The 72089-nt window shown below is 41.4% G+C and overlaps 1 protein-coding gene across 1 annotated transcript; it reads left to right on the top strand.

The window, feature by feature from the left end:
* Positions 1-13882: 13882 nt before the first annotated feature.
* MINDY4B (MINDY family member 4B) lies at positions 13883-49395 on the top strand. Its single transcript, XM_024244967.3, has 12 exons — positions 13883-14331; positions 14569-14596; positions 16238-16405; positions 25345-25464; positions 26235-26326; positions 28664-28829; positions 29383-29448; positions 34346-34416; positions 36018-36090; positions 36737-36898; positions 46389-46569; positions 48572-49395. The coding sequence occupies exons 1-12, from the start codon at positions 14219-14221 to the stop codon at positions 48712-48714; spliced, it is 1383 nt and encodes a 460-aa protein (XP_024100735.3). The 5' UTR covers positions 13883-14218; the 3' UTR covers positions 48715-49395.
* The last annotated feature ends 22694 nt before the right edge of the window (positions 49396-72089 follow it).

Here is a 72089-nt window from a genome sequence, read left to right as displayed (position 1 = left end):
AAGAAAAATACGGGGCATAGCCCCTGCTCTTAGAACTCAAATCACTTTCCAAAAATCACAGAAACTATACTGCTACTAAAGTACAGATTGTTTTCTCAGTAAGTAAATTCAAGTTAAACCAGCTTGATGAAATGGAAAGGGCACTAGGTTTAAGCCCAAACTCTTCCTCTCACCAGTTCTGTGAGTCTGGGGTGTCACCTAACTTTTCCTGAACTTTGTTTACCTATGAGAAACTAATCTACATGTCTCCAAACTGCCCCCATATATGCACATAAATAACCATCACACTAGCTTTAATTTCCAATTTTTGATGGCTCTTACAAGCCCCTCCAAGTAGAGAACCAGGGCATTGCTCCCCAGCCCTGCCCACTCCCCACGTGCCTCCCTTTCCATTCTGGGAGTTTCTAAATCCTCCTGTGTACCCAGGAACAAGTCTGTCATCCCAGTTTCTACACCAAGGCAGCTCACAGCTGACCTGCTCCTGAGGCTTCTGTGAGAAGACTGCTTGGCTGAAGCAAAGGATTTGTTCACTGAGGGATGCTCTGCAACCCAGGGTTCTAGAATGCACTGCGGCCTGGGGTAGAGTGGGGTCGGGGTAGAGAACAGCTCCTCCCACTGCTGTGGCACTCCCAGTCTTCTGTGCCCCTAACCGCCTTGCTTCTGTCTGAGATGCCACATGTCTGCTTGCATTCTCTCTTGTCACAGGTCCCTCTTTTCTCCTCTCCAGGTACCTAGCTACATTTCCTTCTATGACCAAAAAGGAGAAGCCTCATGCCCATCAGCTCTCATTAATATCTTATCAATGCATCCAGAAGGGTCCCCAGCCCACATTGTGTAGAGTCAGGATTCAATACACAGTTGGATTATCCACTACATGAAAGAGGATCCACCCAAAATATCTCTACAGGGCCAATGATTCCAAGGAATCCTGTACTTCCTTGGGAGCACTGAACCACCAGATGGTGCAGCGCATCGTAGGAGCATTTATTTTTGCTGTGCTGTTGTGAGCAGAGGGGTCCAGGGCCCACTCCAGTTGGGCATTTGCAACTCCGTTTTGTACATTGTCCCACCATGCAGACCAAGGAGACAAGAAGATGAGCAGTCAGTATTTTAAGCCTCACTATGCCCTACTCATTGTTAAGCTTTCTTTCTCCCTTTTCTCTTCTTCTTTTATATTAGCATGACTTCCCTTTTCTTCTTTAAGCAGTAAAACGTTTATATCATGTTTTTATAATGGCTTGCTTGAGAAATTGGAAGTTTCTCTGTAGGGCACCTTAAGGGCTTTCCAAATCTGCTTCCTGCTCAGAAGTTCAAAGCTATATCTTCAGTACCTCATGAGTTGCAAATACTCCGGATTCTAAGTCAAATTAATCACTGTCTTCAGCTGAAGTATCATCCTGACACCTAGGGAGGACTGTGTTGATTTAGCAAGCTGATGGAGCTGAGGAAGGCACAGACAATGCTGATTTAAATCTATCCAACCGTGGAGAGGTGCTCGGTGTTCTGACGGAGGCTAACTCTGCAGCAGCAGCACAGACGATGCAAGCACAGATCCTGGAAAGGGGGGCCTTCTGCATGTCGGAGTTTATCCAGCAGATCACTGAAGGGAAATGACATAGTCCGATTTGCATTACAGAACAACATGCTGGGGCCTGTCGAGGAGGGACAGGAACAGAACCTAGTCAAGCAATGAGAACATTTTACAGAAAGTCACCCAAAAGATTATGAGAGTCAGACTCAGACAGTAGATGGATGCAGAAATGTGTATCATGCAAACGTGTAGTTGAGATTTGATGATGGATCAAACGTAAAGAGTGAGGAACAGACTATTTGAAGTCAAGCTCTGTTCTGAATTGAAGTCTCTCCTACTGCTGTAGCTCAAATATTAAGTTGATGAAAAAGTAATTGTGTTTTTTGCCATTACATTTAATGCCAAAACCCGCAATTACTTTTACAGCAACCTAATAAAATCTGTCTTGCTGTTTTTAATGAGTGTTCAATGAAAACAAAAATTCTATTATGCACAGACAAGCCACCCAAATGTTACAAGTGGATGAGGGGTGAGAATACCGAAGGTAGAAGTGAAGCCTCAAAAGTGGGACCCAAAGTTCAGTGAGGCAATCAGAGATTTCATGCAAGAGTTCAAAATGCTTGGGTGGTGCCTCAAAGGGCTAGGAGCAATAGCCAGTTGAATGAGGTAGAGTAGGGTCAAGGAGCCAGGTCTTCTGCCTTCAAACCCAGTGTAGCTAAGCTTGCTTGGTACTACAGTGTGATGTGGCTACTTACATTTTTGAGGATGCCCCTATGTGGACAAGCACACGAGCAAACTAAGTAGCCCCTTGCATCACACGATGTTAAGCAGAGGTGTGGGGAGTTGAAAGCTCTTCACTTTCTTCAGAAAATCCACTTCTTCCTCTTTCCCAATGTATACAATTTCTTTATCAGGGAAAAATATATTTTATTATGTAATGGGATTAAGGCTACACAGTCACTCGGGGAGAGGTAGAGATCTACAAATTCTCATTTTTTTTTTTTTTACAGTGTCAACGATTGCTGTTGGAATCTTTTTGAATGACTAATTTTGATTGGAGGAAGAGAATGGAAACAACGAAGAAATCACAATTTACCTTTCACCCTGAGGGGGTGAAAAGGGCACAGATTTATAAGACTAAAGCACCAAATATTAAACTTTGTCAATTTTGCCAATAATAAAATTGCTTACTTAAGGCTCTTGTAAGAAAGAGAAATTACTCTAACAAATTTAAACAAAGAAATGAATGTAATGAAGGAATAAGGTATTTCTCAGAGTATGTGGACTTTTGACCTCCAGGAGTCAGGAAGGAAGACTCTAGTACCCCAGGTATGTCGGTGGTCTCTCTACAGACCTCAGCCACTAGTAGGACTCTGTCATCGTTATGTGACCCTTGAGTTAAAATGCTATATCCCCAAAAGAAATAATCAAGCTTGTTAGGGATAAGATTCCATGCCTGAACCAATGAGCTGTGGTCAAGGTTGGGGTCCTGTGCAGATTCCTGGGGCTCCCTTTGTGAGAAAGGAGCTGGTAAGATTGGGGAAAAGTACACAGCACACTGGAGCACCCTCCCTGCCCTATTTCTCAGCCATGTGGCTCTTCACCCTTTGAAACCCCAAGTCTCCATGACTCTCTTTAAATCCTCACAATGATCACATAAGGTAGGCTAAGCAGGGACTCTGCTTTGATGCAATGATGCCTTCTTCAGAGGGAGGAAGATGAGGCTTACAAAGGTTAGTCAACTTACCCAAGGTCGCAGGTAGACTAAATAAGGGAGGCAGGACTTATCCACATCTCCTGGGCTGCAAAACCAGTTATGTGAATGTGGATATGGGGGACAAGTGACTGAACCAGTAGAAATACATGAGCAATAGGTGAGTGGGCGTCCATATCAGAACCACCAGGACTGAATGAATGTGGTTACTTGAGCCCGCCAACCAAGCTATTGACAAGAAGGCAGGGAGAAGGGGAGGAAGGACAAGAATACAGATAGAAGAAAGGGAAAGGCAAGAAACAAGCTCAGATCAAGAGGAAGGTTTCTCAAGTCCTCATGTAAGCACATCTGTAAGGCATCCAAGGCAGAGGCTATTCATGGCCCCCAATCAGTTATCTTCCCTTTCCTATGCAGTAATAGTATTCTTAGTAGAATGGATGGCTGTCTAACCTAAGGCTACATTTCCAACCTCCCTTGCAACCAGCAGCCACATGATTCTGGCCTAAGGGATATGAGCAAAAGTAACATGTATGAATTCGGTGTCATGCCCTTGTAGGTCACATCCTTTCTCCCTTTCCCCTTTCTACATTCTGGAATGCAGCGTTAATGGCAGGAAACAAAGCAGCCATATTGGACCATGAGATGCAAGCCAAGTATGAAGATGGCAGGGAAACAGAATGTAAGGAGCCTGGATGCCTCATAATTGAGAAACCATCGCACCAATCCTGTCAACCCAGACTTACTTTCAAGTCTAAAAAATAATTTCATAGCAGTCATAGTAAAGAAATAATAAAATACCATATATCATGCATGTGTTATAGTAAACGTCCCATAGTTGCTAAATGCTTTCATGATTAATATACTGGCTAAAAATATAAAATAAAAAGTAGGTATAATTGGCCGAGTGTGGTGGCTCACGCCTGTAATCCCAGCACTTTGGGAGGCCTAGGCGGGCGGATCACAAGGTCAAGAGATAGAGACCATCCTGGCCAACATGGTGAAACCCCACCTCTACTAAAAATACAAACATTAGCTGGGCGTGGTGGCATGCACCTGTAGTCCCAGCTACTCAGAAGGCTGAGACAGGAGAATCTCTTAAACCCAGGAGGGGGAGGTTGCAGTGAGCCGAGATTGCGCCACTGCACTCCAGCCTGGGCGACAGAGTGAGACTCCATCTCAAAAAAAAAAAAGTAGATATAATTGATTAGGGAAGAAGAATTGATCTGCTCTTTATTTATATATGTAAAAATTATAAATGACTATATATTGATAATAAAATTATTAATAACGTATATTCAATCAATTAAAATTTTTAAATGCTTGAAACTTTTGACAACTGTTCCTCTTCAGGAAATTTTTTCTCATAGGGAAACTTGTTCCCAGGTATTTTATAAACCCAGCTATCATGACTGTAATGATATATTTTTGGCATTTACATGAGCTTTTACATGGACTAAACTTCTTTAATGTATAAATTTTTAATCACTGGTTATGAACATTAAATATTTTGAACTTTTTGTTATGGAAAATTTCAAATTATTGAAAAGTAGTATAATGAATCCTAGGTACCCATTACATGTATTCAACTACCAACTCCTGGACAATTTTTCTAACCCTCCCCATCTGGATTATCATGAGGCAAATCTCAGACATCATATCATTTCATCCATAAAATTGTAGTATGTCTCCCAGGACTCTCTTTTGAAAACATGATCACAATACCATTATCACACCTAAAAAATAAATAAATCTTTCTTATCAAAATGTAGTGTTTAAGCTTCCCCAATTATCTCATAATTTTTTTTTTGCAGGATCCAAATACATTCCATACATTGCAATCAATTGATATGTCTTTTTTAGTGTATAAGTTACCAGGACTTTTGTTGGAAAGATAAATATGCTTCTAACTTGTTTAGGTCACTGTTCCTTGGGATCGCTCTATCACAACAGCAACATCCTAAGCCCACAACCACTGAAGCCGCCAGCTCTCAGGGCAAGCTCATGGCTCATCACCCTGGTTCCCAGGCCTGGGTTGACCCAGAGCAAGAACAGGAGGGCTGGGGTTCAACATCCAGTCCTGTCTCTGGCCAACACACACCCCAATCCTTTTCAAGACTTGGCAGAGGTACCAGATTCCCTCTAGGAGCAGCCCAGGCCTGGTTCACCTACAGCCTGGAATTTCTAAGGTTGAGAAGGAGCTGTGCTGAGAATTAGTCAATTTTTAAAATAAAGTTACAGGGACCTAAGAGACAATCTAACTCAGGGATCAGCAAACTTTCTGTAAAGGGCCAGACAGTAAATATTTCAGGCCTGGCAGGCCATGCAGTCTCTGCCCCAGCTATTCAACTCTGCCGTTGAGTGTGAAAGCAATCATAGACAACATATAAACAAATGAATGTGGCTGTGTTTTCACAAGTCTTTGTTTATGGACACAAATTTGAATTTATATAAGTTTCATGAAATATATTACATAATCATATGTTGTACTATGAAATAGAATATTTTATGTTATGAATTCTTCTTTTGATTTTTTTCCAACTATTTAAAAATATCAAATCCACTCTTAACTTGCAGGCTATACATAAATAGACAGTAGAATGAATTTGGCCTATAGGTCACAATTTGCCTTGATCTAACCCAACCTTCTCATCTGTTGCTGAGAATTAAACTGAAGACCAGAGAGGTGAATTAATTCACCCAAAGTCACACAGCAAGTAGATGAGAAAGGCCAAAGTTAGAACCCAAGTCTTCATCCCTTAAAATTTACAAAGGAATACTTTAATAGCAAGAACAGTATACTCATGAACCATTTGAAAGGCCAAAGACAGAGAACCTGAGCTTAAACCCCAAGCCATATGGATATATCACGACAATAGAGAGCCTGACTGCAGTGCTCGTTTCCTAGTAACCACAGCCTCTCTGATGAAAGATTGCTCTGACTTGTTATTTATAACTGATTTCCCAATAGGGAGGGTGAGTGATTTGATTATATTTAGTTACAAGAGCCAGGGAAATCCTAATCTACCATCTTAGCATACTCGCAAACCTTAGAGCCACAGCTGCCAGGAGATGGGAGAAAGCAAAGAAAGCTGCAATGTACAGTGTTGTCCCTGTTACTAACAACAAGGGTCACATACAGCAATTACTGACTGCCTGACACAAATAACAGATGGTGTGACGGGAGACAGGGAAGAAAGGCATGCATTCCTATTTATACTCTATGGAGGCAGTCATTATAAGAAACATTTCTGCACCTTGTTCATTACTCTACTTGGAGCATCTGTTAATTTAGCCTTCTTTTTTGACTTTGTCAGTATGACTTTGCTTCTGGCTCCTAGAGTTATGTTCTTGAGAATGAACTCTGCTGCCTCTTAAGGGGCTTTCTTGGTTCCGTAGAAAATTGGATGATTTGAAGTTCAGAGAGGGAACACAAAGCATTAGAAAACCACAAACAGCCTATAAATAGAAGAGGTCTCATTGGCCTCTTCTAAGAGTCAAGAGATTCTGGGTGGAGTTGGGTAGAATTGACAAATTAAGCCAATGTCAGAGACGGTAAGCCATGAAGGGGTTACCCAGAGATTATCTAGTGTTGTCCAACCCCATATTTTACCTCCTAGGGCCCAGAGAGGATAAGTGACTTACAAAAGATCACACAGCAGATTTGATGAACCCAGATCTTGTTACTCACTGCCTCATAATATTTCTGATACCTAAGCAGCTTCTAAAACAAGGCAGAAAATATCTCAAAGCAGGCAAATGGACAGATGTGAAACGCCAACGTGATGAATCAATGCAGAGTCTTCGTTACCTTCTGTCCACAAATTTAAATAGATAATTGTGTGTCATTGCACAATTATACGAAAATAGGAGAAGAGGTGGCATTTGTTAAAAGAATAAGGAACAAAAAGAGACCGGGGGAGGAGGGGGTCACAAGTTGATGGAGGCATCAAATGGCTGCCTCAGACACGTTACTTGTAGAATGTAGTTCTTAGGTTTAGTGGCTCAGCTGGGGCTATGGAAGTGCACACGGGATGTCTGTTCTTTGGAAGAAAGAAACAAGAAATCACTCAGGAATGTTGTATAGTTTGTCTGAAGCAATAATTGTCTTTTCCCCCATCCTGATTAATGATGTAATAAGATTTGGGGTGTATTTTTTATTATATGAATACACACAGGTACATGTTTTAAGTGAACAGCTACATATTGATTATAAAATAATCTGTTATTATTTTAGGAGCAAATCAAACACTGCCCTTTCAATTTTCCACCAAGTGCTTTTCTCCATAATGCCCCATGTACACTTTAGACATGCAAGATGGATAATGAGGGCCAAGGCAACAAGGACTAGAAGAGAGGCCTCAGGAATGCTGAGCAAGCAAATGAACAGACCTGAGATGCTGGATAGCTTTTATACAGAAGAAAGAGGAAGAGGAAAATAAAGCAACTGACAGTATTCCAGGGGTGCCTGGCTGACCATCTGTTGGGGACATGGGAGGGGGAGGTTGACTAGATGGCTTGTGTGATCCCTGCAGCAGTGACAGTCTGATTCGACAGGAGAAGACCACATGTATTTTCAGAAATAGCTCTTACATTATGTTTATGCTTTATTGGCAGGGAGTTCTAGTCTTGTTGTTCATACTTTGTAAGAGTGCAGTGAGTCTTTTTTTAAAAATATATATACAAGCAAACATCCACTACCCAGTCTGCTAACAGCTTTTCCATTTCTATTGAAGAGCTATTCTTCCTCACCCTCAGTCAGGGGGTCTAATGTTATCCTCCAGCTCTAAGAGTGAGCACATAAGCTAGGCCTGGCCAATTAATGCTTCCCATCGCCCTGGTCACAGAGATTGGGCAAAAGACTCAATAAGAATCAATCCTGGGATTTTGCTAAATTTTCCAATAGGAAATAGGGGTATTCTTGCTGGAGTGGCTTATCTGATACAAGTAAGCCTGGAGCTGTTGTCTTTCCTATCATGGGAGAGCCTTCCTAAAAATAAAGCCCACATAGAAGCAAGCCAGCCCAGAGGTGGAGAGAGACTAGATTCCAACAGTGTCATTTGAGCATATGTGTTCAGTCATCTAAACTGAGTTTTTCCTTTGAAATCAAATGAGACACTAAATTCCCTTTTTACTTAACAGTTTAAACTGAGTTTGGTCCTCACAGACAAGAGTCCTGGTTAAACAATAAAGACAAAATAAAATGAAAAACAGACCCTAAAACAATAATCCATCTTGTTTGCATAGTCCTTTTCAGTTAGCAGAAAACTTCCAGGCCCCTGAAAGATTTATAGCAACCCCAAGAGGCCAACCAAGCAGGAATTGTCCCTATTTTGAAGATAAACACCAAAAAGTAATTGCACTCTTGCTGTGTGCCACTGTTCTAAATGCTTTTCAGGTATTAATTAATGATTCCTCAAAGTGACCTAGTGAAAGAGCTGATATTGTTATCCCCATTGTATAAGAGTAGAAACTGAGGCAAAGAGGTGAAATTGTTGGCCCAAGATCACTGCCAGTAAATAGATGTGGTGGACACATGCTAGGGTGACCCCACCCCAATACCAACCAGTGATACTTCTGAGGAATCCTCTCCCCCGAGCGTGGGCAGGAACTGTGCTTGTTTCTTGCCAGTGGAATATGGCAAAGGTGATGAGATGTCACTCCCATGATTACATATGGCAAAGGTGAAGGGATTCTGCAGATGTAACTAAGATCCTTAATCAGTTTGACTTTGAGTTAATCAAAAGGGAGATTATCCTGGGTGGGTCTGACCTCATCAAGTGAGTTCTTTATAAGAGCAGTTTCCCCAGGATCAGAGATTTCAAGCAGCAGAGATTCCCTCTTTCCTGCTGGTCTTGAAGAAACAAGTTCTACAGTCACAAGGAAATGAGTTCTGCCAAGAACCATGTGAGCTTAGGAAAGGATCCCAAGTCTAGACGTGACTGCAGACCTGGACAGCACTTTCACTGCTGCCTTGTGAGACCCTGAGCCGAGGACCCGGCTAAGCCATGCCCAGACTCCTGGCCCCTGAAAGCTGTGAGATAACATATGGGTGGTGTTAAGCCGCCAAGTCTGGGGTAATTTGTTACACAGAATGGACAACCATCACAGAAGAGGAGCAGATTCCCACCCAGTGTGACTCCAGGAACTGTGTGACAAGTGCTGCTTACCAGGTTCTTTTGGACACCAAAGGAGAGAGGTATTTTACCACACCAACCAGTTTCCAATCACCCAACACTAAGTAGGTGTCCTGCAATTCAATTCAATCTGACACTACCCAGAGTTAGTGTCACACTCCACAGGTGTGAGGGCTCAGTCCCACAGACTGCCTTCACTTCAGATGCCAGTTGCAAGGATCATGTTACCCGTACCTCTGACAGACTGGCTGTGAATCAGGGGTTCCCGTGACCCCCTGATAATTTGTTAATTTGCTAGACTGGCTCACAGAACTCAGGAAGCCACTTTATTTACACTTACTAGTTTATTATAAAGGATGCAAATCAACAGCCAAATGAAGATGTATGCAAGGCCAGGTCTGGGGAGATCCTGAGTGTAGGAGCCTCTGTCTCTGGTGGAGTTGGGATGCAACACCCTCCTAGCATGTGGATGTGTTTGCCAACTTGGAACTTCCCTAAACCCTGTTGTTTACGGACTTTCATGGAGGCTTCATTACATAGCCATTATTGATTAAGCCATCGGCCATTAGTGATTAACTCATCTCCACCCCTTCTTTCTTCCCCACAGGCTGGGGTGTGCGCTAAAAGTTCCAAACATCTAATCAAGGCTTGGTCTTTCTGGGGACAACACCCTGTTCTGAAGCTGCTTAGGGGCCCACTAAGAGTAGCTCATTAGAATAAAAGATGCTTCTATCACCTTCATCACTCAGGAAATTCCAAGGGTTTTAGGAACCAGGGAGACAGACCAAATATAGATTTCCTATTATACCACACTGGTCTTTACGGCCTTTGAAGATGATGACTGGGGCCCATACCAATGACTAGGGGACCAGCCAAAGGCCAATGACTGAGGTACTGAGTTGGGACGAATGCCTATGTTTCTTCACTTCAGGACTTTTGACTTCTAACCGTGTCCCTGACTCATTCTGCCACTGCTAAAACACACAAAGGCATGAAAGATAAAATGGGTTTTATTTCCTCCAGAAAAAATAAAATGTTTAAAGGAGTTTAACATATAAGAGCCAAGAAAATGTTGATTAAAGGTTAGGAGTTTTTATATAAGTCATATACAGCATGACTCTATAAGTCAAAGAAGTGTGGAAAGTGAAGCTCAGAGACCCTAAGTGACTTCTCCAAGGCTATACAGTCATGGAGGAGGAGCTGGGATTTCACCCTGGGTCTGACCTCCACCTTCTTCCTCCTCCCTATAGCACCAAAGAACAAAGGGAGAATATTTCAGCCATCTTCTAGTTTCCAGTGGATTGGCAGAATTCTTTTAGGAAGGGATATAATCAGGAAATTTCCATCTCCACAGAAAGTATTACTAAAGAAAATGCATGGTAATTAAAGCATAAAGGATTTAACTTAATCCTAAGGAAGAGCTTTCCAGGGATAAGGTTAATTAAATGCTAACGAGATTTTGTTTTAAAAAAATCAAAAGCCTCGAAAATTCTGCTTTCAGATTTCTGTTTATGAAACATCACATGAAAACAGCAAGAAGAGAGGTTGGGGATGATTTTGCAAGCTAGTCAAAACGCTTGCAAGCCCAAGGTTTTCAACTTTAACTATAAGGCTAAATTGAGTAAATAATTGTAAAGATCAGTCAGAGCTTTCTGGGAGACTATAGCAAATGTTAATGGCATTAAATTTTACGTATCAATTTCCAGGTTTGAAATACATACTAGCTTTTCTCATGATATCGTTCATATTTTTAAAAATTATCCACAAAGAAAGCAAACGGACTCAGCTGCAGATTTCTGCACTCACACAGTGCATTTCCTTTATAGGTGGATGATTTCGGACCCTCCACTATCTATCCCCCCATTGCGGCGCCACAGAAACTCTCCTTCTCCACCACGGCCCCTGCTTTGTACTTGTGCTTTCTTTTTGCTGCTGCAGACCCCTTACTGCCTGATACCCCATATTTAGTCCCAATCCTTTGCTGCATCAGGAGCAGTCTTGGGATAAGAGCTTTAGATGACTTCATATGCTGTAAGGAGGGAGCAAGCACATAAAAATGGAAGAGAGAAATCTCAGATTCCACATATTTCTGTACCCTCCCTTGCCTCCTCTCTCCAGACCTGGTCCAGGATCCTCCAACCCCACCTCTGCTTCCCACCCTTTTTCTTGCAGCCAGGCTTCCTGCTCTAAGTCTTTTAATAAAATGCCCCAAAGAATGTTGCTTTTCTCTGGATGTGGCTCAATTGCATTCTTAACCCTTTGTGTATTCCAGAGACCAGCCCTTTCCATATGAAGGACCTAACTGAAAGAGGAGAGAAAGGTGGGGGAAGGAAAGACAGCACTTTCTTTATTGAAAAATGAGATCACGAATTCCACCCTGGGATAAAAGTAATAAGAGGGCTGGGCAAGAGATGATCACAAACAGTGTTGAGACCTGGTAATTTGTGTCAAATGTCTTTAAATGACCACATTATCTGATTCAGTCATTTCACTCCTGGGGATTAAGTCTAAATAAACAATGGGAAGACAAATAAGATCTAAACAAATAGAGTGATATACAATGCTCATAGAAGTCTCAATATGGTAAAGATATGAAATTATCCCCATTTCATAGATGAATAAACTGAGGCATAGAGAGATTACATAAACTGTCTAAGGTGATACAACAAGTAAGAGGTGAAACCATGATTCAAAACTAAGCAGTTTGGGCCCAGATCCCATGCTCTTAACTACCCTGCTGTCTTGCCCATCCCCTGTGCTCCTGCTGTTCCACTGCATTTTCCTTGCTGCGTGTCTATTTCTTGCACTAGGAAGAGCAGGAACCACATCTGCTTCACCTTGGGACCTCCAAGTCACTGGTGTGTAGGGAAGAGTCAAAATACATTTATTGAACTCAACAGGATGGCTTATTGGTAAGTTATCTAATCATTGGGATTTATGCTTCTACCTTTACAGAATTCTCTGTAAATTAGGGCACAGATGTAGCCAAAAATACACAGATTTAATAAGTCTTTAAAAAATAGTTTCCTTAGCTGCTCCGCTCATCTGGTTTTGGGTTGTTAAATAATTTAAACAGCAGATCCAGAATTTATTTTTCAATATGATTTTTTAAATAGGAAATTCCAGAACATTTCTCATCATATTATTTGAGAACAAGAATTATGTAATTTCTTATTTTTTTCTACACTGTGGGTGCCCAATAAATATTAATACTGATGCCACTATTAAAATTATAAAACTATAAACAGGAAAACAATAGTGAAGTGCCTTTTTTTAAAAAAAAAAAAAAGGTTTTATGGTTAGTGAAGGGAAATAAAAAATGATTTATTTAGGTCTCTTATGTTTATAATAAAAATAGTAAATCTGATGGACATTTCTGAGACCTGTGGAAATGAGGTGGTTAAGCCACCACCAAAAATTAGTTGAAGAAACTGGTGGTAGAGCACTCCTAAGCAAGACTGTGGACACCTAAACCCACCTCTGGTTTCTTTAGTGCCTTGCTATGTTTCAAGGTCTTTGCAATATTATAAATAACCAGTCCCCTCAACCCTGACCGCTCTAGTCACAATAAATCCAGATAGCCTCTTTGTCTTGACCTCTTAGCATTCCCAGGATTTTATATAACTCATGATTAGAAATGTTTATAGAGAAAACAACCTCTTATTGAAGAGGTCCAAGATTTATATTCAACCAAGTCAGAAGGAGCAAGAGAAAACTTTTACTGGTAACCAGTATTGTTTTTGATAAACACCATTATATTAGGGTTCTCCAGAGACATGGAGCCAATAGGCAATATATATACACACATATACATATATACAATTGTGATGGCAGTCATGCAATTGTGAGGGCTGGCAAGTCTAAAAATTTAAATTGCAGGGCAGACCAGCAGTCTAGAGTCCCAGGGAAGAGTTGATGTTTCAGTCTTGAATCCAAAGCCTGTCTGAAGCATTCCTTCTTCCTTGGGGGACCATTTTAAGGCCTTCAACTGACGAGATAAGGTCCATCCACATTGCAAAGAGTAATTGGCTTTATTCAAAGTCAACGGATATAAATGTTAATCACATCTTTTAAAAAAGACCTTCATAGCAACATCTAGATTGGTGTTTACATAAGTACCATGTAGGCAACTCAGCCTAGCCAAGTTGACACATAAAATTAATCATCAAAACCATCAATATTCTTTATTATACCAGTGACTGCAGCTATAATTCACTAAGCCAACAAGAAGAGATATAATGATATAACTTTCGGATTTCTCCCTGAAACAAATCAGACCAGTTCTTCAACTGTGCAAGATTTCTGTGTACTAAACTCTACAGCAAATGCCAGTTGGCCAGTGTCTTTTTTGGCCTGTATATTATCCAACAGTAGTTGATAAAGTTTTCTGATGTCAGCAGGATGGTTTTTACTCACTTTTGGCTATGTATTCTGCTCCACAAACACTTCCAAGAAGGCATTACAGCATAAAAAACTATCACATTCCACCACCAGCATAGTATCTCTCACCAATTAAATTATCCCAATTGCTTTGATACAGATAATTGCAATCCCTTTGTTTATAAATCTATGTCTTGGATTAAACATTCATGGTCCCTATATAGTGAACAAAAATACACAGACTATTTTACCTCTAATGAAAGTTTAATCATGATCTGATAGCAGGGGCTTACAGTGCGTTCAGAGCAGCAATTGTGTGGAGTGATCTCTTTGCTGGTCAAAGTAGGGGTGGCACACTTCCTCTAGCCATCTGTTTCAGCCACCTCACTTGCTTCTCCACAGCCCGACCTCTCTCTCCCATCATAAGAACTCCCGTTTTCAGTTCCTCCCATTATCCAAATGGATATGGAGGTCTTGGGCCAGGAACAAAGCTCCGAACAGCTGGATTTAGAGGAGATCTCAAGGAAAATTTCATTCCTTGACAAATGGAGGGAAATCTTTAGTTATCACAGGTAAGGTGTTCTCATTCTCTCATTTCTTTAGAAACAAAGGAATTTTCTGTGTTTAAGTAATCAACTTATAAGCTTGCAACATGAGAAATTTCCTTTATAGATTTACCTTTAAAATGCTTCAGGCATAACTATTCGTGGACAGAGACTTCCCCAGCAAAGTTGGGGTTTGGGAGGTTTGTGGATGTGAGGTTTGAAGAGAGTGAGTAATTTACTTGATGTTTTCTCTTTCATTTAAAGGTTGGGAACCAATAATACAACTCCTCAGGTAATTACTTTTCCCAAAGCCAGTGTGTTCTCCTTTAGTTGCTTCTTCAAACAATCACATTAACAGCATAATCTGCATTTATTCTTTGCACATAATGTCACTCAGGCACTGGCATTTAACGCGTGAAAACATAAAACTAGAAAGCCTGTCGAAGATTTTTTCTTGTGCTTTTTTATGGATTTCTCTTTCTACTTCTAAGAGCTATGTTTTTATCATTAAGAGCATCATATGGTTATTATTTTAGAAAAAAAGGTAATATTAAAATCTAAAGTTCCCACATTTGTGAAATAACACTGGATTCTGACAACCAAGTGCTTCTGTGTCCCTGAAGAAAAGCAGTTTTGAAAATAGTTATCATCTTTATTTGCTTGTGAAAAATCATTTTCCTTTACCATTTTAAAATAAGAGAAAGATGACTGAATTCTGGTGCTAAAAAGGTATTTTAAAATCTGATATACAATATAAGATGAAAGATGTTTGTACCTCATGTAAACTGAAAAGGTCAGAAGGTAAGGGACTTTGTATTTCAGGTACTACTTCAATCACTGAGCAAACACAGCATAAAATATGAAGGTGGTTTTCATGGCACTAGTATATATGATCAAGCAATTGAATCATTAATATTTTAACTATAATGCTAAAGCTTCTTGCCCCAAGTAGCCTATGATCAAAAGTCTTATTTATGCTAAAACTTTCTTAACCACAGTCTAAATTAGAATCAGAGCAATAATGCTTCTATTTTAGTCTTGGAAGTATTAAATGGAGATATCTATCATTTAGGGGGATAGAACATTCAAAAGATAAAACAATCTTTAAAAGAAAAAACGTCAAGTTATGCTTTACACAAGGTGGGAAAAACCCATTGGCACAAATGTAAAGATTTTCCATTTGATTTACAAAATGCATCTTAGCTGATCAGTAGTCTGTGACTTGAATGCTGTGCTTCTGAGATAAGAAAGAATCTTTGCCTCTAGGAATACAGAAAAACTAAGAAGGCGGTTTCCCTCATGTTTCAGCCACCAATAGGACAGATTTGTTTCACAACATTAGCATATAAGCTAAGTAAATTTGAAGAAGAGTTGATGCTAACTTATAGTGACATGTCATGAGAATAAGTCAAGAAAAGCGAAAATAAATTTTTTTAAAGGTAGAGGGTGGATTTTTTTAAGGAAAAAGAACGATTATACTCACTTGTTGGGGAGTAGGAATCTGAAAGAATTAAAAAGAGACAACCTGACTTCATTTATTGGCCAGTTAACCATGTAATGAGAAACACTTTGTGTAAACTGGAAAGATTCGTACAAAGTTTATAAAATGTTGTCTTCTCAAAACAAGAGACAGTGACATTTACATTCTTCTCTAAACATAATTTCAAGTCAAGGTCTTGATGGCATTAATTATGTTTCCATAGTTACATTTAACCTCTCCAAGTCACATAAACCCTTATGAGAAACCCCTTTGACACAGACACTGGGATTTTTCTGACTCTTTTATTGCTATTTATCACAATTTTCAGACTTCTTTAAAAGTGAGACAACATTTTCTGAACACTGGTATTTCAGAGAGAGAAAGAGAAAATTTTAAACAAGGTCATCACCAGCTCTGTTTGCTTTGTCTTTTGTGGGGGTGGTATTTGCACAGAATCATGAAGGCAACCATACATCTGCTGATGAAAATGAAGATGGAACAGGAATATCTCAGCCCAAAGGACAAGGACATTTGCCATCAAGTGGCCTTTGTTCTATTCCCAACCCCTCTATCATCTCTTCAAAACTGGGTGGCTTTCCTATCTCCCTAGCAATGGCCACGGTAAGTATAGCTTGTCAATTAAACATGAAATGAAACGTAATCTTCCCAAAACAACAAGGCTGGGGAATCTTATCTCCAGTCATGTGAGAATATATTGAAGATAAGACTACAGATGGTTGTTATTGGTAAAAGGAGAATATAATTAAAATGACTTATTTATGGTATTCTTCAAGGACACTGGTGGTAGTACAGCTCTTTCCTCCCGAACTCTGCATCTCTCTTTATTCACTTCTTCAATTTGACAGTGAAATTTGAGGGAGTGAGTGAGTTACATTCAAATAACTCACTATAGAAGGTAGGATAGGACAGACTCTCTAAGTGGCAGACTGTGGAGTGCTGCAAATGTATAAGACAATGTAGATGTGTAAGAAAGTACCCCACCTGTATGCATGCAGGAGGGAGAGAGATGGGGAAACTTGTTAGGCCATGTCCTGGGCAAGTAGCTAATCTCAAGAAAGAAACAGTTTTCTGGGGCTACCAACTAATATGCAGATTTGAAAAGAACATGACATTTCAGGATCCAAATCACCAGGATCTGTAAGCTATTGGTCCCGGGGACCATTTGCTCAATTCAAGACTTCACCAGGGTAGGGGCAAGGGGCTGAGGCAGAGATCCAGCCAGGAGGCAAAACTAAAGGCATCTCATTGGGTCAAATAGGCCAAAGCTGGAGGCAATGCCTTGGCAAATGTCCAAAGGACCAGCTGTCATGGTCAAAAAGATGCCATTGGAAACTTGGGAAGCAGAGGCAAGGGTCAAGCCAAGGTAAAAGTACCAGAGAGGCTGAGATGCCCCTCCCATTGGATTGCCCTCCAGTGTAGCCCTTGAAATCATAATGAAACTCGGGACTTCTCAAGACAATTTCCCCATCATCACCCTATCTTCTAAACCTCCACATTACATCCTAGAAGCTCAGGCAGGGACCTCTACTCAGGGCCTTAAGAATGAGAGTTGGAAGAGGGACCTTCTTCCTGAGGATGTGCTGTCACACATGCATGTTTGTAGAAACAACCCAGGACAAGCCTAGGCATCTGGGCAAAGACCAGCAACATTGGCCCTGCAGTCAGGGCTGCCACGTACATCGAGTTGCACAGTTTGTGCACTGAACACAAGATCCCAGCTGAGAGGATGAGTGGGAACTAAAACTCCTTCCGGCTAAACCACATGAAGCCTAACACAGAGTTTCCGTCTGCTTTTTGAGAATGAAGGCTGGTGACCCTGACTGCGGTATTTCCAGCTTCGATACGACCTTTCCTTAAGCTCCCCGAGACAGGACACAATCAGATGCAGGGACCACACAGCCCCTGGATTCCTTTTTATCATACAAAACCTCCCAGGCTTCACCGAACAACTTTCTCCACCATCACACTTGCAGTACAGATGCACTGGGAGGCCTCACTTGCTCTTTCTCGTTGTCAAAAATCTATCTGCCTCGGCAGGGCATGGTGGCTCACATCTGGAATCCCAGCACTTTGGGAGGCTGAGGCAGGGGGATTGCTTGAAGCCAGGAGTTCAAGACCAGCCTGGCCAACATGGCAAAACCCCATCTCTACTAAAAATACAAAAGTTAGCTAGGCATGGTGGCACATGCCTGTAGTCCCAGCTACTTAGGAGACTGAGGCAGGAGAATCGCTTGAACCCAGGAGGCAGAGGTTGCAGTTAGCCAGGATCCCACAACTGTACCCCAGCCTGGGCAACAGAGTGAGACTCTGTCAAAAAAAAAAAAAGAAAAGAAAAGAAAGAAAATCTATCTGCCTCAATCCACCTTGCTTCCCTCTTTTTGCTCAAATGCCTGAAGTCACAGGAAGATGGACAGGTATGCAGAGCTCCTGGAACACTGTACTCAGCTCACTGGCCTTGAAACATCTGGATGGAGCCTTAACTTGTATCTTATATAGATACTTAATCGCTGTCCTTTCAAGCAACAAAGACAGATAATATGTAATCCTTGCCAGGGCCTCCAGGCCTCAGTGATTCTGCTGCCTACACTGTGGTATAGACCAGAAGTTAGAGCAACTATCTGCATTTTACTTGACAAGGAAATGTTTTTAATGAAAAACTTTAATAAAAATGTATTCTTGCCTTCTGCAATGAATTTCTTTGGAGAATGTCATTTTAAAATTTACAGATATCTGAAAAATAGGCTACCTTTTATGTGAAAATGAGAGACAATTATGATTCTATATTGATACTTGCCTGTAAAAGAAGTAATTCCAGAAGGCTTCCTAAAACACAACAGTGGGTACAAGGGAGACATGGATGGCAGGGAGTCTTCACCGCATACCTTTTTGTCTCTCTGGATTTTGAACCACGTGAATATACTATTTTTTAAACACACACACAAATTTTAAAAATAGAAAAAGCATTCACAGATGTTTGCAAAATCTTCTAGTCTTTCTCTGTATTGGGGAGGCAAAAAAACTCTGAATCTGAATATTCTCACTTATTTACAAACACAAACACGAAGCAACTGGGGACCGCCCCATGACTACGCCAAGGTAATGTTCTCCCTTTGGAAAAGGCTAGGAGACAAAAGATTTAGAAATGAAGTTGATGGGGTATTAAGAAAGTCCCAGAAATAGAGATAATTGATTTTTCTTTAAAAAAAAATAAATTTGGATTTATTCCCATTATATGGGCCAGATGATCGTGAGTCCTTTAAATAGCAGTAGCATTAATTAAACACATACTGGGAATTCAGGATGACAAGCTTGGGATTCTAAATATGCTTGTTCTAGGGAGGCAGTTTGGAAGCTTGACCAATTCTAATCGATGTTTCAGCAGTGCAGCCACCTGGCAAATTGTCAGAGCTATTGAATCCTAATACCACTCCAGAATGCCTTTTGTTGTCATTCTGCTATTCTTTTCTCTTCTCTGTTTGGATTATGGATGCATGGCATTTCCTGACATTGGCACACACTGTCTCTTTGCTGGGAATCTTCTCTGAAAGTGGAGGTTGGGTAAAGCACCCTATGCACCTTCGCTTTCCTTAGCTCTCCTGTTTCTCACCTTTTGCTGTCCTCTTTCCAATACTACAGCTTTCTTCCTTCCTCCAGCCTGACATCTTTGAACATATGTGGTGGAACAAACTCTGGCCAAGGCTGCTGGCTCAGGTGAAATCGTGGGAAAGGTGAGCATCGCCTCTAGGCTATTCCACCAGCCCCACCTAAAGACCTTCCTTCTCTCCAGTGGCAGTTTCCCACCCTCTCACACTCCCAGGCCCTTTTCTGGACTCAGCCTTGAACACATTTCTGTAGCTGCAATATCATCCAGAAGAATCATAGTAAAAATACAATACCAAGAGACCAAAATATTCTGGAGAGACTCGAATGAATGAAGCTCTGAAATGGGATAATAGGCAGGGTGTGCTTTTCGGGAGAAGGAAGCACAGCCTGGTGTCCCCCCATAAGGTCTAGCTCATAGATGGGTCTTGATAGGTGTGAGTTAATGAATTCAGTGCCTCTGGATAATCCTCTAGCGCACCTCAGGCTAGAGTAGAGGTGTCCTTTGTGTGCCCCTCCAGATGCATGGTCCACTCTTCTCCAACCTACTCTCTGCCCAGTAGAGAGGCTGGCCTATAGCAAGACTGACCTCCATCAGCAGGGCGCCCTCCTCCTCTGGCTTCCTGTTGAGTTTGAGCAATGGGGAGCCCTGAAAGGAAACTGAAGAGAGGGAAGGGAAGTGAAGTCGGGTTGCTCGTGGCTAGCTGAGTCCCTCTCCTCTCATGGCAGTCCTCTCCCCAGGACTCTCTCCTTTCTGGTTCAAGTCACCATTCCCTTGTGTGCTCCTTCAGGTCTAGGGGTCATAATGACTTCCCACTGTTGCTGGGACACTGCATTAGCCATTGTGGTGTCCCCACACCGAGCCCACATCTTTATAAATAGTCTCTGTCTTAAGTGTTCCTCAAATTAATTATCTGACTTGAGAATGCCATCTGTTTCCTGCTGGGACGCTGGCTGGTACAAGTTGAAAGGCTTGCATTTGGGTCCTGGCACTGCCATTTACTATATACGTGACCTTGCATGTGCCACTTAGCTGACCTAGGCCTCTAGTCCTTTCACTGCAAAATGAAAGAGTCAAATTAGAATTTTAAAAATTCAACAAATACCTATTTTGAGCCTACTACATACCAGGCACTATGCCAGATGCTAAGAAATTGATGGCGAACATGATAGAATGAAGAGTCTACTACTCTGTTAGTTGGTCTAGGATAGAAATGTCTTCTTAAAACATCTTGGAATCTCTGATTCCATGATGGTCTAGCAATTCATAAGGCAAGAAGAGATTTAGGGAAGGAGCTTTAAAGAGGATTAGTCTATCTCAAGTTAGGGGTGGGTAGGTGGTCACAGGGAAGCTGTAAACCCGGGACAAAGTACAAGACAGTCAGGGTAAGAACATTAAACCTGTTGGAAAGAATGATTCAGGGCCTCTATCTTTGAATGTGTGTATAAAATGTGTGTATGTAAATGATGATCACCATCACTGTCATCATAGCAATCAAATGGAACAAAGTGCCAGGAAAGAAAGGAATTCTTCACAAATATAGAATACTAGCAAAGCACAAAGAGAAAAACTATAAACCATGCTTGATTATGTTAATAATAATCATAGCAGCCACTTATGAGGACCATTTACCATCTGTTTCTAGTTAATAGACAGCACAACAGCACATGTAATTATGTGTCAAGTTAATCTCATTATAAATAATATCTGATATTGGAAAGTAAATGTTACACAAGTAAGTTGGGTCATCTTTGTCACACTGGCCAATGGGGCCTGGCCAGAGACACCTGCAGCCCCTCTGTTTTTAGGCCTCCTCAGAGGGACAGCTGGAGAGAGAAGCTTCTAAGTTAGAGGTGGGAACTGGCAACAGAAACAAGAGTGTGGTTTGGCTTGCAGAACTTTTAAAATTGAATTTAAATTCTAAGCCTTCTTCGTCTCAACGGTCTTAATCTTCCACATTTATACACAGCTTTTCCTCTCTTATTGCTGCCAGTCTCTGGTCTTTTTCCATCTGTGTTGGGACTTTCTTCCATACAGCACAAGATGTTCCTGTGTAGACAGGCTGTGTTTTCACAAAGGTAATAACACCCTACATTTACTTAGCACTTACGGTTCCCAAAGCCCTTTGCCATGCTTCTCTTTCAATAATAGCCAGGATGTGGACCAAGCAGGGGTTACCCCATTTCTGGATAAGTAAATTAAGTCTTAGAGAGGTTCAGCAATTTGTCCAAGTTCACATGGTTGGTAAGGAGCAGAACTGGGGCTTCTTTGCCCTTGAGTCGGGAGCTGTCTTTCTGTGCAGTCCAATCTCAATGTCAGGGAAACATTTTCCATTAGTTTTCAATGCCTGTCCTGGGGATGTTCTGGGTCTAGGGCTCTCTTTGACCGTAGCACACACCAAGTCTGTGTCTTCCAGAGCAGCCTCTGTGCCTGTTCACTGCCTCTCCTTGAAGTGCTGTTGCATTGAGACAGAGAACACATAGTTTTTCTTCAAGTGGGTCCTTGCTCACCCTGAAGTGCACCTGCCCCCTTTTCTCGGTAGAGACAACCTTTTCTTCTGAGGGTGGAAGTAGAGATGGCCGGGAAATAAATTCTAACCTTAAACCAGCCCCTAGGCCAACATAGGAAGAACACTACAGATGCATGCTTCTCCCGCGTCTTTCCTTTTTAGAAACCTGTAGAGCCTACTCTTGAGGCCTGCTGCATGCACAGCTGGGAAAAGGCACCTCAGCTCTGGGCCCATTGAGCTCCATGCTCCGTTTATCCACACTCTTTGACTGGCTGCAAGTGCCTGAATATGATATTCAAAGTCATCCAGGATCAGGCCCAGGGTACTTTGCAATCTGAGCTTCTACTCTTCTTCCTACCCCTTGGCTGGCCTACACACACACACATACATACACACACACACACACACACAGTTCCAGTCACATAGAACACTTACTCCTCATCCAGGGACACCCCAGGTACTGATGTGTGCATGTTTGTAGATCTTTCTCTCTGTCTAGTCTCCCCTCTGTTACAGGTAACAGGCTGGTGTGTGGCATGTTCCAGAGTGTGAGATGTGTGTCTGTGCTGGAACAAGGGGTGCTTCTAGGGATATGGCATTAAGCAACGTGTTACATATCATTGAGTTACCTAGTGAGAAAGTGATCCCCTTGTCCACTCTGACAGGTCAGAGAGAAGGACAGTACAGTAAAGGGCAGTACACATTCACACCTCTTTAATACTTCTTACCTCCCTTTTAAATTATTAAGAGTACAAGGCCCAGTCAGAGCTTTCACAGGCAGCAGTTTCTAGCTGTAATTTATAGCATTGTTTTATTTTCATTATATTTTTATCATGTATGGCAAATGATTTTGATTTCCATTTAAGGAAGTTATATAAAGTGTCCTTCTTAAATAAATAGATTCCAAGTTACAAAATGTGTCCCAAGCTAGTGAAAAGTATTAATTAGATAGATTTCACCCCCCTGCCACCTCCACCAGAACGGGTGCTGGTATCCATGGCTGAGACACTCACAGACGGTTCACATCACAGGACTTTTGTGCGGGCAACCCTCAATACTGGCCAGGAGCCTGGTAGACTTGCTGGGTGGCTAGATCCAGAAGAGAGATAACAATCACTACAGCTCTCAGGAAGCCACATCCATGGGAAAAGGGGAGAGTACTATGTCAAGGGAACACCCTGTGGGACAAAAGAATCTGAACAACAGCCTTCAGCCCTAGACTTTCCTTCTGACAGAGCCTACCCAAATGAGAAAGAACAAGAAAACCAACTCTGGTAATATGACAAAACAAGGTTTTTTAATGCTCCCCTTCCCCCCCAAAAAATTACACTAGCTCACCAGCAATGGACCCAAACTGAGAATAAATCCCTGATTTACCTGAAAAAGGATTCAGGAGGTTGGTTATTAAGCTAATCAGGGAGGCATCAGGGAAAGGCGAAGCCCAATGTACGGAAATCCAAAAAATGATACAAGAAGTAAAGGGAGAAATATTCAAGGAAATAGATAACATAAATAAAAAAACAATCAAAACTTCAAGAAACAATGGACACACTTCTAGAAATGCAAAATGCTCTGGAAAGTCTCAGCAACAGAATTGGACAAGTAGAAGAAAGAAATTCGGCGCTTGAAGACGAGGTCTTCAAATTAACCCAATTCAACAAAGACAAAGAAAAAAGAATCCAAAAATATCAACAAAGCCTCCAAGAAGTCTGGGATTATGTTAAATGACTAAGCCTAAGAATAATCAGCATTCTTCTATTATTCTAAGAATAATCAGAAAGACGAGGAATCTAAAAGTTTGGAAAACATATTTGGGGAAATAATAGGGGAAAACTTCCCCAGCCTTGCTAGAGACCTAGACATCCAAATACAAGAAGCACAAACACCTGGGAAATTCATTGCAAAAAAATTATCACCTAGGCACATTGTCATCAGGTTATCTAAAGTTAAGATGAAGGAAAGAATCTTAAGAGCTGTGAGACAAGGCCAGGTGTGGTGGCTCATGCCTGTAATCCCAGCACTTTGGGAGGCCAAGACGGGCAGATCACCTGAGGTCAGTAGTTCAAGAACAGGCTGGCCAACAGGGTGAAACCCTGTCTCTACTAAAAACACAAAAATGAGCCAGGTGTGGTGGCACACACCTGTAATCCCAGCTACTCAGGAGACTGAGGCAGGAGAATCACTTGAACCCAGAGGCTGAGGTTGCAGTGAGCCAAGATCGTGACACCATACTCCAGCCTGGGCAGCAGAGCGAGACTCTGTCTCAAAACAAAACAAAACAAAAAAAAGAGCTGTGAGACCGAAGCACCAAGTAATCTATGAAGGAAAACCTATCATATTAACAGCAGATTTCTCAGCAGAAATCCTATAAGCTAGAACAGATTGGGGCCCTATCTTCAGCCTCCTGAAGTATTAATTAGATAATGGTTGGTACACAAAAATGATAGAAATCATAAAGATGACACTTATATGATTAAAGTAGGGCAGGTATTAAGAGAATGGGTAAAAACCCAGCTGTGTCTACTAACTGAGTGAACAAAGGCAAATACTCTAACTTATTTGGGCTTCGGTTCCCTCATCTGGATAAAAGCTGGATAATAGCACCTACTTCATAAAATTAGATGAAGGGAATAAATGGGAAGCACTTATTCCAGTGCCTGGTTCATAGAAAATGCTCAGTAAATGCTAGATGCCGTTGACCAGCCTCGTTCAAATGCCAGTTCTTCCATGAAGCCTTCCTGAGTATTTCAGTCAGAAGTTCTCTCTCCTCCCTCTGTTTTCTCATAGTACTTTTTACTTATCTTATGGAAAGTCACATGTTCTGTCTTGTACATAGCTGTGGGGTGTTAGACTTTTTATATAACTATATCCCACACAAGACCTAGTACATGCTAAATGATCAATCAGTCTTTGATTTTGAATAGATTCCCTTTTTTTCATACATTTGGTTTATAAAAAGTCTTGTTCCCATTTTTCTGGGAAGCTGTAAAACATCCTCTTGAATCTCAACGTGCTGCAGAGTATAGGAAAACCTCAAAGACAATGGGACAGAGAATGCTTGTTTAAATCGCTACTGTACCAGGCTGGAAACATGAGATCCTGACTGTTCCTTTTTTCTGGAGTGAGAGACAAAAGCCCAAGATGGGAGAGGCAGGGGTTACAAGTCATGGGTATGGGGCAAGAGCTGTAGACACAGAGCAGCCACAGTGAACTACAAGGTAGATGCCTGGCAAAGGAAGGAGAGACATGAGGGACAAATGTTGTCTAGACATCTTCTGCTCAGGAGTTCAGACAATTAAAATCGGGGACTAGAGTAATATGTAAACCTGAATGTAGAAGGGAACGAGGCCCACCTCCTTGACTTCACCATGAGGAATATGTCTAGGAAGAATTCTCTTTGGTTGAATCATTTCTTTCCCCTCTTTTCAGAAGCTGCGGCAGATCCTGTTTGGAAACACAGTCCATGTCTTCAGCTATAACTGGAAAAAGGCCTATTTCAGGTTCCATGATCCTTCTTCCAAACTAGCTTTCACTCTGGAAGTGGGAAAGGTAATAGCCAGTTTATAATTTTAAAAAAACCTTATTCCCATGTTCCTTATCCATATATCCTTCCTGTCCACATCCATGTAAATGCATGTTTTCATTATAATCATATGTAGAAATATATTTATAATGTAAAGTTTAACCTTAAATGATAATAGACTATTTAAAATTACTTTGTAACAAATCTAAAAATCTGATATGGGCTGGGTGCAGTGGCTTACACCTGTAATCCCAGCTGTTTGGGAGGCTGAGGCAGGTGGATCACCTGAAGTCAGGAGTTCAAAACCAGCCTGGCCAACATGGTGAAACCCTGTCTCTTCTAAAAATACAAAAATTAGCTGGGTGTGGTGGCGCATGCCTATAATCCTAGCTACTCAGGAGGCTAAGGTAGGAGAATTGCTTGAACCCAGGGGGCGAAGTTGCAGTGAGATGAGGGCAGGCCACTGCACTCCAGCCTGGGAGACAGAGCAAGACTGCACCCCCCACCAAAAAAAAAAAAAAAAACTAACATGAAGCAGGGACGTGGTGAAGGCAAGATGGAGGAAGCCGTACACCCCCAGTCACCAGTCCACAGGTCTCCACAAAGATGCTAGGCATTGCAGAATCTAGCCCAGCCACAGCACCAGCCACGGCCGCAGGGAGGAGTGGCACAAATATAGCATGGTGTCCCTTTGCAAAGCTCCGGGGGATACCAGGAGGGAAAAGCCTGCAGAGAAGAATAGATAACATTAATTTCCAAGAGTTCTTCACCTCGTCATTCATTCTCCTCATTTTAGGGAGGGGCCCGAAGCATTCAGATGGCTGTGCAAGGATCCATCATCAAATACTTGCTGTTTACCAGGAAAGGAAAAGACTGTAACCTTGGCAAGTAAGAGGACTGTGAGAAGTACTTGAATTACCCATTTCACTAGAATCTTGATATGCTAAATAATCATAACTGAAAAATTCAGGTTGTCTCAGAAAGGAAATCTACCTCCTAAGACAGAAATGGCCCTGTCTGTCCCAGAGAGGCTGGATTCTGCCACTGGGAAGGGCTCTGCTGGAGTCATTCTGAATGTTCATTTGCAGAGATAAGGTTGACAGGTTTTATGCTCTACTGCAGACCACTCTGTCAGGTAGAATTAAGCACCAGGTCTCAGGTGGGCCTACTTGTCCATATTTGATGGAAAGCTCTAACCTAATAATTAGGGAGGAACAAAGGGGTGATATAAAAACCCGATAAATGATCAATTCTCCATTTTTTTTTTTTTGGCAACAAAGTCTCACTCTTGTCCCCCAGGCAGGAGTGCAATGGCATGATCTCAGCTCACTGCAACCTCCGCCTCCCAGGTTCAAGTGATTCTCCTGCCTCAGCCTCCCGAGTAGCTGGGATTACACCCGGCTAATTTTTTGTATTTTTTTTTTTTTTTTTTTTTTTAAAGTAGAGATAGGGTTTCACCATGTTGGCCAGGCTGGTCTCAAACTCCTGACCTCAGGTGATCCGCCTGCCTCGGCCTCCCAAAGTGCTGAGATTATAGGCGTGAGCCACTGCACCCGGCCAATCCTCCTATTTAACCAGGCTGAAAAGGTATGATGTTTGGTTTTTGCCTATTTTTAAAGATCAACTCAAGTTTATTCAAATTACTTTATTCTTAGAAGTTAACAAACCCCTATCATGTGCAAAGCCCTATGCTAAATATTAGAGGAAATATAAATACTTCTGCCCTATCATGTGCAAAGCCCTATGCTAAATATTAGAGGAAATATAAATACTTCTGCCCTATCATGTGCAAAGCCCTATGCTAAATATTAAAGGAAATATAAATACTTCTGCCCTCAGGCAGGTAAAGTTATTGCCCCCAAAGAGGAACTAAATGTATAATATATTCTAAGATTGTGAACTGCCAGTTTCCCTAGAAGCAGAGCCCATGATGTGGATTCTTGATGCAAGTGATTTATTAAGGGAGTGCCCTCAGGAGAAAACCATAAGGGAGTGAGGGAACCGGGACAGGGAAGGAGAAGCTGAGGAAGACTTGGCTTCCAGCAATGTCAGTCTGATGCCATGGGAGCTCGGGTGCATGGACTGCACTGCGGAGCCTGCCCCATCTTCAGATGAGGGAACAGGCCTTCTGTACCTCTTGCTCCAATGAGGCACTGGCTGTGGGCCATCCTTAGGGAGGAGGCATAAATTCCGGTCACTTCTGGGCAAGGTGGCTTCAATCCTTCAGAGAAAGTAGAAAAATGGGAGCCACCGTACCCAGAGTAGCTGGAGGATGAGTCCATCTCCTAAGTAAAATGGATCACAGGGAATTCAAATGGAACACATGCATTTGCCACATAAAGGTAAGGCACTTAGCACAGCACTGTACTTGGCCTATGGCAAATATTAAATAAATGTGAACAAGTAACTACGTCTGTAGACACGCTGCACGAAGCCTTCCTGAGCCCCCCAGTCACAAGGTGTCTCTACTTCCCGTGTTTTCTCATAGCACTCTGTTATTCTCATTCTATCTTGCCATATGGTTTTGGAGTATTAGGCTCCTTGACTTTTTTTTTTTTTTTTTTTTTGAGATGGAGTCTCACTCTGTCACCCAGGCTGGAGTACAATGGCATGATCTCAGCTCACTGCAACCTCTGACTCCCGGGTTCAAACCATTCTCCTGCCTCAGCCTCCCAAGTAGCTGGGACTACAGGTGCCTGCCACCATGCCCGGCTAATTTTTGTATTTTAAGTAGAGACAGGGTTTCGCCATGTTGGCCAGGCTGGTCTTGAACTCCTGACCTCAAGTTATCCACCTGCCTCAGCCTCCTAAAGTACTGGGATTACAGGCATAAGCCACGGTGCCTGACCTTTTGTTACTCATTTCTGTATCACCACAGAGCTAGACGGATTGTATAAATCATTGCTGAGTTAATTAATAAATCTTTATCACTTGTTTCTTTATAAAGACTACAGTTCTCAATGTTAAGTATTTAGGAAATAAGCAGAGTAAAGGTCTCCCACTGTGTAAAGACTGGCTCCCACTTCTTGGGAAGGCTAGACAGACCCTGAGTGTATTCAATGCAGTATAAAAGTCAAGGGCAGGAACTTTGGAGCCAGGTGAGCTGGGTGTAAATCACTGCTCTCTGACTTTGAAGGTGAATGACCAGGAGCAAATTACTTCACATCTCTGTGGCTAGGTGATGTTCATTCCAATGGTTTCCTACTCCTGCCTTCTGCATTATAGCTTATGTGAAATAAGCAAGAAGGAGCAGGAACAAGCCCTGGCTGCGGCGCTTGCTGGCATCCTGTGGGCTGCAGGAGCAGCTCAGAAGGCCACCATCTGTCTTGTCACTGAGGATATTTATGTTGCGTCGACTCTGGACTACTCTGTGGACAATTTCACTGAGCGAGTAAGTGCAGTCCTCCTTGTCCTGGCAGATGAAAGGCCAGTGAAGCCTGAGCATGTAATAGACTTACCATGCATATGCAGGTGGGGCCCCATCCATGCTCCTGATGTGACCGGAGGTGCCTTCCAAAGAGGCAGGTACCAAGGGCTGTAAGTGATCTAAGCAGACATAACAAAGAGTCCTGTTGTAAATTCCTGCTTAAGGAATTCACCAGGACCAAGAATTTCTCCCATCTGAAATAATCATAAATGGTATTTCCATATCCACTGTCTGAAAGACAGCTAAATTTCACCTATTAGGAAAAAATCTCTTTCTAGTTTTACTGCTCAAGATATTACATGATTTTAAACTGAGGAATGTAGAAGTGATGCTGGTAGCTACCCAGTTTCACTGTGTATGTTTTGCATGGCCTTGCGTAAGATAATATGTCAGTTTTTAGTAATGTGATTATGCAATGAAACAAAAAACCCACTTGCGGTAATAACAGTGAGTTGACATCTCTTAGATGTAACTTTCATCTTCCTTTTCATTTGTATCTTCTGTTCCTGATTTATAGCTCCAGCTGTTTGAATTTTTAGAGGAAGAAGCCGCTGAGAAATTCATCTATGATCACTTACAATGTGTAAGTGTTTAAGTGTTGAGATAATTCCTTTATGTTGACTGATCTTACAGGGATCTTCTTCCTTTTATAAAGTCTATTTCTAATGATGTCTGTTAAGAAAACCAGGTCATTTTGAGGGCTAAGAAAGGGCAGAATGAGAGAACAAAAAAGATCTGTCTCTTCCTCCTCACAACCTAGAAAGAGGCCAGATCACACACAGACCCACTCACAAATGCATCTTTGTCTTTGGTTAATCAAGACCAGAGAATAATCCTTTAGAGAGTATATACCAGTATTTGTTTTGTGGCAAACAGTCCTGTCTCATCTAATGAATAAAAAACAAAATGGTGAAAAAATTAAATAAAATAAGGTTCTTGTCTAAGCTGCCAAAATGACCATTCACATTGACTCCAAGTAATTGGCTTCTTGAAAAGGTGGTCCTGTTTCACCTCGTCTATCAGCACCTTCCGCACAATGTCCTCCACTGGAATGATTCTTCCCCATCCCCAGGGTGGTAAGGGGACAAAGAAGGGTGCAGTGATGGTAGAAAATGGAAGACATTTTTAAGAATCTTCTGTGGAGAAAGAAATAAAAGCCAATTTTCCGAAAAATCAGAAACCTACAATGTGAAAGCAGAGGGAAATTAGCAGGATAACCATGAAGTGATACAACTGTTCATTGCATGGAGCAGGGAAATGTGATCTCATTTCTGTTGAATGAGTTAACAAGGTCTGTTGTTAACTTGTGTGTTATAGGCAGAGGACTAGTCCCCCTAAAGAAGTCCAAACTCTATACCCGGAACTTGTAAATATGTTACATTATATGGCAAAGAGATATTAAGGTTGTTAGTCAGCTGACTTTAAAATAGGGGAAGGATCCTGGATGACCCAGGTGGGCACGGTGGAATCACAAGGGTCATTAATATGGAAGAGGAAGCAAAAGAGGAAGTCAGAGAGAAGTGATAGGAGAAGAGTGCCCCCTGCCCTTGCGGGCTTGGATCCACTTCGATGATGGAAAAGAAGAGCCATGAACCAAGGAATGTGGGCAGGGCCTTTAGAAACTGGTAAGGACTAGGAAACAGATTCTTCTCTAGCATTGCTAGAAGGAAAGCTGCCCTGCTGACATCTTGATTTTAGCTCATTAAAACCCATTTCAGACTTCTGACTTCTAGAACTGTAAGATCATAAATCTGTAGTGTTTAAGCTATTAAATTTATGGTAATTTGTTACAGCAGCAATATGAACCTAGTAAAACCTGTATGATAGATTTTAAGTACCTGACATGAAATGTTGAGCTAGAAGCCTGCTTAGGGATTCTTTGTTGTGGGCAGGAGACATTGAATGGGATTACACAGATATAGAGGATCCATTTAAGAAATGACCCTTTCAGCAAAAAAAGGCAAACCCCTCCCTCCCTGTCTTCCAACTCAACTCAAATCTGGGAGAGTCTGATTCCATAGGAAGAACCCCCTCCACCCACCCATATCTGCAAGAAATTCTTAAATGTAGCCATGGTTGAGATCAGAGGATCAGAGCTGAAGCTATACACAGGCTTCTCCAGTCAAAGACTAAGGGTTGAGCTGGAATAATCAAGGCCCTACACAGAAGTGGACTCTGCAACACAGGTGGGCTTGGCATGAAAGCTAAACATTACCTTAGCCACACTAGGGAAGGGCTGGTGCCATTTCCTGAGTGAGGGGAGCTTCATGGTGTGTATATATATTCCTCTCAATGACCTCCCCAAGATGGGGTTGCACATTGTGATCAGCACCCTATCCAGAACTTTACCAACCCCCCGTCAACTATCAAAATGCATCAATCCTGTGTCTCATTCCATTTGGCAGAGATCTCAAGCTGGAGGTCTGAGGGCTACATGTGAGCAGCAGATCTTTTGTTATGGGTTCAACTGTGTCCCTCCAAAATGATATGTTGAAGTTCTAACCCCCTCCCCTGGTACCTGTGAATATGGATCTTATTGAAAATAAAGTCTTTTAGATGTAATCAAGTTGAGATGAGGCCATACTCAGTTAGGTTGGGCCCTAATCCAGTGGCTGGTATCTTTATAAGAGAAGGAAAACTTTGAACACAAACACACAGGAAGAACACCATGTGATAATGGAAGCTGAGACCAGACTGATGCTTCTCCAAGCCAAGGAATGCCGGCAACCACCAGAAACCAGGAATATGCAAGGAAGGATTCTCCCCGAGGGCCTTCCGAGAGAGCATGGCCCTACTCTTTTTTTTTTTTTTTTTTGAGATGGAGTCTTGCTCCGGCACCCAGGCTGGAGTACAGTGGTGCAATCTCGGCTCACTGCAACCTCTGCCTCCTGGGTTCATGCCATTCTCCTGCCTCAGCCTCCGAGTAGCTGGGACTAGAGGCACCCACCTCCTCGCCTGGCTAATTTTTTGTATTTTTAGTAGAGACAGGGTTTCACCATGTTAGCCAGGATGGTCTCGATCTCCTGACCTCATGATCTGCCCGCCTCAGCCTCCCAAAGTGCTGGGATTACAGGTGTGAGCCACCGCGCCTGGCCACAGCCCTACTCTTACACCTTGATTTCAGACTTCTAGCTTCCCAAACTGTGAGCGAATACATTCTTATTGTTTTAAACCATTCGATTTTCTGTAATCTTTTATGGCAACCCCAGGAAACAAACACACCTGTCATGTGAGATCTGCAGCATTAGCCTACAGTGTTGCTTTCTACAAATTTGAATCAGTGAATGTCAGAAGTATTCAGAAAATTCCACATAAAAACCTAGATTTTTGGCTTTTATCAAAAAATCAGAAAATCTGGCTACACAGGGCCTATATTCTTCATGTCCTCAACTAGCTGACATAAGAGGCAGCTACCCTCATTAGACAAGTTTTGATAGACTGAATGATGTCCACATCCTAATCCCAGAAACATATTAATACAGTAGTCCCTCTTTATTCTTCGTTTTGCTTTCTGCTGGTTCCATTACCCTGGTCAACTATGGTCCAAAAATATTAAATAGAAAATTCCAGAAATAAGCAATTCATACATTTTAAATTGCATGCTATTCTGAGCAGTGTGACGGAATATCTCACCATCTCACTCCATCCCACCTGGGATGTGAATAATCCCTTTGTCCAGTGGATCCACACTGTAGATGCTCCATACCCGTTAGTCACTCAGTAGCCTTCTCTGTTATCAGACAGTCACGTTGTGGTATTGCAATGCCTGTGTTCCAGTAACGCTTATTTTACTTAATAATGACACCCAAACACAAGAATAGTGCTCCTGGTATAGTGCTATGAATGTTCTACACTATTATTATTGTTGTTTATCTATTACTGGGCCTAATGTAAAACTTTTTCATGAGCATGTATATATAGGAAGAAACATCATATATACAGGATTTGGTACTATCCGTAGTTTCAGGCATCCACTGGATAATGGAACTTACCACCCATGGATAAGGGAGACTACTGTATGTTACCTAACTGATTGAAGGGATTTGCAGATGATCAAGTTAAAGATCTTGAGAGGGGGTGGGGGACATTATCCTGGATTATCCAGATGGGCTCAATTAATCAAAAGGGTCTTTATAAGGGAAAGGGGGAGGCAGGAGAGTCAGAGAAATGTGACCAGGGAAGCAGAGGGAGGAGGGTTATGTGATGTGGGGCCACTAGCAAAGGAATGAGGATGGCTTCTAGAAGCTGGAAAAGGAAGGGAAACAGAATTACCCCAAAAGCTTCTGGAACACTGGTTTGTGAGCACTTTGATTTTAGCACAGTGAGACCCATATTGGACTTTTAACCCCCAGAACTGTGAGATAATAAATTCGTGTTGTTTTAAGCCACCAAGCCTGTGGCACTTTGTTACAGCAGCAATAGGAAACCTATATATAAAAGCATCTGTTTGCATCAGGCCCCACCCCTCCCCATTTCTCTCACTCATTTCAGTACCTATCTGGCTCCTATGGCACTGGAATTTATTCGCTACCTGAGGGCCCTGGCCCCTGTCAGGTCACACATAGCAAAATGGATAAATTAATCCATAAAGGGAAAAGCATATGCATTTAAGCAAAAGTCTCCCTAAAGAAGACTTTAAAGATGTTTTAACTCTGCACCTAGAAAGCCAGCCAGGGAAGCTACTCTACTTGTCAGCAAGTAGAGTGTTGACATCAAGCTAAATAAAGCCAACTGATGAGAAGCCCTGAATGTTTATTAGATTGTTTAGATTTGATCCTAGAGATTGCAAGTCACCTTCAGAAAATTCTAAGCAGAAAAGAAAACTGTCCAAGAAAAGACAGGGGAGAAGTGCATTAGAGAGGGACACATATTCATTTTGCTGTGGATCTAGCGTATTCCAAGAACCAAGGAAGGTTCAAATAATTAATTACTTCATTTAACTTTTGCAATAAACCTGGAGAAAGGTTCTTTGTATCCGTGATTGTGGATTAGATTGAAACTCAAAGAAGTTAATAAGTAGGAGTTAGAAAGCAGTAGAACCGAGGTGTATAACTCCAAAGCGAGTTCTACAAAGCCTCTCTGCTCTCCTTCAGTTTAATGGGGCAATGAGGAAGGACATGAGGAGAGAAGAGGCTGGATAAGGAGAGGGCAACCAAGGGAAGCAAAGAGCAGCAGTGAAGTGGGCTAGAAAGGACACTACACCTTGGCCAAGGTTTGAAGAGAATCACATGGTAGAAGTACAGGACAAAAAGATAACGTGAGGGCCAAGAGAATGACAGCACCACTGACAGGCATGAAGCAGGGAAAGAGAATAAATTTTAGAGTAGGAAGACTTAGGGAGGCAGAGGAGCTCATTTCTTTCGGCAGCCGGGGGAAAAAATTCTCTCAGCCTGTAAATCCTTGAATTCATACCCACAGATATATGTGTCTGTGTTGCTTTTAGATCAACATGCTTTTCTTTTGTTTTCCTTTCCAAACAGTTCAGAGGGGAAGGAAGTCATGGTGTCATCCTGTTTCTGTACAGCCTGATCTTCTCCAGAACATTTGAAAGGTAAATTCTACAGATGTTTACACGGGTATTTTCTATAGGATTAGGGTCACATAAACAATGTACTCTTTGTGTTGAAAAATCTCCATATTGGAAACATGAATGCAATTTTTTTTTCTAGTAGATTCTCTTTTGTTGACATGTCCTTTCCTACAGTTGGTTTGGCCATCTTAATGGGCAAGTGGATGTCATCAGTCAAGTTTGAATCTATTCTTACAGTACCCTAGTAGGTTTCTCCTTCTTGTGGCTGTAAATATCGGTGGACAACACCAAAGCTTGTTTGTACAAGTTTCATAAATAAATACATTTTATTATTTAGATCCATGATAAGGTATATCCTCAAATATGTATTTTGTCTCTATCATATGCAAAGCTCTGTTCTTGGCACCATGGAAAGTACAAAGAAGAGAAGATATAGCCCTGTCCTCCTGCAGAGTCCAGGCTGGGAAAGACAAGGGGTGTACACAGAGATGCTGGGCAAGTCCAGGAGGTACCTGATGTGCCAAATGAGATGTAAAGAGAATGAGTCTCAGTGGGCTCCAGAGGAGGAAAGGGCCTCTGCTGACAGGGTGGTCAGGGAAGGCTTCAGGAAAGAAATGGACTTTCTTCTGAACCTTGAAAGAAAGGTAACCTTTGGAGAGTCAGAAATAGAGGGCTCTCAGGAGGGAAGAATTACAAGCCCTGCAGCAGTGGTCCTGAAGCTTGTCTTTTATATACCGCCATCACATTTTTATGCTGTATGTTATCATTCACTTAACATTAAAAATAAAATCAGTACACATTTAAATATCAACCTCTTCCTAAACGTTAATGTCCTTTAAATCATGTACCATGCTAAAGATAAATGTATTAAAATAAATACATCATTATTAAAATTCTAAAATGTTCAAGTCTGTCATACCACCCTTTGAGAAGCATTATCCTGAGTTGTATCTGATGCCATGACGGTACTCACCATGCTTGACTCAAGTCTTTAAGTCTCATTCACAAAAGGATATAAGCTCCAGTTCCATGAATAGATTTGTTCAAGAACACATACAGTTCACATACTAGTATGCAGCAATTCCCTCCAAGTGACAGCAGGAGCCACATTCCACCTTGACCTTATATTGTCAAGGGTGAGACCATGGCCCCTGACATAACAGTGGAAGCCGCCCTTCTGCAGCCAAGAAATGGGCTCAGCCAAGAGATGGCCACAGTGGTGTTTTCCATTTGGGCAATCTGTTGAGATCTGCCTTGAACCAGCACTCTCTGGTGTGGTCATGTGTCACCACCCTGAGCCAAGTGCATTCCTTGTCACACAGAACAAAGAGCTTCTCTACTGAGTCCAGCATCCACCCAGAGCACACACACTGGGATTCTAACATTTGAGACTTCTGCACCTTCTCCCTTACCACTTATTACTCACTTTCCCCAATTGCATCCACCTCTGCAATCCCAGACCTAGAGGCTTTCCCTGTGAGAGATGGAAAAATGCAAGTGAGAAACAGTGAATAGGAGAGCCCGTGTTACTGCTGCTTTGTGTTTTGGGGGAAAAGAAGCTGCAGGTTCCCGGTGTACTCATTGTCTCTGACTGGATGCTGATGGCTTCTCCCATTCTGCAGGCTTCAAATGGACCTAGATGTCACCACCACTCAGCTGCTACAACCAAATGCTGGAGGCTTCCTGTGCAGGCAGGTGAGCTGGAAGACTCTGCCTTTCTATTGTAGAATCTGAATTAGTTGAATGCCACGTGCAGAGTTTGAAAAAGAAAAAAAGAAAAACAATCTGAATTTTGGATTGTTTTCTAATTAAATATATTCTCTCCTTAAGTAAAGAGCAATCCAGTTATCTTTGAAAGAGTATGAAGACACTACCGTGGGTTGCATCAAAATCTGCCATCTAATTTTCATAACAGTCCTCCCTAGTTTACCTCCAAGAGCCCTTCATCTCTGAGATCCTAGCAACAGTAGAAAATATCTTGACAAGACCCACCAGGAATCCCTAATAACTGAAAAAAAAGTGCTATAGAAACATCTTAGCTTCATGCTTGTTAAATCACAACCATGGAAAACAACTTTTAAAAGAACTGTAAAAGGAGGAAGGGCAGTAAGATCAGAGTGGGGTACAGAGGGAGTTATGGGGTAAGGTTTAAGAAAAAAAGCGAATAAATGATTGTTTTAACTCTAGCAAATATTTAGGACATATTTTTCCTGAAATATGTATCATGTGATTTCATTCTTTTCACTAAAAATAGTAATTTTTAATGATTTTTAAGAGAAAAAATTAAGTTATTGTTTCATTGTTATCTAAAATGTAAATATCTGTAAAATATGCTCTCTAGGCAGTTCTGAACATGATTTTAACTGGAAGAGCAAGTCCCAATGTCTTCAATGGCTGTGAGGAAGGAAAGTCTCAGGAAACACTACATGGAATCCTGACCCGCAGTGACGTCGGCTATTTGCAGTGGGGTAAGGATGCCTCGGAAGATGACAGACTCTCACAGGCGAGTGTGTTCCAGTCCTCAACCACACAACCAGAATGTCAATATTTTTAAAAGTTTAAAAGTCTGTCTATTTAGGCAATTCAAACCTGAGCCTACTTTCTCCCTTACTATCTGCCTGTGTACTTCCCTCCCACCACACACAGACATTCAGGGAAATTTCCACAGATGGAAATATCCCAGTCTACTTGCTTCATATTTTATTTTACATATTTTTATGTATATAAAAATAGGTAATAAAAGTAATACATACATTTTTAAAGCAATATTTGAAATATACAGATATCCCTGTTTAAAGAGGTTGACAAATATATATATATATATACACACATACACAAAGGAAAAGTCCTCTGTCATCCCCATGTGGCTACACACCCCCTTCGCAGAAATAAATACTGTTAGCAGTTGATGGGTGTCCTCCCAATCCTTCATTTATGCAAATGAATGCACACAGCCTACATATTGCTCAAAGCTTAAAAAAAAAACCACTGGAAAAAAAAAGGGGGCCCCTACTTTTGAAACTCCTGTCAAAAAGCTTTCCAGCTCAGGGGATTTATAACTTCTGACAACCAGAAAGTAAAACGTCCTGTTGAAAAGCACAACCAGGGAATTAAGTAAGATGTAATTCTGCGAAAACAAACAGAAGAAGAGTGACAAAGCAAATATACCCATTCCAAACCACAAATCAAAGCTGCTTCTGTGATATTTCACAAAAATTTTATCCTAAAACCCAGGGAAGATGAGGCAGACTCTGTAACAACACTTTTCTGGAATGGCCTTGAAACCAGTTCGGATGTCATTCAATTTGATGGAGGATGGAAACCCTCACAAGGCCTCCCAACCACCTCTCCCAAATGCCAGCAGCAAACAAGGCCTCGCTGCTCAGCATCTGTCCTGTCCTCCAGCCCTCCTGGTTCCCACTCAAAATGCTTTTCATGTATATAGGGCTTCATCTGTCCCTCTACTATTGTCTCCAGCTACTATGTTATTCATGAAACCAGCATCTTGCAACACATACATATGTCTGATGCCATCAAAAAAATAGTGTCTGACTATAGCAGAATTGGCATATTTTGTGTACAAGTGTGCTTTAAAAGTTTGTGTATTATTCCTTGAGTTTGTATTCTTTGTTCATCATAGAAAAATGCAAAGTGACAGACAAGGTAAAAGTAAAACAAATTTCATTACCCAGGGGTCAATCTTTTCAGGAATGTTTTTCAGAAATACTCTTTTTCTTCTCATATCAATGTGTCTTTTTTTTTTTTTTTTTTTTTTTTAACAGAGACAGGGGTCTCACTGTGTTGCCCAGGCTGGTCTTGAACTCCTAGGTTCAAGCAATTCTCCTGCCTCGGCCTTCCAAAGTGGTGGGATTACAGGTGTGAGGCACTGTGCCTAGCCATATCAATATGTCTTATTCTACTCTTCTGAAACCTGCTTTTCTTGTTTAACACAAATATCTCATTTAATATCAAATATGAGTATATAACCCTCTATTTATTTATTTTTGAGACAGAGTTCGCTGTGTCACCCAGGCTGGAGTGCAGTGGTACCATCTCAGCTCACTGCAACTTCTGCCTCCTGGGTTCAAGCGATTCTCCTGCCTTAGCCTCACGAGTAGCTGGGACTACAGATGTACACCACCATGGCCAGCTAATTTTTGTATTTTTAGTAGAAATAGGATTTTCGCCATTTTGGCCAGGCTGGTCTCAAATTCCTGATCTCAATTTATCCACCCATCTCGGCCTCCCAAAGTGCTGGGATTACAGGTGTAAGCCACTGCCCGGCCTCTCATTATATTTAGAGGCTGCAAAGAGTTCTATTGTGTGGATGTGAAAGACTATACTTTGAATACACCCTGGACAGAGAATTGTTTATCATTATAAAGCTCCTAATCACTTTTTCCAGATAATTTGGGAATTCATCTGAAAATTTGACTCATATAATGAAGAGTAAAGCTAAGCCAGAAATAGAGGATTTATAGATTTCATTTTACATATTTTTCTTTTCTTTCAACCATGTGTGGTCACTTGGTGTCCGTGGTCTAACATTCTATAGCTATAAGAACCCAGTAATATGCCAAGACTTGGTTTGAAAATGGGGTGATATACTGGAAACAAGTTCTAGTAGTGATGACACAAAAATGCAACAATGATTTTAGTATTTTGTCTGTTATTACAAAAGCTCTTTCATAAGATTGTTTCACTGGATCCTCGCTATAAACTAGAACGACTTAAAACAGCGTTTCTCATATTTCAGTCATCTGAGTAGGTAACTCAGAAGCTTTTTCATGTCTCTGTGCTACAACTACTGTTACTTGCTTAATGTTTTTCTTTCAAACAACTCACTTAAAATGTGGTTCTAACCTTTTCTGCAGCAGAAATAAATGCCATGGGCTTGATGTGCTGATTTTTTTTCCTAATACATATTTAATTAAACATTTGTTTTTTGTGCCATCCACTTCTCCTACACAAGTCTGCTTGTGTAGAAGTCTCCTTGTGCCATCCACTTTCATGCCACATGCCACCAACGGGCACGTGTGCGCATCCACACACACACACAGACGGGAACCTGGCATAAAGGTGAGGAAGTTCCTGTAGCATGTGCAAAATAACCCTGGCCTGGAAATCAGCAGGCTTGGCTGGAGGTCTTGCCATGCCACTCACAGGTGTGTGACTTGTACCAGTTTTACCCTCTCTCAGCCTGTTTCCTCACCTACAACACAGGTGCATTCATTCCACATGCACCTGCCCTGCAACCTGATCAGATTAAGGATTGACGCAAACAGCAGAGGAAATCATGGATGTTGAAGCTCATTGGAAGGCCAGAATATAGACATATAAGACTTTATAATAGAAGATAACAAGGCATAATGTTATAGTGCTTTATTCAGCTATGTTCGTTCAGCACAGCTAAATGCTAACTGAATACTAATTGGGAGGCTCTGCGTCCAGATACAAAGATGAGCCATACTTGACCATACATACACTGATTGCTACAGGAAGGATACAGGCAATAAATACTAGAGAGCAGTGATGTCAACCCTGACTGCACATTGAAGTCACCTGGAAATCTTTTACAACTATCAATGCCCAGGTCATCCCCCAGAACGGTGTTAGCTTTATAAGCATGTGTAGTCAAACAGGGCCCCATACTTGGAAGGCCCTATACTTTGTTTAATGCTCTAGCATCTGGTATCACTGTCTTGAAGTTGTTAATGTTTGAACGAGGGCCCCCACATTTTCATTTTGCACTGGGCCGCACAAATTACGTAGCCAACACTACCCAAAGACTGCTTCATTTGGTCCGGGAAGCATCTGGGCAACTGAAGTTTTTAAAGCCCATAGATGATTCTAAAGTGCAACCAGGATTAGAAAGAAACTTCTGTTCCAAAGCAGGGCTTCTCAACCTCTGCAGCACTGAAATTTTGAAGTGGTTAATTGTTTGTTGTGGAGGGCTGTCCTGTCCACTGCAGGCTATTGAGCAGCATTCCTGGCCTCTGCTTACTAGATATCAGCAGCACTGGCCCCAGTGTGGCAATAAAAATGTCTCCAGACATTTCAAAATGCTCCCCTGGGGAGCAAAATTGACCCTAGTTGAGAACCTCTGCTTTAGAGGAAGGAGAAAAAAAATCTCTTTAGGCTTAGCTGATTAAACCCATGGTGTGCAGAATTGGCCAACTAGCTATTTCAACTGAACTTACAAGAAAGAGTATATCTTCTTTCAATCAGTATTAGAAAGGTTGACAGCTTTCGGTTCCTTTTTAACAGTTGCAAGGCTTTGGAAACAAGTTGCAGGCTTTATCTTAAGTTAAAATGAAACAGGTGTTTGTGAAATAGCTACTAAGTTGTTGTGAGAAAGGGACTATATCAGAGAATATGCCACCACAGAAAGACAGTCAAGAATTCACAGGGATTCAGCACTGCTGTTTTTTCTGGATCACATTTCTTTCTATACAAGTCTGCTCAGACCGATAGAACTGCTAAATCATGCTCTAAAGAAAATTACCTGCAAAGCCTAAAATATCCACCAATGATGAAGTGGATTTTTACTGGGACCTTAAAGTCAGTTAAGAGGCCACAGCACAAGGTAAAAAAATAAGAGCTTTCCTGCTGGGAAGAGGGCAAAACACACCAGACCACAGGACCATCACCCAAATGCCTGCTCACAAACTGGAAGTAGGGCAAAGTATGGAAACTGCCCAGGCTAGCTTTAAAATCTACATAGAAATTAGATCTATAATGCTTCCATCTTTTTGAAAAGTGACTAATGTGGCTTTTCATTCTTCTTTCTTGGACTCAGTGATCTCTCCCCAGAGAGATACCTATGAATTCTGCCCTCAGTGAAAATTGCCTGAAATTGTACACTAATGGCTTGAAACCCTGAGGATGTTTATTATGTTGTCTCTGTCATGCACTTGAAGTTTGGTTTTAAAAAAAAGGTATTAAAGAGCACATACAGGCTGGCAGTTAGTTTTCTTACTTGAACCCCTGGCATGTATGAATATGTTAGAAACATACATATCAAGATGATTTTACCTGAAGGTGCTTTTTCATATCAGCTCATTATACAGGAAATATGTATGAAGTATATTTATAGTCAAGTTTATTCATACTTATATACTTAAGTATATTTATATTCAAGTATATATGAAGCTTATTTATTCATTGTGCTAATAACCTTGTGCATATAGCACCTATTGTGTGCCTGGCCCTTTATGGGTCATTTATTTAATGAATCCCCACTTCCACTCCAAGTTGTAATCAGTATTAATTTAAGCCCAAGGTCTATTTCTTGGTCATTCATTTTAGAGCTAAGAAAGGTATGGGGGCTTACCCAAAGCTAGCAGCTAGGCAAGTGTCAGAGCCAGGGATATGAACCGAGTTCTATCTACATTCAATGATCACATTCTGTCCACTGGACCATGCTTCCTGCCGTTATCATCTTTGATTATTTTCTGAGAAAGTGGTAAATATAGACATGCCAGTTCTTAGAATTATACTCTATCATCATTACCTTTATCATCTATTATATCTATATATAGATATATTATATGGTCTATAATATCTGTTATAGGTATACTCATGTTGGTAACATTTAAATGGTAGCAAATCACAGCATGACAGTTGTGCTCAACAAGCTGAAACTATCCACTGACTTCTAGGTTAGAGTGGTTGTGAGCTTGTGTTGATGGTGAACTGCCTCCACTTTACCTCCTGGTTTGGCAAATCACACTTGTCAGGTGTACGGAAATCCTTAGCCCTAGGAGACCAAGCTCAGTGGTGCTCAGAGACATGCTAACCAGAAGACCATTTGACTGTATTATCCCCAGAAGTCTAATATTTCACAACATCCTAGCATAGAACTGAAACATAGTGCAGAACAGAAGTTTACTCAAGAAAGAACATGATGTGTTTCTGGGACAGTGCTCTAAGTATGACTGGATTGAAGACCCCTGCAGCCACTACCTTTCCTTTCTGATTCTGTATGAGACCCGTGAAAATGCCAACTAGGTATACAAGTGCTTTGTGGACATTTAGTAGCTCCTGCCTATGGTAGGTGCAACAAATCTGAGGGTTATTTTTATGTACTGATGATAAAAACCTAATATAAGAAAGATTTCTTAGTTCAGAAGAAAACCAACGTGCTGCCTGACACGTAGATTCTGCTGTCAAGGTGAAACCCATCCTGTAATGCTGCCTCCGTCTTCCCTAAGTAAATCTCTTATTACTCTGTGCTAAAATTGCAGAGATTGCAAAAACATGTGTCTTTCAGTCCCAATGTCACAGCCCAGTGGGTAAGACTTTAAAAAAAAAAAGATGGTATTCTCATTAGATGACATGACAAGCCCCCCAGAGCCCACCAGACTGATGGTTCCTGCAGAACGCAGCCAGCTACCCATAAGATGAGGCACTATTTTGAAGCCTCCCTGTCACTTTTCTATTTGAAGGTACAGATTTGAGTGTGAGGTTCCAATACCTAAGTGAGAACATAAAGCAGTTTGAGTCTAACACCATCTGGAAAGCCTTGGGAGGTTCACATTATCTTCACACCTGCCACTGAGAAGAAAAATCCACTCTGATTTTTCAGGGACTGAAGCCATTTAGGTCTTGCCAGAATTACTCCTACGGCAGCCCTGGCAGCACACATCACTATCCCAGTCATACCTTCTTCCCCCTTTACGTTTTCCCTTTAGAGAGTCTGATACGAAGAAATCCAACCATAGAAGTACCCAGTGAAGCAGTACCCACTGCACCCTGCCACTAAGTCACTGAGGTAGCGCCCTGCAAACATGAACTAATTTGTCTTTACAACATACCTGCAAACTCAGTGAGAGAAGTTACATCAAGTCTGTATTCCAGGTGGCAGAGATGAGAGCCAGGCCATTAACAGTTATGCACAGGAATTGTCACCAGGAATCAGTGAAGAAAGCACAACGTTTCAAACACCTTTCTCCTGTTCAGATTACCAGCCTGGGGCCTTGGGACTTGCAATATCATGCTTATTATGCAAAGGCATGTTCTAAGCACCATTGTTCTAGACAGCATAAAAAAAAAAGAATTACATGGACTCAATTCTTGCACTCTGATGTGTAGAATTTGTCCATCTTCCTTGCTGTCCTTGTAATTTTACATTGGCTTAAATGATATATGTTATGAAAAGCTTGATTGCTGCATGTGATGCTGAAAATACTGGGCTGATTACACAATGAGTGAACTTAAGGAGAAAGGTATTTTATTTATAGCACCACTGTATCACAATTTAATTTCCTTTTTGCCATGGCAACATGAAGCAACATGCACAAATTCAGCATTGATGGAATCTCACCAATAAAACATATTTAGAATCCTGCTTTTGGGGAGTAGCTGGTAAACTGTTTTTATCCAAAAGCAATACAAATGCTTAAAACGAAAAATGCCAGTCAAACTGCTTATATGGTGTGCCAAGAAGAAAGGGGGATGTAATCTCTGGCTGGATTCAGTTGGAAGGTGCTTTGTTTTGTTTTTTGCAGGACTCACTTTAAACCAGATGTGTTCTCAACTGTAATCTTAAGGTTCGCCTCTTAATACTCCAAGTGCAGCAACAGTCATGCATGACATTTCCCGTTTCATCAGAATCTCTCAGGGCAAGCAAGGTTCTGCTTGCTCACTGCGAGAGCTCTGTAAGGCCACTTTTGGGGGGTTGAAGGTGGTTGCATTTTGACTACTTCATTTTCTTCCTACTAGAACAAAATCTTGAGTAGCTTTGAGCTCAGGAAAGAAAACTGTTGTATTGCTGCATAAAGCAACAATAGTGTGTCAGTCAGCACCTGGCAGAGTATGTTTATCTGAGTGCCAAGTGAATTTCACCTACATTACAAATATTCTGTGAAACAATATCATATATGTGTATATTCTATTACACCTACCCAGACTAATTTACAGGGAATATCATTAGATTAAAACTGACCAGAATGTCCATTTGAAGTTTCAATGGAATTACCTTTTACTACAAACAGCTCTCAATCTCCTAGTTTTATTCAAGTTTTTCAACCTTGATAATTCCATGACTTCCTGCATAACATATTTTGATTACATATCATCTTAATACAGAAGGGTGCCACAGCAAGAAGGCCTAAGAAAGAGAGTGCTTATTTTATAACTAATAAATAGTTACAAAGTTACTTGGAAATTGGTGGTGGATATCTAGAACTAAAACATATGCTACTGCTTCAATGGCACATCCTCACTGTTTTATTTCTGATGTAACCAGTGGGCAGACTTGCCCTGTGTTTGATATGTGAAATGCTCACAATATATTCAGCCCGGAGGAGATAACTCCAACAAATCCTGTACCCACTATGCAGATGAGTAAATTCTGCACCCATTATGAACATGTCCTGATTGGGGTGCTAGATTTCCACTCTTTTGTAAACTACCAGCTGAGGTCACTTCTTTTCAGCATAGCAATATAATTTTTCAGTGGTAGCTAAAAGTGAAACACTTACAGACAAAAGCATCTCTGATTCACCCACTCACCCACAGCTGAAGAATTTAAACTCAAGGAAACAGAGAGATTTGAATAGAGTTATTGAGAAATCAAAATGTCAAGTTATTAGCCTTTAATACTTGGGTTGATAAAGCACGTGATAATTTTTCAAAGCTGGATTTCCACAAAACAGAATTTGTTCCTGAAAAAACAGTACAACTCTGAGGACTGAGAAGAAAAGAAATAGAATGGCAACATTGGTCTCTTCAGCTACAGGAAGAAAGGCCAAGCTAAGAGGCCCAGGAATTCTCCTTGGCGTCACATGGAAATCATGGGTTTGTCCATGTAGATATATGTGTATATGTTTATCTCTTTAAGTTGAAATAAATTTAACAAATTTTTAAAAACAGTTTCAATGAATTTTGATGGAAAGCTTTTAAAAATATGTGCTTCCCTGCCTGTGTAAACAAACTGATGGCTATCACTGATAGAAACACACTAGAAGTGTGCAGGACCACTGCCCTTTCACTACATCCCCTTCCCCGCTCTAACCCCCCAGTGCTGGTTTTTGCAAATCTCATTCACTAGCTATAAGAATTCAAGGCCAGGCCACGTACAGTAATTCCAATAGTTGGGAGGCCAAGGCAGGTAGATTGCTTGTGTTCAGGAGTTTGAGACCAGCCTGGGCAACATGGCAAGACGCTGTCTCTACAAAAAATACAAAAATTAGTTGGGCATGATGGTGTCCACCTGTAGTCCCAGCTAATCCAGGGGCTGAGGTGGGAGGATCACTTCAGCCCAGGAGGTCAAGGCTGCAGTGAGCCAAGATCACATCACTGCATTATAGCCTGGATGACAGAGCAAGATCCTGTCTTAAAAAAAAAAGAAATCAAGGCTAAATTGATTGACAGGTACTTAGAAAAAAACAGATAACAAGTTGCTGTCTAGGAACATCTTCACAAATGATCATGTTAACCCGTAGATATATGTGTATATGTGTGATGTGCGTATGTGTTTCCCTCATTTTCCAGAAGCTATTTTATATATCTTAAGTATCATTTTTTCTATATTCTAAATAGTTGATGTTGCCAGAAGTCTTACCACCACCTGCTGAATGAATTATTGCCTTATCTTGGGAATGGGAGCAGATATGCTAGTCAGTGACAAACACAGAATTAGAGTTCTCTTATTCCACCACTACATTCCTATTTTAGTTCATATATTTATTCTTTACCTTGCCTCAAATCCAAACTGAAGTTGTTTTGCCTCCTCTATGAGGCCACCAAAAAAATTTTAATATAATCCATTAAGATAAAAATGGCAGCACCACTATACCAGATCATTCATAAATGCAAATTTATTCATGACGAAGCCTTCATTTCAAATCTTGCTCTATGTACAGTGCCCTGCACAGCGACAAGTGCAACAAGAAACCTCAGAGCTACTTTTTGGTCGCGATCATGTATCGGCGTGTGTCACAATGTGGCAAAATCTATATATTTACCTGCATTCCCCTTCCCGCTTCCAGGTGGGCAGCATGCTGAAGACTCCCAAATTACCTATTTGGCTGTGCAACATCAATGGAAATTACAGCATCCTTTTTTGCACAAACAGGCAGCTCTTATCAGACTGGAAAATGGAACGTCTCTTTGATCTATACTTTTACAGTGGCCAACCTTCACAGAAAAAGCTTGTGCAACTTACAATAGGTGAGCATTTCAGACTCCAAGTGTTGTGGACGTTAATGTGCTCAAAGAGATGCGGCTGCCGATGTTTAACAACTGTGTGGATATTCATGCTAGCTCCACAGGAAAATGCTTAGGCTCAGTTTCTGAAATGAAGCCCACGCATGAATCCCCATGGCCCTAAACCCAAGTATTGCAATGTGGGAATTCTAAACCTGCTTTACCTAGGAGCAGGGGGGTTAGAAATAGCACAGAGCAACCAATAACTTTTAGGTAAGAGAAAAACAAAAGATATGGAGCCAAATTTCCAAAAACTATTCTCCAGGGCCTTTGATCTTGGAGCATGAGGTAGTTAATACCTGAGGAAATAATTGGGAAAACCCAGGGAAGAATTGGCTGATGATATCTCACAACCAAACATCAGATGATCATCCAGTGACATAAGTAACCAAACTGATAGTAAATTTCTGTTCAAATGAGCACAAAACACATTTTTGAGGGCCTACTCTGTGCCAGGCATGGGGCTAGACACTGGGAAAACAATGGTGAATATGGCACAAGTCTGCATGGTGGCTCCTCTGTAGTCACACAGACTGGTTTCTTTTATTCCAAAAAGTTCCACAAACACTTAGGGAGGTTCAAATCCAACAGGAGAAGCAGACAACCGAACAGATCATTTCGGTCATAAACTTCTGAGGGAAAAAGACCAACCTTAAAATGTCTTTAAACATTGAACCCCAGACAAGGTATTAACACTAGACAAACTGCGAGTTTGTATCCGTAGCCTTAGCTGCATTTATGGAGCATTACTGCGTCTGACTTTGCACCACAAGCCTGGCGTTAAGTAATCTTCCATTATGACATGTGGAAAAGCATCTGGTGACTATTTTATCTGTGCAGCTCCTAATTCTTTTTCTTTAATTACAAGAAATACATATTAACCCACTTAATTTAGTATAACATTGACAATATGTTCCTTAAAATATATTGTTGTTTCTACCTCAACTTCCTTCTTTGCGTAAAGCAACATTTTTCATTAGTTCACAAGAATCATTCGCTTTCTGTTCTGGACATTGTGTTGAAAGCCTCACAGGCATTAACCCATAACATTCCCAATAGTCACATGAGGTAAGTACTAGGATTTCTATTTTTATGAAGTGGGAACTATGGTGCCCAACAAGTAGTTACTAATTGAATAAATGAAGTGTAGCAATAGATGCTAAGTACCCTCTTAAGTGTCACCTGGCTAATATGAGATAAACTCAAGCCCCAAACCCAGTTCTTGCCAACCCCATTAGAATGCCTTGCCTTCCATCCAAAAATGCAAATGTATTCTAAGAAGCATTGAGAAGTGGGCTCAGTTGGTTGGTTTTTTGGAGATGGAATCTCACTCTGTCGCCCAGGCTGGAGTGCAGTGGCGAGATCCTGGCTTACTGCAAATTCCACCTCCCAGGTTCAAGTGATTCTTGTGCTTCAGCCTCCCGCTGGGATTACAGGCGCCTGCCACCACACCCAGCTAATTTTTTGTATTTTTAGTAGAGACAGGGTTTCACCATGCTGGCCAGGCTGGTCTCGAACTCCTGACCTCAGATGATCCACCTGCCTCGGCCCCCCAAAGTACTGGGACCATAGGTGTGAGCCACCATGCCTGGCCTCTTTTTATTTCCTGACAATATTTAGTAACCTATACCTGGTTCTAGGTGTCACATCATGGTACGGGAAGATGTATTACATAGCTTATCAACAGTTATGCACAACAATCCAGGTTACCACTGACTCATTCTGTATGGGGCGTTTCAACACACATACTACGTCCCAATATGCACAACAACCCAGGTTACCACTGACTCATTCTGTATGGGGCATTTCAACACACTACCTGCTTGAATCCCCATCTGCTTAACCAGTTGTAGGAGCACAACTTGCCAAGCCTGACTCCTGCCCACCCACCCTTCTGTCCTTTAGTGGTTTCCTCTGGAATGGTGTTCATAGGCTTGGGTCTAAATGCTGGCTGTTCCTTCTTCAGATACTCACTCCCATCACTGGGAAAGAGACCAACAGGAAGAGAAATATGGACCAAGACGACGGTTTTCGCCAGTGGAGATGGCAATCAGAACCAAGTGGAGTGAGGCCACCATCAACTGGAATGGGACCGTTCCCTTCTTCTAAAGGGAAAACTAGGCCGTGCAATGAAGTCTGAAGTGTCAGAACTGCTGGGATGCAAAAGCCTAATGTGGGGGAGACCATTCGTTTCCATATTTCTCATTCACAAGCCCCACCAAAAAAAAATATATATATATATATATATATACCATTAGCAGTTTTCTCATTTTTTAAGTCTCTGGTAAATCCCTCGCTGTCAGCATTGTAGGAGACACACAGGCCCCCACACCAGGGCCTGCATGGTGCCTCCTCTGTAGTCACATAGACTGGTTTCTTTCTTTTATTCAAAAGAGAAAATGAAGCCTCTCTCTTGCATGTTTTTCCAAAGTTGTCTTTTCTTGGTATAACTCTCCACGAGGATTATGGAAGCAGGCTGCTAGCTTTCATTTGGGGATGAAGTCATTGGTAATGCATCATCGGATTTTAGTTATGGCAAGAACTCAAGCCTTCTCAAGGACTTCCTGGTATGGACAGCATTCCTTTCCAAGGATACAGTTCATATGCCCACATTAGCAAGTTCTTGTCATTAAAATAGTAAATGGGCTTCTTGGGGTTTGAAGCAGGGGCTATTCCTGGTAGGCTGACAGCTATAGCAGTTGACATGTGGGTTTCAGTAGCCACAAGGAGACATTCTTTTTATTAGCAGTATATTTGTTTCTTTTCTTCAACGCTGGATATAAATACACAGACAAACTGAGAAAAATTCTGATTTCTACATAAAATTATATATAAAAATAAAATCTCTTGAGTCATTATTCAAAGGGGAAAACAATTCTTTTTAGAATATACTCTTTCCCTGTCCTGTTAAATGCCTATGTTCTTTCTGAAGAGATACACAGAGTAAACACATATTCCTTCTAAAAGAAGTATACGAGAATAATGTAGACACCGCCAGCCACCCCGCTAATCTGCCACCTCACAGACTTAGGGCACTGTAGTCACAATCCAAAGGTTAGTTTCCAAAGAACAATCTTTCTGCATTCATTCAAATTCATTTATTAAATGCATTTGCATTTGGCTCAAAGAATAATGTTTTGACTTAAGGACAATGTAGAAAATGAAACTTCAAGGTGAATAATAAATTATGTCAGAAGAGAAAGGCAATTTGGCTTGGATTGTGGATTACAGTATCTTTATCATTGGTGTTTTCACTGGTGATTTTAAATACACCGGACAAATAAGTGGATCCCTACAGACTTTGGGCTTATGTGGTCTTAATCTTACTTATATTGTGCTTTTCCTGAGGTGCGGGCCTGTTTTTTGTTTTATGGACACTACATTGTTTCTTACTGGATGTCTCTTTTGGAGTTGACTGCTAGAGCTGAATTAAAAAACACACCAGTGCATTAGTAAGAAACTGCTCAGCTGCAAGTAAGAGATCTTACTAAAAGTCGCAAACAATAAAGATATTCCTTTTAACAAGAACTGTCTAGCTAGGCGATCCATGACTCAGATCATCATGGTTCATCCTCTGAGTCTGAGAACAGGGCACTTGATATTAGAACAAAATCAGTGTTTTGTAGAAGGAAGAAAAGCAGGATGATTGTTGGGTAGTGTATCAGTCCTTACAAAAGTCAATTTTTAAATTGAGCTCATTCTTGTATCCATTTTATGTTCCTTCCCTCATTCCTCCTTTGAATTTTGAATTTGTTTATAATTTATGTTAGTTTGCCATATTTTAACATGGTGTTGTAATTTGGGTTAAATTATTCCTGGAACAAGTCTATAAATAAGTAAAATAATGGAGGAAAGATTTAGTATCTATGTTTTAGATGTAAAAGTATAATTTTGATATATAAAACTATTAATTACTTTGTATGTCAATGTTCAGTGAAAATAAGTTATTTTATCTTATAAACAGGGTACCCGGTAATACTTGATTTTTTTCTTCAGAGTGGAGACATGTTATTTAAAAATAACTGGAAGTTTCTCAGAGCCATTAGTTCACTTTTAAACTTTGTTTTGAGAAAAATGACTTTTTTTTTTCAGCTTCTCAAATATAAAGCAGAAGAAAGCTGTTTGCTTAAAGATCGGATATTAATTTTTCTGAATAGTCATCTAAACTGACTGTGTCTTTAGTGGGAATGAACCCTTGAGGAGATGGCAACTAGTTTCCTCTTTCAAATATCAGCTTAGACTGGAACATTCCCCCAAATTATTGTTTGCTCTTAGACAAGATGTGTGAATCATTTTTCCAAGAACATTCTCACCAATGTCACAAGACCCGTAGGAGCAGGCCAGGGTCGGGGAGGCCTGAGATTCCCTTCACTTCACACTGTGGAAATAACCATGAATAGCAACTGGCTGAGACTGGTCCTGAGCTGTCCAGGCTGTGGGCACTCTTCAGCCACACCTGGGCCTGCATTTTCTGTTAATGGTTGTAATTCCCTTGTCAGGGCCTTAGAGACATAATCATTCATTCATTCATTCATTCAATGTTTTTTATTTTATTTTTATTTTTATTTTTGAGATGGAGTCTCACTCTGTCACCCAGGCTGGAGTGCACTGGTGTGATCTTGGCTCACTGCAACTTCCACCTCCCGGGTTCAAGAGATTCTTGTGCCTCAGCCTCCCAAGTAGCTGGGACTACAGGTGCACACCACTACACTGGCTAATTTTTTTGTATTTTTTGGTAGAAATGGTGTTTGACCATGTTGGCCAGGCTGGTCTTTAACTCATGACCTCAAGTGATCCACCCGCTTGGCCTCCCAAAGTGCTGGGATTACAGGCACGAGCTACTGTGCCCGGCCATTCAGTGTTTTTTAACATGCCCTATGTGCCAAGCACTATGCTGGATGCTGGGGAAAATCAGCACAGCGAGCAAAATCAAATGTGGCACACCCTCTTTTCTTATGAAACTTAGGCTTTTCTGAGGAGATGGCAATTAATCAAAAAGCACTTTAATAAAGATAAACTTGAAAACTAAGGGAAGAGATTTTGGGTGTGTCAATCTTATAAAAAAGAACTGAAAAAAAAGGAAAAGGCATCTCTGAGGAAGAGATGGTTAGCTGAAGTAAGAAGGCTGCGTAGAGATAACAGGGTAAGGGGAAGAGGGGCGAGCAGATGTGAAGCCCTGTGGTAAATGCGCCTGAGGAACAGAAAAGCCTGTGGGCTGAAGAGCGGTTGTGAAGCAGCTGGAGCAAAAGGTGGGGCCACCGCAAAGCAGTGTAGACTATGAGGTGTGAGAAACCTTGGAAAGGTTTTAAGTGGCCTGGCAAGATTTGCATTTTGAACACATGCCTCAGAGTAGAACATGGATTGGAGAGAGGCCCAAGAGCATGTGGAAACTAATTAGACATGCGGAGACTAGTTAGTTAGGCAGTGGTGTGGACAAGAGATGGTCAGAACAGAGTGGAGGCAATTAAAGTAGACCAAAGTGGGCCTCTCAGGAGACACCTCTTGGTAGGTAAAATGGAGAAGGCTGAAATAGGTTGCATGGGGAGGGAGATGAGGAAGAAAGAAAGAAGGATCAAGGATGACTTCTAGGTTTCTGATTTGATAACTGGATGGAAGGTTGTACCTTCACAGAACTTGGAAACACTCAAAGCACACCAGATTTTGAGGGCAAGAAATCACACATCTAGTCTTAGACATGAAACATTCAAGTGGAAAGGTAGATTAATGGATCAGAAGTAAGGATCTGGAAATCTATGGAGAGGTTTGGACCAGAGAAATAAATACACCTGAGAGTCACTAAGGGTAAGTAACATGGTGGCCTGGGGTAAGACTGCCCAAGGAGAGTATGAGGCAAGAAGATAGCTGGGCCTAATGCTGAGCCCTGAGGAATTCCCGTGTCAGCAGTCAGGCAGCGTGCGAAGAGCCCGGAAAGTAGGCGCAGAAGAAACAGCCAGAGACAGAGGAGAAAAATGAGAATTGAACTGTGTCTAGAAACCGTGCCCTGTACGTAAGGGCAGGCATTTCTTCTGTCAATCATCGTGGGAGCAGTAAGGAGTAGGCCTAAGGAGAGGGAAGAAAGGCTCTCCCCACCCCAATGCCGCTGCAAGAGCTGGGAGCCTTACACAGGGCCTGGACCAACATTTAGGGAACAGCCAAGTGGCAGAGAACTGCAAGTTGTCAGAAGTCCAAGGGGCTTCTTAAAGCAGAGACACAATCAGGAGAAGTAACATTTTAGGTTTTCCTGCATTGTAATTCCTTTGTGTTTAAATCAAGATGTTAAACATTCTAGCCTGATATTCCCTGTGCTTTGTTTGGGAAATTAAGAGAGGGATCTGCTTCACATGTAGAGACACTTTCTAACACCTGGAGAAACCAGTCTTGTGAAGGAAAGAGGTCTCCTGAGAAGCCCAGAGCAATAGAACAGGATAGAATGATGAGGTAAAGTGTGAGGAAAATGGCGCCAGCAAAAAAGAAAGCATGACAGAGAAAACCAAATCAGATTCAAGATGGCGGCAAGAAAAGCCCAGTCTCAAAAAAAAAAAAAGGAAAAAGAAAAGCTGGGTGCAGTGGCTCACACCTGTAATCCCAGCACTTTGGGAGGCCGAGGCGGGTGGATCATGAGGTCAGGAGTTCAAGACCAGCCTGGCCAAGATGGTGAAACCCCATCTCTGCTAAAAATACAAAAATTAGCCAGACATGGTGGTGGGCACCTGTAATCCCAGCTACTCAGGAGGCTGAGGCAGAGAATTGCTTGAACCCGGGAGGCGGAGGTTGCAGTGAGCCCAGATCATGCCACTGCACTCCAGCCTGGGAAACAGAGTGAGACTCCGTCTCAAAAAAAGAAAAAAGAAAAGCCCAGTCTCAGAGGATGCATTTCTAGGTGAGTTCGGAACTTAAGTGAGGAATTAAGATAAATCCATTTCCATCAGGCTTGATATTTATATAAAATGCTTCCCATAATCTCATGAAGATAAGTGGTAAATGCACTGAAAAAACATATTTCGGCATAAAAACAAGAAGTATTATTATGGGTTGTCAGGGGCTATCTGAATAAATGATACTTTTAGTCAATGACTATGTTAAAATCAACCAGAGAGGATCCAGTTTGAATGAATTTAACCTGTTATTTTCAGAATAGCCAGTTTAACTTTAACTCTTCCGAATGTGTTCCTATCCCCTCTCCTTCCAAGGACTTGGGGTGGCTGATAACTGGTAAACTTTCTGGAGAACTTGTATTGTGTTTTCTCCTAGTGATAGAATCCAACAACGTGCGCGTGCGCACGCGCGCACACACACACACACACACACACACACACACACACTCTTTTTATTACTGTCCACAAGGTGGTGCTATGAGAGTGACTTTTTCCATTTCATAACCGCATAATTATTAAAGTAAACGTGGGCAATTTAATCACATGCATATACATAGGCACACACGCCTACAAACCTAAAATATTTATACAGATTGATGTAATAGGTATTTAGTTTTGGTGATACTTAGGATTGGTGTCACTAAGCATAATGTATAGGATTGCTCTGACCTAGAAGTCATCCTCTCTTCCACTCCAATGCAGCAGCAAAACCTGTAAGTGGTATTAATAGCTCTGAAATAGCTCCATTTGCACTGCTGCCTCCATGATACAGGTACCACTATCTCTCACCTGGACTATTACAATAGCCGTCCGACTGCTCTCCTCACCTTCTCTCTTGTCCCCTTCCAATCCCTTTTCCACACAGTACCACACAGCAATCAATTATCTTTTTAAAAAAAAAAATTGAACCCTGATTATTTTATCTTTAAAAAATTCAAGCCTGATGAATCTTCACAGGATTTACAAGAGCCTGCAAGGTTTAGCCCCTGCTTCATCTCCTGCCAGACTCTTCTCATGCCACTCTCCTCTCACCACCATGTTCCACCCAAACCAAGCTTGTCCCCATTTCGGGGGCTTTTTCCTGCTGTTCCCACTGCCCACAACAATCTTTACCCCCCATCTCCTGCTTCAGATGAGCTTAAAAACCACTTCTTCGGTAGCACCATCTCTGACACCATCCCCGACACCATCCCCCATCTAAATTAGATCTCCTGGTTCATCTCTCTTAGCACCTTGTTCTTTTCCTTTATATCACTCATTGAGTGATATGGTTTGGCTGTGTCCCCACCCAAATCTCATCATGAATTATAGCTCCCATAATCCCCACATGTTGTGGGAGGGACCCGGCGGGAGGTAATTGAATCATGGGGGTGGGTTTTCCCATGCTGTTCTCGTGATAATGAATAAGTCTCACAAGATCTGATGGTTTTTTTGGTTTGTTTTTTGAGATGGAGTTTCACTCTTGCTTCCCAGGCTGGAGTGCAAAGGCGCGATCTTGGCTCACAGCAACCTCTGCCTCCCGGGTTCAAGCGATTCTCCTGCCTCAACCTCCTGAGTAGCTGGGATTACAGGCATGCGCCACCACACCCGGCTAATTTTGTATTTTTAGTTGAGATGGGGTTTCTCCATGTTGGTCGGGCTGGTCTCAAACTCCCGACCTCAGGTGATCTGCCTGCCTCGGTCTCCCAAAGTGCTGGGATTATAGGCATGAGCCAACGCACCCAGCCAATCTGATGGTTTTATAAAGGGCACTTCTGCACATGCTCTCTTGCCTGCCGCCACCACATAAGATGTGTCATTTCCCCTCCTTCACCTTATGCCATGATTGTGAGACCTCCCCAGCCATGTGTAACTGAATCCATTATACCTCTTTTTCTTTATAAATTACTCAGACTCAGGTATTTCTTCATAGTAGTATGAAAATGGACTAATACACCCAGGTTTACAATTATATCCTTATTTGTATGCTTATGTGTTAAATACCTAACTATCCACTAGTCTAGTGGTTCTTAAACTTTTTTATCTCAGGACCCCTTTATGCACCTAAAAATTAAGGACGTCAAAGCACTTTGGTTTATCTGGGTCACACCTGTTAATATTTATCCTATTAGAAATTAAAACTGAAAAATTGTTAAGTATTTATCTATTTATTTAAAATAACAACAAAACCTATTATATATTTACCTAAAATAGTATTTTATGGAAAACAATTGTATTTTCCAAGAAAAAAATAGTAAAAAGAGTGGCATTATTTTACATTTCTGTACATTTGTTTAATGGCCAGCTTAATATGAGACAGCTGTATTCTCATACATGCCTCTGCATTCAATCTGTTGTGATACATTGTTTAGGCTGAAATATATGAAGAAAAGTTGACTTCATATATATATTTAGTTGAAAAAGGGAAGAGGAATTTTAATAGCTTTGTGGCTATTCTTCTTTGATGCTACACCAAAACTCTACAAGGGGTAATGTATTAAGCGTTAGTCGCAAAGTAGAACCTGAAACTGTATCAGTGAACTTTTCAAATCTGTTTCATTAAAATCCATTGGTGTATCTTACACTTTGAATGGATCTTCCCCATGCATTAGTCATTTGAAGTATATTGATTCAATGTATTATGAAAATTAAATCATCATATTTTATAATATAATATCAAAAAACTCACAGTATTTACTATCACCACCAATCACATCAGAAAAGCCTTTAAGTATTGGGACGCTGTCATTAAAATATGTTACACGACAGGTAAATAAGAAAAATAGACTTCTTTCTGGGAGAAAATCACATTCTGGTGTTTCTTCTTCTTGTTCCTCAGTTATCTCACCCAGTGGGTTTGCAAATTTTTTAGTAGCAAAATCTAGTTTTCACATGAAATTTCATGTGGAATCCCAACATGCACAACAGATACACACAAAGCTGATGTGGATAAAGCTGAGTCGAGGCCCACGGTTCTGCCCACTTTATCTCCTTTCTCACTCATGGTGCTGCCACAGATGCCTTCCTCGAATCCGTGCCTTCCTATAGAAACTATTTTTGAAAACCCCTGATAGTCCTGCCTGTGGAATTAGATTTATTTGGTAGCAGAAACCCGATTCGAATTGGCTTAAACAAAAAGAACATTAGTTGACTCACATAATTGACAAGTCTGGAGGTAGTCCTGCCTTTCCACACAGATGGACTGAGGAGTTCCAACATTGTCATTGGGGCCTGGTCTCTCTTCTGTCTCTGTTCTGCAGTTTGTCTTTTTCTAAGGCAAGTATCCATTCCTACCAGCAAGATGGCCATGCCTACTAGCCAAATCCTACACTTTCATTCTCTCTTGTCAGACTTCCCTGCAGAAAAAGCAATTCTCCCCCAACTATATTACCAAGGCTCTGAGTCACATGGCCATGCCTGCATCCATTTCTGTGGCCAGGGAAACATAATGTTCTGTTTGGCCAGTCTGTAGTCACCTCAGCGTCCTGGAACTGGGGATGGATTTAGCTTTATCCAAATCATATTAACTGAGAGAGCAGAAGCAACATTTCCTTAAGGATAATCAGTGTTGTTACAAGAGAAGTGACCGGATATTGGGCTGACAAGAATGTTCACTTCAGCTACCTTGACCTCTGTGCCCTGATTAAGCTCTCCTCCTGCCCTCCTACCCCATGAAATATTTGACCACACCTCAATGTGAACACTCCTAGTCCTGCTTTGATTTTCCATGCCCAGTACTTTGGAGTTACGCATAGATGATGATGATGCCTGCAAGGCAGAGCTAAGGCTGAGGCAGAGCCTGGAGCAGGCAGCAGACAAGTAAGAGTCTAGTTGCAAGAGCCAAGACCCGAATCCCAAACCAGAAGCAGGCTGTAAGAGGCACAGGAGCGCATGCAAACAGAGGGCTAGGAAGTCAGCCAGGTGGAAACCATAGAGATGTCTGAAGCCACACATAGAAGTTCCTGGATTTGTGGTGCTGCCCCAGCTGGCTTGCAGACCCACTTGCTTCAAGATTGCTGCTCCTACTATAGAAAATACCACAGCCTCAGGATTAAAATCAGACTCTGATTTTCTTAGAAATGTATCACAGAGCAGGAAAAAAACAAAAAGGGAATGCTCACCAGGCAGTGGCTAGGTGTCCACACAACCCCAGTTCCTTAACCCATTAACATCTCTCACATAGATACAATTTTAGACCTGAATAGAACTTAACACTCTGATATTTGTCTTGAAATACTTGATGCGTATGGCGGGGGGGAAGGGTTGCACAATCTAGTGAAAGTGAGTAGAGAAGAAATATTGTGGTCATAAATTAGCACATGTTGAAAGGCTATTTGTACCTATTTAAACTACCTGAAAGTGTGTGAGGGTTTTCCATTGTTCCACATTATTGCCTGCATCTTCGCTATTCTGGTGGGTATATTGTATCACATTGTGATACAACACATTGTAGCTTCAATTTGCATTTCTCTGGTGACTAATAAATTTGAGCACCTTTTCATATGTTTTTGGTCATTTTGTGCTCTTCTTTGTGAAAGTGTTTGTTCAGGTCGTGTGCTTGTTTTTCTATTAGACTTTTTTTTTTTTTTTTTTTTTCCTGCAGTGCAAGATTTAATAGAATGAAAACAGAGCTCCCATACAAAGGGAGGGGACCCAAAGAAGGTAGCCATTGCCAGCTCGAATGCCTGGATTTATATCCCGATCATTGTCCCTCCTGCTGTGCTCTCAGGCAATAGATGATTCGCTATTTCTTTACCTCCTGTTTTTGCCTAATTAGCATTTTAGTGAGCTCTCTTTACTATCTGATTGGTCAGGTGTGAGCTAAATTGCAAGCCCCATGTTTAAAGGTGGATGCAGTCACCTTTCCAGCTAGGCTTAGGGATTCTTAGTCGACCTAGGAAATCCAGCTAGTCTTGTCTCTCAGTACCCCCTCTCAACAGGAAAACCCAAGTGCTGTTGGGGAGGTTGGCCAATGACCACTCTAACTGCTTCCTGCTGAATTGGGGTGTAATAGGGGTTGTGCAGTTGAGATTTCCTTGGGAGGGGTGCCTTCGATGTCATTAACATTGGAGCATGGGCTAGCAGGCCGGTCCAGTGGTCTGTGGTAGATCTTAGTCATGGACTGCATCTGGGGCTCCATTTGAAGAACATTTGTAGTTTTACAGCTTTGATTCTGGAAGAGACAAACTTAACAAGGAGGTTAAAGATACAGGGATAAAATGTATGGCCTGCAGTGCAGGGGATTATTTCTTTGGCACACTTTACAGGCCCTGACTATCTGCTTGATAGTTGTGAAAAGGCCTGGCCCGGTAAATAATGATTTGGCCATCTGATGGGTGCTATCAATGCCTAAGTAAAAGGTTTAGGGAAAGGTTTTAAGTAATTTCCGTTGATTAGCTGCAGACAAAAGTATTTTTCCTTCTTCGGTGGCTAGCCATCCTGAGGGAGGAAACTATGTGCTCGTGAGGTTCCCCATTCTATTTCTTCTTCTGAGTACTGGGGCTTGGTTTCCCAGAGGGGATTACCTCATACTAGGGGTCCTTCTATAAGCATTTTTACTGGAGGGTCCTGTCTTGTGGCTCTTGTTGTTTCAATATCCACTTGGCGGTTCCCTTCTATTTCCCTTTCCTTTTCTTTCTGATGACCCTGGCAGTGTAAGACTGTCACCTCTTTAGGTTTCTGTACCACCAATAATAATCTCCTAATGGCTTCCTGATGTTTGACAGATGTTCCCTCGGAAGTTAGGAATGCCCTTTCTTTCCATATTGTTGTATGGGCACGTAGGCAAGCATACTTAGAGTCTGTATATATATTTACCCTTTTTCCTTCTCCTAATTCTAGTGCCCAAGTGAGGGCTATTAGTTCTGCCAGCTGAGCACTAGTTCCTAGAGTGAGAGAATTACTTTCAAGTATTCCATTATCACTGACCACTGTATACCCTGCTTTTCAAAGTCCTTTTTCTACGAAGGAACTTCCATCAGTATACAAGTTGAGGTTGGGATCAGTCAAGGGAACCTCTAGAAGGTCCCCTCGAGTGGCATAGGTTTGAGCAATTACTTGTTGACAGTTATAGTCTATCCTTTCTTCATTGTCTGGAAGAAATGTGGCTGGGTTAAGAGTTGCACAAGTGCACAGTCGCAGCACTGGCCTTTCAAGTAATAGAGTCTGATATTTAAGTAAACGGTTGTCTGACAGCCATAAGTCTCCTTTAGCAGTGAGTATGCCGTTCACATCATGAGATGTCCACACAGTAAGATCTCTTCCCTGTATTATTTTAACTGCTTCAGATACTAAGACTGCTACTGCCACCACTACCCATAAACAATGAGGCCAACCCTTTGCCACTACATCGATTTCCTTACTCAGGTATGCCACGGGTTGCAAGCTCGTCCCTCAGACCTGTGTAAGAACTCCTAGAGCTATTCTTGTTTTTTCTGTGACATATAAAGAAAAGTCCTGCCCCATTGGCAAGCTTAACACTGTAGCTTGGGTTAGGGCCTTCTTTAGGGCCTAGAAAGCCGATTCTGCTTCAGGTGTCCATCTTACTAAATGGGTATTGGCTTTCTGAGTTTCCTTAATTAGTGTACATAATGGCCTGGCTATTTTGCCGTACCTGGGAATCCATATTCAGCAGAAGCCTGTTATGCCAAAGAACGCTCTTAGTCACTTTAGGGTTTTGGGATGAGGATAAGCCAGTATAGGTAGTCGCTTTAGGGTTTTGGGATGAGGATAAGCCAGTATAGGCTGGATACATTCCTCACTGAGGGCCCTGGTACCTTTGGATAATTTTAGCCCTAAGTATTTAACCTGCTGTGAGCAGAGCTGAGCCTTCAGTTTGGAAACCACAGGTGGCAAGGAAATTTAAGAGCGCTCGGGTGGTTTGATGGCACAAGGTTTCTGAACGGGTGGCTAAAAGTAAATCATCCACGTACCAAAGGACAAGAGTGTCCAGGTATGAGAACTGGCTCAAGTCTTGGGCTAATGCCTGGCCAGATAGATTGGGGCTATCCCTGAACCCTTGGGGTAAAACAGTCCAGGTGAGTTGAGATGTTGGGTTCAAAGGATCTTCAAAGGCAAACAAGAATTGAGAGTCAAGATGTACAGGGATGCAGAAAAAGGCATCCTTAAGGTCCAGGACTGTAAACCACTCTGCTTCCTCTGGTATTTGGGAAAGCAGAGTATAAGTGTTAGGTACAGCTGGGTATAGAGGAACAACGGCCTCATTGATAATCCTGAGATCTTGCACTAACCTCCACTGTCCACTGGGTTTCTGTACTCCTAAAATTGGAGTATTGCAGGAGCTATTGCATGGTTTTACTAAGCCTTGGGCTTTTAGGTCCTTAACAATTTTTTGGAGTCCTTGTTGGGCCTCGGGTCTAAGGGGGTACTGCCTTTGGTAGAGAAAGGAGGTAGAATCCTTTTGTTTAATTTGAATGGGATGGGCATTCTTTGCTCGTCCATATTGTCCTTCTGTTGCCCAGACTTCAGGATTAATTCCTTCCTCAAGCAGGGGACAACAAACGGGTGTTCCTTCTCCTATGTTCAGGTGTATAATGGCTCCTGCTTTTGCTAGAATGTCTCTCCTTAACAAGGGAGCGAGGCTTTTAGGCATAATTAGAAAAGCATGTGAAAAGAGTAAAGTTCCCCAGTCACAACTTAGTGGCTGGGAGAAGTATCTAGTTACTGGCTGTCCTAGGACATCTCAGATAGTGACAGATCTGGAGGACAGTTGTCCGGTACAGGAGAGTAAGACTGAGAAGGCCATGCCAGTGTCCAGGAGACAGTTAACCTCGTGATCCTCAATGGTCAAGCATACCCGGGGCTCTGTGAGGGTGATGGCATGGGCTGGCGCTTGCCCCAGGCACCCTCAGTCCTGCTGCTGGATCATTTGGTTAGTGGCTTCTGACTCAGAGGACCTTCATTTCCTGGGGCAGTGGGACTTCCAGTGATTCCCTTGACATAATGGGCATGGACAAGGGGGTGGCTTATTTCCATTTGGACAATCTTTTTTAAAGTGTCCTTGTAGACTGCACTGGAAGCAAGCCCTATTAGGCATTTGATTTGCCCAGTTTTTCTCTTTTCCAGAGCCTCCAAAGTCCACTTGCCTGAGGGCCATGACTAAAGTGGTGGCCTTTTTTTATCCCGTTTGTCCCTTGCCTGAGGGCCATGACTAAAGTGGTGGCCTTTTTTTATCCCGTTTGTCCCATTCCGCCTGCTCCTCCTGATCTCTATTATAAAAAAACTGAGGTTGCCAAGTTCAATAGGGTTTCTAAGTTTTGCTCTGGGCCTAAAGTGAACTTTTGAAGTTTTTTTCTAATGTCTGCAGCTGACTGAGTGATAAACTTATCCTTTAAGATTAGTTGGCCTTCAACAGAGTCAGGTGACAGAGAGGTATGCTTTCTCAATGCCTCCCTTAGTCTCTCCAGAAAGGCAGTAGGATTTTCTTCCTTTCCCTGTGTTATAGTGGACATCATTGAATAATTCATAGGCTTCTTCCTAGTTTTCCTTAGTCCTTCTAGCATGCAAGTTAGCAAATGTCTGTGGCACCAATCTCCATGTTCTGATTTTGTGTTCCAATGAGGGTCTACACTGGGAACTGCCTGCGTGCCTGTGGGGAATCATTCTCTTTCCTCTATTGTCATCCTATCATTGACCTGACTGAGATACCAGAGAATGCCAATCTCTCGGGCTGCAGTTACGGTGGCACTTTTCTCATTTGGGTTAGTGTCTGATTTAGCAGTAACATTATATGTCTCCATGTCAGATCAAAGGATTGTCCTAACCCTTGTAAAACATCAGTATAGACATCAGGGTTATCTGAGAATTTACCTAGGTCTATTTTAATTTGCCTCAAGTCTGAGAGAGAAAAAGGTACATGCATTCTGGCTGGGCCGAATTTCCCTCCTCCCACTGCTTGGAGGGGGCATAACTGGGGAATATTGGTACTCTTTGGTTCGTTGTTTACCCCTTTGTCTATCTCTTTGTGGACCGTTTGGGTTGAAGGGGGGTCCTTATTAGTTGGGGAAGGAGTCAAGGGGACGCTGGGGTAGGGAGGTAGACTCTGAGGGCTTCCTGTAGGGCATAAATCACACTTTTTACATAATTGCAAGTTGTCTGTTAATGAAAAGAAAGTTTGTACATATGACACTTCACTCCATTTGCCTTCTTTTCTACAGAGGAGGTCTAGCTGTAAGATGGTGTTATAATTTATACTTCCCTCAGGAGGCCAGGTTTCTCACTCTTGAAGAGGACATCATGGCCAGGCAGTACTGCAGAAGAATATAAGTCATTTCTTTCTTAGCGTCTGAGGGTCAAATTGGGCCCAATTCTCCAGAATACATCTTAGGGGCATTTTTGCCTTATGGGGAAAAAGAACATAGGGATGCCAGCACCCCTAGTCATTTTCCGATGAGCATTAGTCATAGAGCATCCTCTGTGGTCCTAATGCTTATTCTTTTCCAGGGTGCGTAACCACCCATGGACCTCTGCTTATCGGGTTATTTTCACTCACCGATGTAGCAGTCCTGCACCCCTTTTCCCACCTTTCTTGACCACAAAGAAAGGTGTCCGGGTTACTGGATTCTAGTGCTCCTTTACCAGCGTGCCCAACATTGCCTTTGTGCTCAGGGGTGAGTCCTAGAGCTGGGGCTGGGTTCCTGAGTATTTCATAACAACCCAGCTGCCCCATCAAGGTGCACTCCCATAAACAACAGTTCTTATGCAAATTTGTTTCAGAGAGAGTGTAGGTAACCTTTGAGTCAGGATTGAGAAAGTCTTTTTGATTTTGTAAGTACTTTAAGGCTTGGCTGAGTGCAAACAGTTCAAAAGTTTGAGTAGACCAATTATTAGGCAATTCTCCTAACTCTGCTTCCACAATAGTCTCCCTATCAATTACTGAATACCCATTGTGGTTTTTTCCTCAATCATCTGGGAGGAACCGTCTATCATCCTGTCCTGAAGGGAGCTCTTCCTAGGTCTGGTCAGACCTCTGTATGGTAATTAAGATTTAAACCACCTGTAAGGAAATCTGCTAGGTTAAGGGAATTATCAGTAGTTAGTGTTAAATTACCTTTTTCTGACAGACTAGCCCTACACTTTAAGATCTTTGAGTTAGTAAGCTACCTTTTTGCTTTTTTTGGCTTAGAATAATTCTGAACTGGTGAGGTGTGCTCACAATGAGGTTTCCTCTAAAAGTTACTTTTCTACTTTCTTCTGTTAGCAAAGCAGTTGCCGCTACATATTGAATGCATTTGGGCCATCTGCGGGTTACTGGGTTAAGGATTTGTGATAGGAAGGCTACGGGTTGTCAGTGGTCTCACTATTTTCAAGCTATGCCTTTGTTTACACTGACAACAAGGTAGTGTTGGAGTGTTATAGGCTCATCATGGAGAAGACCTTCGATTATCAATTATAGGTTTTAAATTTACCATGGCTTTTAAAGGAATAGGGCACACTTTTTTTTTTTTTTTTTTTTTTTTTTTTTTACTATTTCTATATTTCTCTCTCTTTCTTTGACTCCCTCTTTTTCTCTCTGTCTCTCTTCTCTGTCTCTCTCCTCTGTCTCTCTCTCTTAGCCATTACAAACTTGGGGCCCTGGCAAGGGTGGTGGGGAATGGGTCCCACATAACTGCCCATGTAGATAACTGCCCATGTTGAGAGCTATATACCTAAATCGGGAGGGACACCAGGGATAAGACTCCCTGGGTTTATAGCCTAGATGCCTAAGGACACAGTGTAGAGCTTCCTTAGATCTCTTTGGAGTTACAACTTGCTAGAGGAAATGAAAGTCTGAACCATTAGTACCTAGGAGGCAGGGATCAGAGGAATTAGATTCAGAGGTAAGGAGAATTTTGGGGCTACACTTTCAAGAAAGTCATGGTCAGGACCCAGGAGGTATGGGTCAGAGGGAAATGTAGGGCCACCTGCATGGGCAACTGTTGAGTAGAGACTTCTGGCTGTGCCATGATCTCAACCAGCTAATGCCAGGAGTTTGGGACAACAGCTTTCTGCCTCTAGTTGGCCCTTGGCTTCCCCAGGAAAATTGAAAGTGGAAGCTGGCTCCAGGCAGACCAATGTTCCCAACTCAGAAGGGTTGGGGGTTGTTAGAAAGCCCTTCCCCAGATAGCTTCACACATGAGTCTTAAGTCTGGCGGCCATGCTAATTGTTTTTAACCGGCTGACAGATGCCAGGTATTTTCCTCCAATTCTAAGGAAGGATAGGACAGAAGAGCAAGTGAAAGTGGTCCAATATTACTCACCACTTTGGAGGTCCCTTTGTGGTCGCCAAAATGTTACCGGGGGAGGTCCTTGCTCCCAGAGGTCCCAAGATAGTGGCAGGCCGCTTCCAAAATGGTGGTGGGCTGCTTCCAAGATGGTGGCAAGCCTTGTGTTCTTTGACCTGGGGTTCTTGGCCTCATGGATTCCAAGGAATGGAATCTTGGGCCATGTGGTGAGTGTTATAGCTCTACTAGAAGCCGTGGGTCACAGAAGAGAACCATAGAACCCAGTGACTAGTGTTCAGCTCAATTAGGACAAACCCAGGCACTTAGCCTTGCAGGAACAATGGCAAGCCTTTAGCCCAATTGGGAGCAGCAATGGGCACCTCACTGGATCAGAAGCACAGCGGACACCCTGCTGGATCCAGAGGGATGGAAGTCAGTGGCAGGTCTGTGATGGCAGCAAACAGCAGTAGTGGATGGTGAGTGAAAGCTCAGCTTGAGCCATAACAAACATGGACCAGAAGAGAGTTGCAAGATTTAATAGAGTGAAAACAGAGGTCCCATACAAAGGGAGGGGATCCAAAGAGGGTAGCCCCCCTTTTTTTTTTGTTTCAATAGAAGTAGGGCCTCACTATGTTGCCCAGACTGGATTCAAATTCCTAGGCTGAAGCAATCTCCTCCTGTCTCAGTCTCTGTCTTGTCTTTTTGTTATTGATTTGTAAGAGTTATTTGCTTATTCTGATATAAATACATATATTAAAAATGTCTTCCTCCACTCTGTGGACTTTTTACTCTGTTAATGGCATCTTTTGAAAAACAGATGTCCTTATTTCCATGTAAATTTGTGCAACCTCTTTGAAAAACTGTGCTGAATATATACACTCTGTGACCCAGCAATTCCACTCCTAGGCTGAATCTACCTGGCCGAAATGCATATTTATGCTTACTAAAAGACAGGTTTAAGTATGTATATGGCAACACTATTCTCAAAAGCCAAAAACTGGAAACATCTCAAATGTCCATAACTAGTAAAACAGATAAACAAAAACTGAATTCCACATAATAGAATACTATACAGCAATGAGAATGCATGAACTGTTGCTACATGCAACAACATGGATGGATCTTACAAACAAAATACAAAGGGTAAGAAGCTAGACAAGAAGTAGCACATGCTATATGGTGCCATTTATATATAATTCAAAAAAATGCAAAACTAATTTCTGGTGATAAAGGTCAGGGGAGTGATTACCTTTGGAGATAATGACTAGGAGAGGTACAAGGCACTTTGTGAGGTGCTAGTAATGTTATATTTCTAAGTCTGGGTGCTGGCTACATAGTTGTGTTCACTTTGCAAAAATTAATCAAAAGGATACATTTAAAATTTGTTATTTCTATATGTATGCTAGTTAGTAAAAAGATTTTCCTGAAATAGGGCGTTTGGATCAATTAGATGGCATTGTGGATCCAGAAATAAGCACTAAAATTTATGATCAGTTTACTTCAGAGAAATAAGCCAAGACACTTCAATGGGGAAAGAATAGTCTTTTCTTCAAATGGTGGTGGACAACTGGATATTCGCATGTGAAAGAATGAAGTTGGACCCCTACCTCACACCATACACAAAATCTAACTCAAAGTGTATCATAGACTTAAAGGTAAAAGCTAAACTATAAAATCCTTAGAAGAAAATACAGGAATAAATCTTTGTAATTTGAGATTAGGCAATGATTTCTTAGACACAATACCAAAAACATAAGCAATAAAAAAGAGATTGGTAAGTTAGATTTAATAAAAGTAAAAAACTTAGGTTCTTCAAAGGATGCTATCAAAAAAAGAATCAACAGACTCAGAGAAAATATTTGCAAATCATTTATCTGATAAGACTTGTATCCAGAATATATAAAGAACTGATAATAATAAAAAGACAAGCCAATTTAAAAATTTGAAATCGTTTGAATATACCTTTCTCCAAAGAAGATACACGAATGGATAAATAAGCACATGAAAAGATTAACGTTAGCTGTGAAACAGGTTTAATAATGATCAATCCCAAGGGATGATTGCCACTGAATGGAGGACACCAAAGATCATTACTAAGCCAACCATCAGTAATAACAGTCCAAACACTTCTGCCCACTGCATCCTGGGCTGAAGTTTTCCTACTTGTCCAAGTCCAGTAAGACAGAACCCATTCACATGCAAGAAATTATATGAAGCAGATTCATTACTTACAGATAGGCAGCAAAAGATGAAAGAAGCTTGGATTCATTGACAGCCAGTCTCCCAAGGCTCAGGAAAGCTGCCTGGGGTGGATAAAGCCTTGACTGCATTCCCAGCTTGCACTCCAGCTGAGCTACCTTGAAAAGCAGTCTGCCCTGGGCTATATACTTCAGAGGAATATGAATCATGAGGACGTCTTGTTTCTAGGGGAGGGAAACAGAGCCCAAGCTGTCCCAGACAGTTACTCCCTATCTCAAGATGTTACATTTCCTAGTAAGGATAGGAACAAAGTCCAGGGTATTTCAGGCAGTCCTTCCCTATCTCAGGTTGTTGCATTCCCAGAGCATTCACCAGTTATTCTGAGAGCTACAAGCAACAACAGGGGGAGAGACTGGGTTGGCCAAGAGACCATCAAGCATCAGCCATTAAAGAACTACAAATCAAAACCACATGAGATACCAGTTCACACCCTCTAAGATGACTATAATCAAAAGGACATGTTTAATTGAATTAAGTTTGTCCTAAACCTGCCTCTATAGGTAGTTTAAGTTTGGACTAAAAGTTTCTCCATGCACAGTGAACTGTAAACTAACTTGATGTGTAAACAGACTGTAACCTACTCTTGTAGCAAGTAGCTGAGTCTCAGCCAATCACAACAGCCAAGTTTCACCCAATTACGAGTGACCAACTGTTTAAGCTACTTTTTTTTTTTTTTTTTTTTTTTTTTTTTTTTTGGAAACAGAGTCTCACTCTGTCACCCAGGCTGGAGTGCAGTGGTGCGATCTCGGCTTACTGAAAGCTCTGCCTCCCAGGTTCACGCCATTCTCCTGCCTCAGCCTCCTGAGTAGCTGGGACCACAGGTGCCTGCCACCACACCTGGCTAATTTTTTTGCATTTTTAGTAGAGATGGGGTTTCACTGTGTTAGCCAGGATGGTCTCGATCTCCTGACCTCATGATCTGCCCGCCTGGGCCTTCCAAAGTGCTGGGATTACAGGCGTGAGCCACCGCACCCGGCCTTAAGCTATTTTTAAATAAGGCATATGCTGAGCCATAACCAATCCAGTTGTTTCTACACCTAATTTCTGTTTTCTGCATATCACTATTCTTTTTCTGTCCATAAACGTTATCTGACCATGCAGCTGGAGTTGTTCTAAACCTATTCTGGTTATGGGGACCATCTGGTTTGTGAATCATTTCTTGCTCAGTTAAACTCTGTTAAATGTAATTTGCCTAAAGCTTTTCCTTTTAACGGATTGGTGTCAGAAGTGGGATCTGAAGTAGAGCTTTCAGTGACTCCCAGGAACAGCAAGTGACCAAGTGAGGCATCACCAGGCCCAACTGGGGATTGTGGTTAAGTTCTCAGATTCCAAAGCTCCACAGGTTTGTGTTTTGAGCTATCTGAGTTTGTGTGAGCAAATTTTTGACCCAGACTGTTTGGAAGTTGATTCTGGAATCATGAATAAAAGTCAATTCAAATCTTTAAGTTAAATTTGTTGGAATTTTGTCTTTTAACAGTTTGGGCAAACAAGATGAGACCCAACTTCTGAGACCCCTTGTGGAATGCAGGAGAGGCACTGCTGACCTCTTTTGAGGTCCCATGTCTTCTTCACAGAGCCTCAAATTTTGTGAGTTCCTCTCAGGTTGAGCTCTGTTATTTTCTCGTTAAGCAATCAATTCATTTTTGGCTTTTGAATCCAGGATTTTGTACTGTGAGAAGGCATATAACCTTTCAGGATTTGCAGTGACTGACAAGTCACTGGAAAAACTGTGCTAGGTCCAGAGTTGGATTAGATTTGATAGTTAACTGAATTGAACTCAAGAGGCCTTGGGTAACTGACTGGGTTAGAGAGAAACTAAATTGAGTTGAGGGTCAAATTGATTGTCACAATTCAAGGAGTCTGAGATGACACCATTTGGGACTCCAGCTAATTTTATGTGTCAAAATTATGAGCCCAAATTGTGTGCATTTTGGAAGAATGTGTTAACTTCACTAGAAGCAACTCAAAATTAAAGTGGCCATATGTTAGTCCATTCTCCTGCTGCTATAAAGAACTGCCTGAGACTGGGTAATTTATAAAGAAGAGGTTTAATTGACTCACAGTTCCGCAGGGCTGGGGGAGCCTCAAAGAAACTTACCATCATGGCAGAAGAGGAAGCAAACATATCCTTCCTTACATAGCAGCAGCAAGGAGAAGTGCAAAGTGAATGGGGGAGAGCCCCTTGTAAAACCATCAGATCTCATAAGAACAAACTCACTATCATGAGAAAAGCATGGGGGAACCACCCCCATGATTTAATCACCTCCCAGAAGTTCCCTCTCCCAACATGTGGGGATTACAATTTGGATTACAATTCAAGATAAGACTTGGGTGGGGACACAGAGCCAGACCATATCGGGCCACAGTGGGAAAGTTTTAATTTGGATACAGTTGTTTATTTGCAAGAGACATTAAAAAAAAGGAATCAAAAACTGTGTAAAAACAAGGAGATACATTTTTTTAACTAGTATGCAGAGGCATCTAAAAGATTAAATAAATCAACATTTGCTTCCCTAAAAAAATTTGCAAAAGGCATGTAAAAAGCTTACACAACAACTAAGAATGTAACAAAAAAGGCCGATACCCTCATTGAACTAACCCTTGTTGCTTTTTCTCTCCATCTATCTTTACTTCAAATACTCTGAGTCCATTAACCTTCTTGTTCAATTACCATTTCATTCTGGGGATAATAGAAAAAGGGGAAGTTAGTAGAGAATAGACTTTTCTTGCTAGTTCCATGTACTGTGGAAAGCCCATTAAATTTTAGTCAAACTTAACATCTGTCAGTAAGTAGACTAACATCTTATTAAATTCTTTTGTCTTCTTCCAAACCCCACCTAAAACACTGTAGTCTGGGCATGATGGTTCATACCTGTAATCCCAATGTGTTGGGAGGCTAAGGTGGGAGGATCACTTGAGGCCAGGAGTTCAAGACTAGCCTCAGCAACACAGCAAGATGCTGTCTCTACCAAAAAAAAAAAAAAAAAAAAATTAATTAGCAAGCATGATGGCACATGCCTGTAGTCCAAGCTATTTGGAAGGCTAAGGTGGGAGGATCACTTGAGCCAAGGAGTTCAATACTGCAGTGAGTATGACTATGCCATTGCACTCCAGCCTGGGTGAGTGAGACCCTATCTCAAAAACAAAATAAATAAAACACTGCAACTTACTTAACCTTGATACTCCACTACTTCTACCGTCTGACAGTAAAGACTATAACTATGTGCATGTAATATTAGAATCAGTGGCCCCTCGTGTTGATTTACAAGATACTCCATTGGATAATCCTGAATAAATACTTTCTGTGGATGGGCCTTATTCCAAATACTCAGAAGGAAAATATCAGGCAGGGAATGCTGTTACAACCCAAACTGTATAGCAAGCCTTACCTGTTTAAGGTGTTTATTCTTGGCCATTGTGTCTTAACTGGGCCTTTATCTATATCCTCCTTCCTTGGTTTGGGCAAATAATGATATTTAGACCTAAAGTCTCAGCTCTGTGCTTTTGAGATGGAAATTTTCTACCTTATTTACTAAGCCATTCCTTTGGAAATGCAAATTTGGGTTAAAACTTTTTAATAGTTGCCCCAGCACAGTGGCTGATGTCTGGAATCCCAGCACTTTGGGAAGCCAGGGCAGATGGATTGTTTGAGCCCAGGAGTTCAAGACCAGCCTGGGCAACATAGCAAGACCCTGTCTCTATTTTTAAAATAATTAATTTAAAAAATTTTTAATAGTTATTAAAAATGGGGTAAGTAAAGCAGATAGTGATGGGGTTAAAACAAAAGGTAAATATACCAAAGATTAGACAAAACAGAAGAACACCTGCTGGTCTGCCAACATTACAAGATCCCAAATCAATTCACTCCTTTTACGCCAGTTTGGAGAAATTTTTTAAAGTCAGAAGGCAAAAATTACAATGAACAACCTAGCTAACAATTACTTAGGGTAATGATCAAACAGGTCAGTAAAGAAAAGGCCAAAGGTCCCTTGATTTAACCCCCTGATGGAATGGGATAAAAGTTGTTAGGTGAACTTATCATAGTTTCAAAATTCTTTTTCAGTGAAGTCTTAAAGTCATAATAAATTAAGAGAGATTCATAAAATGTCTGGGTTATTTATAAGTAGGTTAAAATGCTAAAACATTAATTTTTAAGCAAAAGTTTAATTTTACAAACTTTGGCATTTTGTTTTTATACAGTATAGAGAAGTTAATATGTGGGTCTGTTAATAAACAAAAATTGTCTTGAGAAAATGTTTCTAAAAATTATTTTAAATGCTGATACAAAACAGTTCAAAATTGCTCACTTCCTAGGTTTTCACTAGAAATTGGGGTTACTAATAGTTAAAAATTCGAATTAATATATGGCAATTAAAATTAGAAATAAGAGAAACAAAAAAAGTAAGACATGTTTTTGTAAGTGAAGCTTAGATGAAAAGTATGTTTTTGTTTTTTTAAAAAAAGTAGTCTTTTCCTAAAGTAGAATGATTGGTTGTCCCAAAATAAGAAAGAAGAAAACTATAGGACAAATGACTTAAAGGATATAAAATGTAGAAAGTTTATGAATCTTAGGAAATAAATTTTATGTGTGATCAGGATGGCTAAAATTAGAAGGGAATTCTAAGTTTTTTTTAAAATGGAGCATTAATATCAAAAGTACACTGATGCAAAAGTAGAATCTGGTCCTCTCTGTTGAAACAGGATTTCCTTGGAGTAAGCCTTTTCTTTTAATACGAAGTTGTAAAAGGTATTTTAGATAATTGGCCTGTGAAACAAAAGTACTGTGTTTTATTAAAATAACTTCCTGTTCTTCATGTTGTCTTCTATTAGATCTTTGATTACTTAAGAAACTTGAGTTTTCTCAATATTAAAAGAGCTAAGTTTTTTGTCCAAAATGATGTAAACTTCTCTATTTGCCTTTAAAATCTTTGGTGGTCACTTTGCAGATTTTTAGGTTAAGTCAGCCAGTACTGAAATTGCTGACATCAGCAATTTGAATGAACTTTATAAGGTTGATCCAATTCAACTTATATATGATAACCTATCTAATAAACAGGGCTATGCACCTGAATTGGAGAAAAAAAAATGACATTTTGAAGAATGTAAATGCAATGTTAAACATGAACTCATGGAGAGCATAGATGTTCAC

The sequence above is a fragment of the Pongo abelii genome, chromosome 2 (assembly GCF_028885655.2).
Source record: "Pongo abelii isolate AG06213 chromosome 2, NHGRI_mPonAbe1-v2.0_pri, whole genome shotgun sequence".
NCBI lineage: Eukaryota > Metazoa > Chordata > Mammalia > Primates > Hominidae > Pongo > Pongo abelii.
Note: the sequence above shows the minus strand (reverse complement) of the source record. Positions and strands in the feature narration are given on the sequence as shown.

Excerpts from the sequence above, each read along its gene's own strand:
- MINDY4B (XM_024244967.3), top strand. The coding sequence starts at position 14,219 with ATGGATATGGAGGTCTTGGGCCAGGAACAAAGCTCCGAACAGCTGGAT. Across the intron at positions 14,332-14,568 it reads GAAATCTTTAGTTATCACAG|GTTGGGAACCAATAATACAA; the intron begins GTAAGGTGTTCT and ends TTTCATTTAAAG. Across the intron at positions 29,449-34,345 it reads TCTATGATCACTTACAATGT|TTCAGAGGGGAAGGAAGTCA; the intron begins GTAAGTGTTTAA and ends CTTTCCAAACAG.